The sequence below is a fragment of the Amblyraja radiata genome, chromosome 45 (genome assembly GCF_010909765.2).
Source record: "Amblyraja radiata isolate CabotCenter1 chromosome 45, sAmbRad1.1.pri, whole genome shotgun sequence".
Taxonomy (NCBI): Eukaryota; Metazoa; Chordata; class Chondrichthyes; order Rajiformes; family Rajidae; genus Amblyraja; species Amblyraja radiata.
In genome coordinates, this window is record NC_046000.1 from 8,354,550 (window position 1) to 8,426,232 (window position 71,683).

At 49.6% G+C, this 71,683-nt stretch overlaps 1 protein-coding gene and 1 long non-coding RNA gene across 2 annotated transcripts; both read left to right on the plus strand.

Annotated features, from left to right (window-relative positions):
* Positions 1-9,147: 9,147 nt before the first annotated feature.
* On the plus strand, positions 9,148-52,907 carry hnrnpul2 (heterogeneous nuclear ribonucleoprotein U like 2). Its single transcript, XM_033015168.1, has 14 exons — positions 9,148-9,975; positions 28,600-28,762; positions 33,297-33,373; positions 34,849-34,988; positions 37,272-37,371; positions 38,519-38,631; positions 40,458-40,721; positions 41,474-41,596; positions 43,555-43,683; positions 45,109-45,277; positions 45,420-45,605; positions 47,230-47,330; positions 48,847-48,954; positions 49,873-52,907. Exons 1-14 carry the CDS (start codon positions 9,321-9,323, stop codon positions 49,930-49,932), a joined length of 2,388 nt encoding a protein of 795 aa, XP_032871059.1. The 5' UTR covers positions 9,148-9,320; the 3' UTR covers positions 49,933-52,907.
* A 486-nt stretch (positions 52,908-53,393) lies between these two features.
* LOC116968386 lies at positions 53,394-54,821 on the plus strand. The gene is made up of 2 exons (XR_004410464.1): positions 53,394-53,435; positions 53,570-54,821. It is a non-coding gene; the product is annotated as an uncharacterized LOC116968386 (long non-coding RNA).
* The last annotated feature ends 16,862 nt before the right edge of the window (positions 54,822-71,683 follow it).

Here is a 71,683-nt window from a genome sequence, read left to right on the forward strand (position 1 = left end):
AACATCGGGAACAATCTTCCTGCATCTAGCCTGTCCAACCCCTTAAGAATTTTGTAAGTTTCTATAAGATACCCCCTTAATCTTCTAAAATCTAGCGAGTACAAGCCGAGTCTATCCAGTCTTTCTTCATATGAAAGTCCTGACATCCCAGGAATCAGTCTGGTGAACCTTCTCTGTACTCCCTCTATGGCACCATAGAGAGGATTCTGACCAGCTGCATCTCTGTCTGGTTTGGGGACTGTAAAGCCTCCGACTGGAAGTCCGTGCTGAGAGTGGTGAGGACGGCTGAAAAAATCATCGGGACTTCTCCCCCCTCAATCGGGGACATTGCGTGCAAACGTTGCTTGTCTAAGGCCAGCAGTATTAGAAAGGACCCCACACATCTCCATCATGGACTGTTCACTCTGCTGCCCTCGGGCAATAGATACCGTAGCATAAGGAGCAGAACGTCAAGGTTTTGCAACAGCTTCTTCCCACGATCCATCAGACTCTTGAATGCCATGAAATGGGCCGTCACCATTATCTATTTTATCTTTTTATCCATTTTATCCTTCTGTTTATTTTTGTGTTGCACCTGGTCCAGGAGCAACACTGGGATTGTCAAACGGGCCCATCAGCGACTGCACTTCCTGAGGAAACTCAAACAGGCCTCACTCCCCACCAACATCCTCAGGGGCACGGTGCAGTCTGTACTCAGGTACTGCATCAACATATGGTACTCCAACTGTAACTGCCCAGACAGGAAGGCTCTGCAGAGGGTAGTGAGGGGAGCAGAGAGGACCATTGGCGTCTCCCTACCCTCGGTACAAGAACTGTTCCAGAGCCGCTGTCTGAAAAAGGCTCTGAGAATAGCTATGGCCAAACTGCACCCCCTCCACACACACCTGGATCTCCTGTCATCAGGCAAGAGATACCGTAGCATCAAAGCCCGGACTACCAGGCTGCTAAACAGCTTCCTGCCACAGGCTGTGAGGCTGCTAAACAGTCACTCCAACTGATTCTGCGGCTTTGCACTGACATTTTAATAACTCTGGCACTGGCCACTCAAATCAGCTGCCCTGGACATTTTAATGACTGTTTTTACTGTGTGTTTAATGTTGCTGTTTTACCTGCTTTTAACTCTTTATACAGTTTCATCAGGGACTTGGATTGTTTTTACTGTTATTATGTGTGAAATGTTTTAAGTTTCATGTGCGATGCTCCGGTATTCCCTGGGAATTATCAGAACGGAACTCCCCTCCATGGACACAATCTACACACAGCGCTGTCAAAAAAGAGCAGAGAGAATCATCAGAGACACACTACATCCAGCTCACTCCCTGCTCAAACACAAAAACTGCACATACAACCTCAGGCACAGACGAGCGGACAGTATCGCCACAAAAAGAACACGCTTTTTTAAGAGCTTCTTCCCTGCAACAGTGAGACTCTTGGCCAAAACAAAACAAAATGAACTGATGTCCTGATATAGGGTTTGTGCAAGTTACAATGCTCTCACTTTCCCCTTTATATAGGGTTTTAGGCATTTTCTTTTTTTATTTCTAGAGTAGTATATGTTTTTATAGATTATGTGTCTTCTGTGTGTCTTTTTAATTTTTAATTTGACTTGACTTGACTCTCTGAATAACCGCACAAGAGTTCCTATGTGTGTAAGCACAAATGGCAAATAAAGTTTTTTGACCTTTTTTTTAACCTTTGAAACTGTTGCTTTGCAAGTGTGGTGGCGCGACTCACCTGTTGCAGCGGCCCTCTACAGCCTGTCTGTCTTTTTTTTATTTTTTGTCTAGTTAAAGGTAGTTCGTGTTTTTAATAGTGTTTTTGACTGTGTATATGTGGGGGGCGGGGGGGGGGGGAACTTAAAAAAAAATCTCTTCCCTGCACTGGAGACCCGACCTTTTCCCTGTCGGGTCTCCGTTGTCGTTGGGGCCTAGCACCGTGGAGCGGCCGCCAGCTGGAACGACCTGGGAGCTCCAGTCACGGAGCCTGCGGAGCTGCGGATTTACCATCGTGGGGCTGGCCGGCCTCGGAGCGCGTGGGGAGCGGTGGTGGCTCGCTGCTGCGGCCCGACTCTGGAGCTCGGAAGCTCCAGCAACGCAGCTTCTGTGGACTGTCGGGATATCGGGAGCTCACGGGTCCGGGTGGAGAGACCGCTTTTCGGAGCTCCTGCAACGCGACTTCTCCAGCCCGTGTCGCGGGGTTGGAACGACCCGGAGCGGGGCCGTACATCGCCCGGCGCGGCTTCATGGCCGCGGGACTTTTCCAGCTCCAACTTTGTGACATTTAGACCAGGAGCGAGGCCGTACATCCCCCGGCACGGCCTAAAATGGCCGTGGGACTTATCATCGCCAGCCTGGGGCTTCGACATCGGGGGAAAAATGGAAAACAGGGGAGAGAAAAGACTTTGCCTTCCATCACAGTGAGGAGGAGGTTCACTGTGATGGATGTTTCTGTAAATTGAATTGTGTGTATGTCTGTAGGAAATTGTCTTTGTTTGTATGGCTGTGGAAACGGAGTTTCGTTTGAGCCTCACTGAGGTTCAAATGACATGGAATAAATATTGTATTGTAAGATGACAACAAAGGTTGATTGATTGAGCCAAATGCAACGGAATTTCGTTTAGAATTGCATATATCGATGTATTTTTCTGAATGGCAATAAAGTTTTGATTGATTGATTGATTGATTGATTGATTGATTGATTGATTGATTGATTGATTGATTGATTGATTGATTGATTGATTGAGGTGCTGTGTGTGGAGTTTGCACATTTTCCCTGTCACCACGTGGGTTTCCTCCGGGTGCTCCGGTTTCCTCCCACATTCCAAAGACGTGCAGGATTGCAGGTTAATTGGCTTCTGTAAATCGCCCCTCGTGGAGTGGAGTGGGTGAGAAAGTGGGATAGCATAGAACTGGTGATCAATGGCCGGCATGGAATTGGTGGGCCGAAGGGCCTGTTTCCAAACGGCATCTCCAAAGTAAAACTTAGCTAACTGCTCCAATGTTGTTTTACTGCTGTATGCATGCCCTACCACAGGAACTTATCCAAATAAACAGCTAAGAGTCAAGGAGTGCTTTATTGTCATGTGTCCCAGACAGATCAATGAGATTCTTACTTGCAGCAGCACAACAGAATATGTAAACATAGTACACTATAAACAATATAATAAATGAGAGAGATAACAAAGTTCTGTGTGTGTGTATATACACATACTCACAAATACACACATATATATACACACACACAAAATGCACCGCCGGAGAACCGGGTTCGATCCCGACTACAGGGAGTTTGTACGTTCTCCCTGTGACCTGTGTAGGTTTTCTACGAGATCTTCGGTTTCCTCCCACACTCCAAAGACGTGCGGGTTTGTAGGTTAAATTGGCTTGACAAATGTAAAAATTGTCCCTAGTGGGTGTAGGATAGTGTAAAGGGGCTGTCCCACTGTACGAGCTAATTCAAGAGTTCTCCCAAGTTCCCCCTGATTCGAACTCGAAGAATTACGGTAAATGTCCGCTCGTCGGTACTCGGGGCTCTCGTGGACATTTTTCAACTACTTGTTGAAAAATCTTCACGAGTCTTCCCGAGCTTACCGCGTTTCCCGAGTACCTGCCGTTAGCGTTACGAGCCGCTAAGAGACGTCCCGAGCTCCGACATACCCGCTATGTACTTACTACGAGTTTGATTTTTTATTTAACGCGGGAGAGCTCTTGGGTGAACTCGTACAGTGGTTCAGGCCCATTCACGCGTGGGGGTCGCAGGTCGGCGGGGTCCCAGTGGGCCTGTTTCTGCGCTGTATCTCTAAACCAAACTAAACTAAACACACACATATGTACACACAAAAGAACAAACGATTATAGTGCAATAATAGTCTATGTAGTTCAGAGCTTATTTGAGGATCTACAGGAGTCAAAAAGGTAGCCAGCAACATCACAGCCCAACACCAACCTGGCTACACACTCATTTCACCCCTGCCATCAGGAAGAAGGTACAGAAGCCTGAAAACAGTAACGTCCATGTTCAGGAACAGCTTCTTCCCAACGACTGTTAAACACTACAACCTCCAAATGAGCTCTGAACTACATAGACTATCATTATTATTATTTGTTTGTTTTATATGTGTACATATGTGTGCTCGTATATATATATATATATATATACATATATATATATACATATATATATATACATATACGCACACACAGTATATATATATATATATAGTATAAATATATATACACACACACACACACACACACACACACACACACACACACACACACATACAGTATCTATCTATATTACTAAAAGTCTGTTCTTGACCGGTTTTGGCTTTCTGTGCTGCGATTTCCGAGAGTACGCCGCCACCTCACGTCATTTTTGGCCACCTCGCTCAGAGCCCCCCTCCGCCGCATGTGTGCCGAGGATTTTTCCCGTCGATGAAAATTGACAGAGATATTAATGTTTTTACAAAATTCCCCATTCTCTCTGCTGCCCCTGCTGGAGGGAGGGGGAGGGACTATAAAACCAGGAAGTGGTGTGCCTCAATCAGTCTCTGCAAGTAGTGTGCCTCAATCAGAGCTCTGAATGACACTGATAAATGTCTACAGTACCCTTAATCCTCTCCCCCCTCCCTCTCCTCTCCCCCCTCTCCTCTCCCCCCCTCTCTCTCTCTCTCCCCTCTTTTTCTCCCCCTCCTCCCCTCCATCCCCTCCCCCACCGTCCCTCCCCTAAAACCCCCTCCCCTCCACACACCCCTACCCCCTTCCCTCCACCCTCCTCCCCCTCCCTGCTCCCCACCTCTCCCCCGCCCCTCATCTCACCCCCCTCTCAGCACTCCCTCTCTCTCCCCCTCTCTCCCCCCTTCTTTCTCTCCCTCTCTCTCTCTCTCTCTCCCCTTCTCCCCTCCTCCCCTCCATTAGCGTGGGGGGGAGGGGTAGTTAGTGTGTGACGCTGCATGCCGCCTCCCCCCCCCACAACCGCACGTTGGAGGAACAGACCCAACGGGTCTGCACTTGGTCTAGTATGCACTTGGCCTAATGTATACTTACATATGCATACATTATATATGTGGGAAGGAACAGGCAGATGTTGGTAAAACTGAAGATAGACATAGAAAGCTGGAGTAACTCAGTGGGACTCCTTGTATTCACTGGAGTTTAGACTTGTGTTCACTGGAGTTTAGAAGGATGAGGGGGGTCTTATAGAAACATATACAATTATAAAAGGACTGGACAAGCTAGATGCAAGAAAAATGTTCCCAATGTTGGGCGAGTCCAGAACCAGGGGCCACACAGTCTTAGAATAAAGGGGAGGTCATTTAAGACTGAGGTGAGAAAAAACGTTTTCACCCAGAGAGTTGTGAATTTGTGGAATTCCCTGCCACAGAGGGCAGTGGAGGCCAAGTCACTGGATTGATTTAAAAGAGAGTTAGATAGAGCTCTAGGGGCTGGTGGAGTCAAGGGATATGGGGAGAAGGCAGGCACGGGTTATTGATAGGGGACAATCAGACATGATCACAATGAATGGCGGTGTTGGCTCGAAGGGCCGAATGGCCTCCTCCTGCATCTATTTTCTATGTTTCTATGGGACAGGCAGCATCTTTGGAGAGAAGGAACGGGTTGAGTCTGAAGAAGAGTCTCGACCCGAAACGTCACTCATTCCTTCTCTCCAGAGATGCTGCCTGTCCCGCTGAGTTACTCCAGCATTCCCACGTTTAATAAACTTAACGTATGTATATGTGAGTATGTGTGTATACACACACACCAAACTTTTTTTTCTCGTTCTTTATTACATTGTATACAGCGTAATGCTCAGCCCTCTCCTCTACTCCCTCTTCACCCATGACTGCATCCCTAAGAATGGCTCCAACGCCATCATTAAATTTGCCGACGACACCACGGTGGTAGGACTGATCAGTGACAACGACGGGTCAGCCTACAGGGAGGAGGTCCAGCACCTGGTGTGCCAACAATAACCTCGTCCTCAACTCCAAGAAGACGAAGGAAATTATTGTTGACTTCAGGAAGATCAGAGGGGGCAGACATACCCCCATCCACATAAACGGGACTGAGGTGGAGCGCGTCTCCAACTACAAATTCCTCGGGGTACACATCTCGGAGGATCTGTCCTGGTCCCTCAACACCTCCAAGCTGATCAAAAAGGCACAGCAGCGCCTTTACTTCCTGAGGAGGCTCAAGAAATCTCACCTGTCCCCCCAGATCCTGACCAACTTTTACCGCTGTACCATCGAAAGCATCCTGACCACCTGCTTCACGGTATGGTACAGCAGTTGCACCGTAGCGGACAGGAAGGCACTACAACCAGGCTCCAACCAGGAAGCGGCCGTTTCAGGTGGCCCAGCCGCCGAAAGGACTCTCCCGACGCCGGGGCAAGACCACCCGGTGAGAACGGCCAGGGACATCGGGCCTCCGTAGAGGCAATTGCGGTGGCCTCAATAGGCCTGACTTTGGGGTGAACATGGGGTGGGGACTGGACATTGTGCCTTCCCCCACAGTGCTATCCACTGTGGGGGGATGATTTTTTTGTCTAATTGTAGTCCTGTAGGTTTGTGTCCAAGATGGCTGCCGTGAAGGGAGAGTGGACGCTGGCGCGCTTTGGCTGCCGCTGCTCTCTCTTCACACTGTGTTTTTGATTTTCTGTTTTTGGATTGAATTCTGTTTTTAATTTGTGTCTCTGTGATGTCTTTTTTACCTGTTCTATTCCGATTATATGTTTTTATTCCGATTACTATGTAAGGTGTCCTTGAGATGTCTGAAAGGCGCCCATTAAATAAAATTTATTATTATTATTATTATTACTACAACGGGTGGTGAAAAACGCTCAGTACATCATCGGTGCCCCGCTCCCTGCCATGGATGCCCTCCACCGAAAACGGTGTCTGAGGCGGGCCGGGAAGATCATCAAAGACCCCTCCCACCCCAACCATGTACTGTTTGCCCTCCTCCCATCAGGGAGGCGGTACAGGAGCCTCAGGTCTCGTACTAGTAGGATGAGGAACAGCTTCTACAACAACACTATCACATTCTGAACTCGGAGTCCCGCCGATAGATTTCTCCAGTCTCTCGGTCCACATTGTTTGCTTATTCTGTATTTTTATTTCTATATTGCACTATTTCTACAGACTGACGCTAAACTGCATTTCGTTGTACCCATACTTGTATCTGTGCAATGACATTAAAGTTGAATTGAATTGAATTGAATCTTTACGTATCCTGTTGTGCTGCTGCAGGTAAGAATTTAATTGTTTAATTAATTTAATAAAAACGACAGATGGCACAATGGGCTAAGTGTTCGGCTGGCAACCGGAAGGTAGCCGGTTCGAATCCCGCTTGGAGTGCATACTGTCGTTGTGTCCTTGGGCAAGACACTTCACCCACCTTTGCCTGTGTGTGAATGTGTGTGAGTGATTGGTGGTGGTCGGAGGGGCCGTAGGCGCAGATTGGCAGCCACGCTTCCATCAGTCTGCCCCAGGGCAGCTGTGGCTACAGAAGTAGCTTACCACCACCGAGTGTGACTGAGGAGTGAATGAATAATGCGATGTAAAGCGCCTTGAGTATTAGAAAGGCGCTATATAAATCCCATCCATTATTATTATTATTATCTGGGACAAATAACAATAAAGTACTCTTGTCTCTTGTGAGTTGGTGAAGGGAGGGGGGAGGGGAGGGAGCTGGTGACGCAACAGGAGGGGGTTTGCTGGTGACGCAACTTGAGTGAGGGAGCACTGTGCCGAGTGACAGCCGCTTCGGCCAATGAGGACGGAGGGGCAAGGGGTGGGCGGGAGCATGGCGGCGTCTCGGCCAATAGGAAGAGAAGATGACGCCACAGAAGGGCTGGGGAGTGACGGGCGTCCCGGCCAATCGGAACGGGAGCGGCGGGAATGGTGGGCGGGAGCATGGCGGCGGAGGCGCGACCAATAGCAGGGGGGTGACGCCACAGAAGGGCTGGGGAGTGACAGACGTCCCGGCCAATAGGAACGGGATCTGGCGGCGGCGCGGCCAATAGCGGAGAGGGAGGGGGGCGGGATCATTGAGCGGAGGGACAGTCGGGGCGACCAGTCGGAGCGGCAGCTGGCGGCCAATAGGAGCGAGCGGAGGGAGGGGGGGGGGTGACGCCACAGTAGGGGGCTGTGGAGTGACAGCCGTCCCGGCCAATAGGAACGGGATCTGGCGGCGGCGCGGCCAATAGCGGATGGAGGGGGGCGGGATCATTGAGCGGAGGGACAGGCGGGGCGACCAGTCGGAGCGGCAGCTGGCGGCGTCGCGGCCAATAGCGGAGAGGAGGGGGGCGGGATCATTGAGCGGAGGGACAGGCGGGGCGACCAGTCGGAGCGGCAGCTGGCGGCGTCGCGGCCAATAGGAGCGAGCGGAGGGAGGGGGGGGTGACGCCACAGTAGGGGGCTGTGGAGTGACAGCCGTCGCGGCCAATAGGAACGTGACCTGGCGGCGGCGCGGCCAATGGCGGAGGGAGGGGGGCGGGATCATTGAGCGGAGGGACAGGCGGGGCGACCAGTGGGAGCGGCAGCTGGCGGCCAATAGGAGCGAGCGGAGGGAGGGGGGGTGACGCCACAGTAGGGGGCTGTGGAGTGACAGCCGTCCCGGCCAATAGGAACTGGATCTGGCGGCGGCGCGGCCAATAGCGGAGGGGGAGGGGGGCGGGATCATTGAACGGAGGGACAGGCGGGGCGACCAGTCGGAGCGGCAGCTGGCGGCGTCGCGGCCAATAGGAGCGAGCGGAGGGAGGGGGGGGGTGACGCCACAGTAGGGGGCTGTGGAGTGACAGCCGTCCCGGCCAATAGGAACGGGATCTGGCGGCGGCGCGGCCAATAGCGGAGGGAGGGGGGCGGGATCATTGAGGGAGGGACAGTCGGAGCGGCAGCTGGCGGCCAATAGGAGCGAGCGGAGGGAGAGGGGGGGTGACGCCACAGTAGGGGGCTGTGGAGTGACAGCCGTCCCGGCCAATAGGAACGGCAGCTGGCGGCGTCGCGGCCAATAGGAGCGAGCGGAGGGAGGGGGGGGTGACGCCACAGTAGGGGGCTGTGGAGTGACAGCCGTCCCGGCCAATAGGAACGGCGGCTGGCGGCCAATAGGAGCTGAAGGGGGCGGGAGCAAGGGGAGGAAGGCGGAGTCCGGGGCGCGGAGCGGGAGCTGGCGGCGGCGCCATTTTGTTTTATTTGAAAGTTGGGCCGTTAGCGGCGGTTGGGGATTTGAATCTATTTCTTTTCCCCTTTTTCCCTTCTCTCCCCCCCTCCCTCTACCTCTACCCCCCGCGGCCGGGACGGGCGGCACTCGAGGCCGAGGATGAGCGGCCTGGACGTGAAGCGCTTGAAGGTGGCTGAGCTGCGGCAGGAGCTGCAGGAGCGCGGCCTGGAGACGCGAGGCCTGAAGGCCGACCTGGCGCAGCGGCTGCAGGAGGCCCTGGACGCCGAGATGCTGAACGACGAGGCGGGAGGAGACGAGGCGAGGCCCGCCAGCAAGGCCTACGGGCCGGGGCCTGGGGCCGGGGCCGGGGCGGGAGCGGCGGACGGCGAGGAGGAGGAGGCGGGAGACGACGACAAGCTGCTGCTGGGAGGCGAGGAGGAGGAGGAGGAAGAGGACGAGGACGAGGAAGAAGAGGAGGAGGAGGAGGCGGCGGCGGCGGCGGAGGCGGCGGCCATCGCTCCACCTCGGGCCCAGCCACAGCCCCAGGCCGGGGATCAGGCCCAGTGTCCGGTGGAGCACGAGGCCGACGTCGAGGCCCCGCAGCCGCCGGTGAAGCTGAAGAAGGAGGTGGAAAAGCAGCAGCAGCAGCAGGATGGCGAAGCAGAGGAGGAGGAGGAGGGAGACGAGGGGATGGAGCAGGAACCCAAGCCCAAGGCCCAGGTCCAGGCCCAGGAGGAGGCTGAACCCGGACAGAAGCAACAGCCTGAGGACGAGCAGCAGAACGGAGACAAACCGCAGGCGGCGGCCCAGGCCGGTGAGAGAAGGGGGGGGGGGGGGGTCACATAGAAACATAGAAATTAGGTGCAGGAGTAGAGGCCATTCGGCCCTTCGAGCCTGCACCGCCATTCAATATGATCATGGCTGATCATCCAACTCAGTATCCCATCCCTGCCTTCTCTCCATACCCTCTGATCCCTTTAGCCACAAGGGCCGCATCTAACTCCCTCTTAAATATAGCCAATGAACTGGCCTCGACTACCCTCTGTGGCAGGGAGTTCCAGAGATTCACCACTCTCTGTGTGAAAAAAGTTATTCTCATCTCGGTTTTAAAGGATTTACCCCTTATCCTTAAGCTGTGACCCCTTGTCCTGGACTTCCCCAACATCGGGAACAATCTTCCTGCATCTAGCCTGTCCAACCCCTTAAGAATTTTGTAAGTGTCGCTACCACCTCTGGCTGTACTATCATCATCTCTGCCACATTTAGGACCGAGACGAGAAAATCATTTTCTTAAGTATTTCTTCAGGGGTTGGACAGGCTGGATGCAGGAAGATTGTTCCCAATGTTGGGGGAAGTCCAGGACAAGGAGGCCACACACAGTTTAAGGATGAGGGGGTAAAAATCTTTAAGGACCGAGATGAGAAAAACAATTTCACACAGAGTGGTGAATCTGTGGAATTCTCTGCCACAGAAGGTAGTTGAGGCCACAGTTCATTGGCTATATTTAAAAGGGAGTTAGATGTGGCCCTTGTGGCTAAAGGGATCAGGGGGTATGGAGAGAAGGCAGGTACGGGACACTGAGTTGGATGATCAGCCATGGTCATATTGAATGGCGGTGCAGGCTCGAAGGGCCGAATGGCCTACTCCTGCACCTATTTTCTATGTTTCTATCATAACCGGTGATTGTAAGAGTTGTGGATTTAAGCAGTGCGTGTACAGTAACCGGTGTCAATGTGGATTGTATTGTTGGATTCGGTTCGTGTTTACACCCACCCATGTGGATTCCAAGCTGGATTTGGGTAGTGTTTAGAAAATAGGTGTAGGAGTAGGCCCTTTGAACCAGCACTGCCATTCAATATGCTCATGGCCCATCCAAAATCAGTACCCCGTTCCTGCTCTATCTCCCCATATCCCTCGATTCCGCTAGCCCCAAGAGCTAAATCTAACTCTCTTGAAAACATCCAGTGAATTGGCCTCCACTGCCTTCTGTGGCAGGGAATTCCACAGACTCGCAACTCTCTGGGTGAAAACGTTCTTCTTCATCTCAGTCCTAAATGGCCGACCCCTTATTCTTAAACTGTGTGACCCCTGGTTCTGGACTCTCCCCAACATCGGGAATATTTTTCCTGCATCTAGCCTGACCAATCCTCTAAGAATTTTATATGTTTCTATAAGATTCCTTCTCATCCTTCTGAATTCCAGCAAATACAACACGAGTCGACCCATTCTTTCATCATATGTCAGTCCCGCCATCCTGGGAATTAACCTGGTGAACCTACGCTGCACTCCATCAATAGCAATAATGTCCTTCCTCAAATTAGGAGACCAAAACTGCACACAATACTCCAGGTGCAGTCTCACCATGGCCCTGCAGCATACAACTGCAGTAGGTCCTCCTTGCTCCTAAACTCAAATCCTCTTGCAGTGAAGGCCAACATGCCATTGGCTTTCTTCACTGTCTGCTGTACCTGCATGCTTGCTTTCAGTGACTGATGTACAAGCACACCCAGGTCTCGTTGCACCCCCCCTTCTCCTAATCTGACACCATTCAGATAATAATCTGCCTTCCTGTTCTTGCCACCAAGTGGATAACCTCACATTATTCACATTACACAGCATCTGCTTAACTTCCGCCCGCTCACGCAACCCATCCAAGTCATACTGCAGCCTCATAGCATCCTCCTCACACTGTCACCCAGCTGTAACCAGTGTCAATGTGGATTTGGCTGGTGTTTACTATTCCAAATTTAGTTAGGGTGGTGTGTACCCTAACTGGTGTCCCTGTGAAATTCAGACTGGATTCAGGTAGTGTTTACACTGTAACCGGTGTCAATGTGGTCTCGACCCGAAACATCACACATTCCTTCTCTCCAGAGATGCTGCCTGTCCTGCTGAGTTACTCCATCTTTTTGTGTCTATCTTCGGATTAAACCAGCATCTGCAATTCCTTCTTACACAATGTGGATTGTATGCTGGATTTGGGTAGTGTTTACACTGTAACTAGTGTCAATGTGGATTTTATGGTGCATTAGGGTAATGTGTGCACTCTAATTGGTGCCAATAATGGATTGGGGCAGTGTGTATATTGTGACCGATGCTCCGGTGAATTCTCTACTGGGTTAGATTAGTGTTTACACTCCAGACTGCATTTGGGTAGTGTGTACACTGATTGCTCTGCCTGTGAATTGCAGGGTTGATTTGAATTGTTCAGGTCATAAGTGATAGGTCATAAGGTCATCTACTCTGCAATCATGCCTGATCTATCTCTCCCTCCTAACCCCATTCTCCCCATACCCCTGACACCTGTACTATTCAAGAATCTATCTCTCCCTTAAAAATATCCATTAATTTGCACTATAACGTGTCCATGTTGCTTCCAGACTGGATTTGGGTAGTGTTTCAACTATAACTGATGTCCCATGAAATCTTGACTGCATTTGAATTGTTTACACTCTAACTGGTGTCAATGTTGGATTGGGTTAGTGTGTATGTTGTAACCAATGCCCTTGTGAATTCTAGAGGGTTAGGTTAGTATTTACACTGTAACCGGTGTCCCTCTGGATTACAGACTGGATTTGGGTAGTATGTACACTAATTAGTCTGCCTGGGAATTCCAGACTGGATTTGGGTGATGTATATGCTGTAACCGGTGGCTCTGGGAACCCCAGACAGAATTCAAGTAGTGTTTGCACTAACCTGTGACCCTGTGAATTGCAGGGTTGATTTCAATTGTTTACCCTGTAACTGGGGACCATGTGGCTTCCAGACTGAATTTGGTAGTGTTTACATTGTATATGAAATGTGGGTTCCAGCTTGGATCTGGGTAGTGTTTACACTGTAACCGGTGTCAATGTGGAATTCCAGACTGGTGTCCTGTGAATTTCGGGCTGGATTGCGGAAGTGTTAACACTGTAACTGATGTTCCACTAGTTCACAACATTGGTTACGGGGCAAATACTCCCTGAATCTGATGATGTTCGTAACATTGGTAACTAGTGGTCACACTATTTGGCATTGACTTTCCATTTTGTTTTATGGTGAATGAGGGGGGACCTCATTCATTGAAACTTACAGAATAATGAAAGGCATAGATAGAGTGGACGTGGAAATTATGTTTCCACTGGTGGGAGAGTCTAGAACCAGAGGTCATAGCATCAGAATCAATGGGCGCTCTTTTAGAAAGGTGAGGAGGAACATCTTTAGTCAGAGGGTTGTTAATCTATGGAACTCATTGCCACAGAGGGTGGTAGAAGCCAAGCCAGTGGATATTTTTAAGGCAGAAATAGACAAATTATTGATTAGAACGTGTGCCAGGGGTTATGGGGAGAAGGCAGGAAAATGGAATTAGGAGGCAGAGATCAGCCATGATCGAATGGCGGAGTAGATGCGATGGGCCGAATGGCCTAATTCTACTCCTATAACTTGTGAATTCCATCCCTGATTTTATTTTTGCTGTAACAGCTCTGAGCTATTTGATGTTGCGTTTAGAAGGATAAGGGGGAGAATCTCATTGAATCCAACCGGATAACGAAAGGCCTAAAATAGAGGGGATGTGGAGTGGATGTTCCCAGTAAAGGGAGAGTCCAGAACCAGAGGGCACAGTCTCAGGAAAAAAATGGCATATATTTAGAATGGAGATAAGGTGGAATTTCTTTAGCCAGGGAGTGGGCGGGACAAAGATTGAATGTAGTCCGAGACAGTAAGACTGGAGGGTGAACTGTGAAGGGGGGAGGGGATAGAGAGGGAAAGCAAGAATTTGAAGTCCCCCGTCCCAGTTCTCCCACCAGTCTTACTGTCTCCGACTACATTCTAGCTTTTTCCCGCCCACCCCCCTGACATCAGTCTGAAGAAGGGTCTCGACCCGAAACGTCACCCATTCCTTTTCTCCAGACATGTTGCCAGTCCTGCTGAGTTACTCCAGCATTTTGTGCTCACCTTCGATTTAAACCAGCATCTGCAGTTCTTTCTTACTCATTGTGTGTTTACAATACAACTATTGTCATAGCGTATTGTATTGTCATAGTGAAATGCTCTGAGTTGAGTTGCTGGCTGGTGCCATAGTGAGTATCATAATCTGCTAAAGTGTGGACACATTCTTAATGAATGTCTTTGTTGGTTTCAGTATTTGTTTACTCTACACATGTCACTGTGCACTCCACTGTGTGTTCAAGTTGTGTTTATACTAATAACGGGTGATGTCATGAGCTTTGCATGGATTCTTGCTGTATTTGATGACCAGAGGTATTGTAGATGTTGGAGTGGATTCACTTGAACCAATCCTGGTGAATTAAATCTGAGGAAGGGTCCCGATCCAAATGCTGGCTGACACACTGAGTTACTCCAGCATTTTGTGTCTTTTTTCCCCCTTAGTAAATCCAGGTTTTGTGGACACTGGTATATCCTTTGTGCGTTGACCAGAAAGTGTGCACAGTGGTCGTGTGGCAGAACAAGTGTGTTTGTGTAGTTATTAACTCTACCACCATTGTCCCACTTCCCATCCTCCACTCCTGCAGTTCCTTGTTACAACAAGTATCTGCTATTTACTCTTAAACATGTGGCCTTTCAGTCCTGCTTTCTTCAGTGTAGACACACCTTGAGATCCCTCTGCTCTTTTAGGACCGAGATGAGAAAATCATTTTTACACAGAGAGTGGTGAATCTGTGGAATTCTCTGCCACATAAGGTAGTTGAGGCCAGTTCATTGGCTATATTTAAGAGGGAGTTAGATGTGGCCCTTGAGGCTAAAGGGATATGGAGAGAAGGCAGGGATGGGATACTGAGTTGGGTTATCAGCCATGTCATATCGAAGGGCCGAATGGCCTACTCCTGCACCTATTTTCTATGTTTCTATTTTTTTTTTAGCATCCATCATTCCTTGTCCCAACAGCAGGAGGATATTCATCCCTTTGAGTATTCATCCTTGCTCTTAAGAGCAATCCCAGTTTCCTACTACTTTGCTGAAACCCCCTCCCTCCCCCCCCCCCCCCTCTCTCCCCTCTTTGTGTCTCTTTCCCAAATGTACTTAATTCTTTCAGAATTTCAGCTATTGCTTTTGTGATTGCCTAACTGGATCATTGAGGGCTTCCTGTACCCTAGAGATCTTTGCTTTCAATAACACAAAACAAGAACTTATCAGCCTCTGCAAAGACCCTCCGCCCTTTAACGTTCCCGTCACTAAAACTACCATTGCTGAGAACAGGATGAAAATGGGCCCTTCAGCCCGCCAAGTCATGGACAGCATCACTTTAGGGGCTCCGCAGTGGCGCAGCTGGTGGAGCCCCTGCCTCGTAGCGCCAGAACCGGGTTTGATCCTGACCTCAGCGGTTTGCATGTTCTCCCTGTGACTGTGTGGGTCAGTTTCCTCCCACATCCCAAAGCAGTACACATTTATAGGTTAATTTGCCCGAATGTGTCGGGAATGAATGCAAAAGTAGAATAACATAGAACTAGTTATCTGTGGACGCGGTTGGTCGAAGGGCCTATTTCCATGCTCCATTTTTCAGTCAATCAAGTCCATGATGCCATCAGCCAACCATATACACCAGTGCTGCATTGATCCATTTGGTTCTCATTTTCATCAACCCCCCCCCCCCCCCCCCCAATTCTACCACAAAAACATGAGCAAAAAATGGGCAATTTACAGTGAACTACCAGCTGCACATCTTTGGGATGTGGGCGGAATTCCTGATTAAGCCTGGGTCCCAGGCACTGCAAAGTTTCCAGTGCATTTTTCCTAAATTGTTACTCTTGCTTGTTAAAATGTGGAACTCTTCCTCCACGCCCTCCTGCATTTGTTCCATTACGGGGTTAAATAAAAATGAATTATCCCTGCAGCTACCAAAACTGTCCCACAGAGCTGCTGAATACTTCTACATTCCTGTCCATCACAGTAGGAAAAATAGCTTCTGTTCCATTTTTCACTTCCTGATGTATGATTGAATGATTTGGTAATGTTGGTAGTATTACAGAGGAGTGAATTATTTTCAAGGCGGTGGACAATGGGAATAAAAGGACATCCAGTATTTACTTACTGCCTATTCTGCCTCCTGGCATGTAGGGCAGCAACGAAGGTCCTCCACTCCTGTCTGTTCTGGGCTAGCTTCTGGACACTACCCCAGGTCAGGTCCATTGCTTTCATTTCCTCCTCTACAGTTCGACGCCAGGTGGTAGCATCTGTCGATAGCCCTGCAAGTCCATCACGCCCAGTAGTGTTGATTCCTTCAGTTGCTATTTCCGTAACATATTTGTTTTACGAGACAGGGTTGTTAGCCCTGTGCTCAACCTCCAACCTGGAGGACCTAGTGGATTGCTCTTCGTCTCGCCTCTACCCTTCGACCTGTCCAGCATGGGAGACCCTAACAGGAGATGAATCTCCCGCTGGCATAGCTCTAGGGGTCACTGAGACACACAAGCTCCCCTACCACGACTAGGTTGCAATCCAACGGGGGGATCCAGTATTTTTAAGTAAATAAATTGCCAGGTGTGGGGAAAAATGTATCCAAGCACCGTGCCATTGTACTCTTAATCCAACTTGCCAGTTTCTTTTGGATCTTGTAGGCTTTAATTTTAAATGTAAGTAAGTTTATTGGCCAAGTATTCACATACAAGGAATTTGCCTTGGTGCTCCGCCCATAAGTAACAACATGACATACAGTGACAGTTACGAATGACTCAGAAAACACTAAACAATAATAATAATAAAACATTAATGATAAAACACCATTGATCAAGCATGTGAACCAACAAAATACCAGATCAAAGGGAGGCTACAGATTTTTGGCTGTTGAGTAGAGCAACTACTCGTGGATAAAAACAGTTTTTATGTCTGGCTGTGGCAGCTTTGACAGTCCGGAGTCGCCTTCCAGAGGGAAGTGATTCAAAGAGTTTGTGGCCACGGTGAGAGGGGTCAGAGATGAAATCAATCAAATGCCTTGCTAAAACCTACATAGAACAGATCAGTACAGCACAGGAACAGGCCCTTTGGCCCACAATGTTTGTACTGAACATGATGCCTAACTGAACTAATCACATGATCCAGATCACTATTTGTTGAGCTTCCATGTGCATATCTAAAACACACAAATGCCTTCACCACCACCCCCGGCAATGCGTTCCAGGCCCCCACCACTCTGTGTAAAAAGAAAACTTGTCCCAAACATCTCCATTAAATTTATCTGACTTTACTGGACTTTATCCTGCACTAAATGTTATTTCCTTATACCATATCTATACACTGTGGACGGCTCGATTGTAATCATGTATTGCATTTCCGCTGACTGGTTAGCACACAACAAAGGCTTTTCACTCTCAGGTATTTTCCTCCTTTGCCCGCTCGCTACTCTATTAGTTTCTAATAGTGTACATACATCTCTCCTTTACGCGTGCTTGCGTTACACGTTTTTAGAATGACGCGGCTATCTAATTACTACCAAAGTTTCATTTGCATGCTCTTATTTTTGGGATAACGTACTCAATTTTATGCCTGGTAGCGTAGTCACGTGCATTGCCCCCTCATATGTTTGATTTACACGCTGCTTTTCAATCATGCAACCCCCACGTAAAAGGCGAGGTTTTGATATATATTTTCCCGTGTTAACCTCATGTAGCTGACAGTCTTTCGGTTGCATCAACTTTGGGTGGCTAATTTCCTTTCTATTTTCACTGTACCGCTTCCGGATCCTGCAGAGTTGGGCTTCCCTCGTCTTGCTCTGCAGGTTCTGCGACATCAATCAGGCTCTGCAATTGGGAGTTCCCCTTCATTCATGGCAATGTATTCGATTTGTAACTTTACCGTCTTTTGCTCGAATGCCACCCACTGTTCTGACCATGTCTGCAAGTGCACCTTACCTAAATTGCATCTTGTCTTTTAAGATTTGGAGTGCTTACCCCAGAACTTTCCTTGATTTAACTCAGTCACAGAACAAACAAAATGAATGAACACAAAGCAACTTGGAGTAACTGGAGAAGGGGCTCGAACCAAAACGCCACCTTTTCCTTTTCTCCAGAGATGCTGCCTGACCCGCTGAGTTACTCCAGCTTTTTGTAACTGTCTTTGGCGTAACTCAGCGGGTCAGGCAGCATCTCTGGAGGACATAGACAGGCGATGTTTCAGGTCAGCTGCCTTTTGGATTCTGAAGAAGGGTCCCGTTAGAATCCATGTTCTCCAGAGATGCTGCCTGACCCGCTGAGTTACTCCAGCACTTTGTGGTCAAATTCTGCTTGGAGTGGTGCAAAGGTTAAGGGTTAGCCCTTAGATTTAGTTTCTCCTCCCTGCGTAGGCGGGTGTTACTCATCTGATTTCAGCATTCCTGGCATTTTAGGCTACTCCTATCTGAAGGGTTCTGACCTAACCATTTCCTCCAGAGATCCTGCCTGACCTGTTGAGTGACTCCAGCATTTTTTTTGTGGCCTTTTGTGTAAAACTCCATCTGCAGTTCCTCGTTTCCAAGGACAACCAAAGTGAGCGCTTTCCTACTGAGCTGCTGAATGCTTACGCCTTCCTGACCATTGTAGTTGACAGGGTTCTCAGCTGCTTCTGCCCCATTTCCCACACTTCCACTTCTCCCACCGGGAGCAAGGAATAGGTTGCCCTTTGTCCTTGCCTCCCGCACCACCATCCTCCATGTTCAGCGAGCGGGTCATCTAATGATTGCTGGCATCTTCAACTTGGTCCCACCACCAAAGACATCATGGCCTCTTGCCCTTCAGCACCCTGAGGGGACTGTTCACCCTGATCACCTCTCTCTTCTGTCTGCTCCATTATGCACTTGCCTTCATTCTGTGCTTTTTCATCTAACCACTTCAAAGCTGGAATGTGTAGGAAGCAACTGTAGATGCTGGTTCATTCCAAAGACAGACACAAAATGCTGGAGTAGTTCAGTGAGTCAGGCAGCGTCTCTGGAGAAAAAGGATGGGTAACGTTTCTCAGATTTGTCCACACGGAGGGTAGTGGGTACGTGGAATGAGCTGCCAGAGGCGGTAGTTGAGGCAGGTACTCAGACAACATTTAAGATATTTGGAGAGATACGTGGATAGGAAAGATTTAGAGGGGTGTGGGCCAAACGCGGGCAGTGGAACGGTAGATGAGGCATGTTGGTTAGCATGGGCATGTTGTGCCGAAGGGGCCTTTTTTCTGTGCTCTGTGACACAGCCATCCCAGAGTGCAACCATTCCTCACTACCAGTTTAGTGCACTACATATGGTGCTCATAACGCAGCAGTTTATACATTGGAGGAGATAAGGTGATTGCTTTGCAGAATATCTCTGTCCACAAGGACAGGCCTGAATCCCCACTCCCATACCACTTTAATTCTCCATCCTACTGCGGCAAGGTGGCTCAGTGGTAGAGCAGAGACCCGGGTTCGATCCTGACTACGTGTGCTTGTCTGTGCGGAGTTTGTACTTTCTCCCTGTGAGCTGCGTGGGAGCTTCTCTGATTTTCTCCCACACTCCAAAAACATATAGGTTAATTGGCTTGGTATAATTGTAAATTGTCCCTAGTTGTGTGTAGGCTAGTGTAAATGTGCAGGGATCGCTGGTCGAAGCAGACTCGATGAGCCGAAGGACCTGTTTCCGTGTTGTATCTCTGAAACCAAAACTAAAGACCCACTCTGACCACCTTTGTCTTTGGCCATCTACACAGTTCTTCACATTGCTGAAGATCAGCTGAGGGCAGGGCCTTGTCTTGTATGTTCCAGCCCCTGCCACTCCAGCATCGAAACATTTTAGATAATCGCCCTTTCCAAATGATGGGTTGTGAACCTCCATTCTCGTCTCCACATCTTTGGAGTATTTCCAGCGATAATGCTCAGCATCCTGCAGTTCCAGGATTTATTTACTCCTCGTCTCCTCCGGCTTCTGTGTACACCTGCACTCAGATCAGCTGTGATTAACAAGCTGTCACCCCTCTCAGCTGGCACCGCCATTGTTTGTCACTCTGTCTCCCTTGGCCTTGATTGTATCGCTAACTTTCCTATTGTTTTCTGTGCCTCTTCGCCTTCTCTGTAACGTAACAAGTTTGAATTCCTATTTCTCATAAAAGGTCGAAGGCAGACACAAAAAGCTAGAGTAACTCAGCAGGTCAGACAGCATCTCAGGAGAAAAGGAACTGGTGACGTTTTGGATCGAGACCCTTCTTCAGACTGAGAGTCAGGGGAAAGGGAAATGAGATAAAGACGTGATATAGAGAGATATAGAACAAATGAATGAATGATATGCAAAAATGTAACGATGATAAAGCAAACAGGCTGTGTGGGTTAGGTGGGCTACAGACAATGAGACTCAACACTTTCATCCCGAACCATCACCTATTCCTTCTCTCCAGAGATGCTGTCTAACACCCTGAGATACTCCAGCTTTTTGTGTATATCTTCGGTTTAAACCAGCATCAGCAGTTCCTTCCTACACATTTTGTTTGATAAAAGGTCTTTGGCTTTGCAACATTAACTCACAGCTGCTGCCTGATCTGCAACATTTATTTTCTGTTCCCGTTCCTGTTTCCCAGCTCCACTTGTTTTTCCAGCTCCACTTGTCATTCAGTGGCAATGCCATTGAGGCCCTCGTCCTTCTGACCTTGCCATTGATCAGACACTTAAATTCCATCTGACAAATAATACTGTGGCTACAATGCAGGTGATAGGCTGAGTATCCTGCAAGTGAGTGCCTTTGATAATTGTGACGGGTCCCGACTGGAAACGTCGTCTATTTATATTCCTCCAGCGATGTTTAGTTTAAAGATGCAGTGCGGAAACAGGCCCAACAAGTTTGCGCTGACCAGTGATCCCCATACACTGGCACTATCCTACACACGAGGGACAATTTACAATTTTTCTCAAAGTCAATTAACCTACAAACCTGTTTGTCTTTGGAGTGCGAGAGGAAACCGGAGAAACCTCGCATGGTCATGTAGAGAACGTACAGATGGTATACAGGAAGAACCCACAGTCGGGATTGAACCTGGGGCTCTGGCGCTGTAAGGCAGCAGCTGCACACCGTGCCAGACCCTCTGAGTTATTCCAGCATTTTGTGTCGTTCGTTCGTATAAACCAGCATCTGTGGTTCCTTGCTAATGCCTTCAATAATATCCAGGACAAAGCAGCCCTCGATTGGCACCCAGTCCGAAACATTTCTTCCTCACAGTGCCGGCACAGTGTGCCTGCAGTCTGTGCCATCTGCAAGATGCCTGGCAGCAATTTGCAACGGCTTTTTTTTATTGACAAAGGGATGCAAAAGTACTGGAGTAACTCAGAGAAACATGGACAGGTGACGTTTCGGATCTTCAGAAGAAAGGTCTGAAGGAGGGGTCTAAATTGTCCCCAGTGTGTAGGGAGTGGATGAGAAAGTGGGATAACACAGAACAAGTTTGAATGGGTGATCAATGGTCGGCTTGGGCTCAGTGGGCCAAAGATCCTGTGTCATACTGTACCTCTAAGTTAAATTGAAGAAGGGTCTCCAACCGAAACATCATCTATCCATGTTTTCCAGAGAAGCTGCCTGACCTGCTGCGTTCCTCCAGCATTTTCTGTCCTTTTGTGTATTAACCAGCACCTGTGGTTCTTTGTTCCTGCTTTTCTTGGCAACCTCTCCAGAATTGTGACCATTGCCACTTAGAAGACGCCAACATCAGTTTCCCTCCCGCCTGAGTTGCAAAGGGTGAAAGACTGTGGGAATAACGTCAACAACCAGACTACCTCGGTTCCCCTTCCTCTTCCCTATGACCATTGGAGATGGGGAAATAACTGCCAGCTTTCCCCAATGACTGTCACATCCATGTATATCCTAAAAATATTGAATTGTCTGAGAGCAGGAGATTTCTGATTTTTATTTTTAGCCTGCAGTTGCAGTGTCAATGTTAACAAGGTTTGTGACTCCCGATTAAGCCCATTCATTGAGTTCATGCCAGAAGTATTGTTTCCCCAGTTAATCACAGCTCCCTTGAGAAATAAGAGGCTCTGCACCACAACTGCCTTCAATCCTGTGCTTGAAAAGACAAACTTGTTTTTTTGGAAAATATGGTTAGGGCGTGGTTTCCTAATGATGTAATGGGACTTCCAGCCCAGCTATCTCTCCCGACTCTGGCAACATGTTAAGAGACCATGTTGGGCCCCGCAACACAAGCAAGGGTAGAGTTATCATCAGCGGGAACAATCTAATGACTTGGTCATATTTCAAAACGTAACACTGACTAGAGTTTAATTTTCTTTTTCAACATCTGCACTGTTCCCAATGTCAACACTTGAAAATCTTTTTCTGTGCAACAGTTAAAAAATAGTCACAAAATGCTGGAGTAACACAGGCAGCATCTCTGGATAGAAGGTATGGGTGACGTTTCCGGCTGGGACCATTCTTAAGGGTCAGTCTCGACCCGAAACGTCACCCATTCCTTCTCTCCAGAGGTGCTGACTGCCCCGCTGTGTTACTCCAGCATTTTGTGTCTACGGTGTAAACCAGCATCTGCAGTTCTACCGAGTTAAAAATTAGCGTTTCATTTCGAGGTGGAACACGGACACAGGCTGAACATTGACCACCCGTTCACTAGTTCTGTTATCCCACCTTCTCACCCTATACATTACGGCGGCCAATTATCCTGCAAACCCGCACGTCTTTGCGACGTGGGAGGAAACAGGAGCACCCAGAAACCCAACACAGTTACAGGGGGAGCGTGCAAACTCCACACAGATAGCACCCGAGGTCAGGATGGAACCCGTGTCCCTGGCACTGTGCCCCGGGGAGCCTAACTAATAGAAGCAGGAGCTGACCGTTTAGCCACGTGCTTCTCCTGCCGTTGAGCAAGATCATATCTGGTCTTTTACCGTGCCTCCCTTATCCTGCACTAACCACAGACTTCTTAATATCCTGCAGTCTTAAATATACTCAGTTGGTCTCTTTCGGCCGTGAATTCCAAAACTTCACCCCCTTTAGTATTATAGACAATAGGTGCAGGGGAAGGCCATTCGGCCCTTCGAGACAGCACCGCCATTCAATGTGATCATGGCTGATCATCCCCAATCAGTACCCCGTTCCTGCCTTCTCCCCATATCCCCTGACTCTGCTATCTTTAAGAGCCCCATCTATCTCTCTCTTGAAAGTATCCAGAGAACCGGCCTCCATCGCCCTCTGAGGCAGAGAATTCCACAGACTCACAACTCTCTGTGTGAAAAAGTGTTTCCTTGTCTCAGTTCTAAATGGCTTACCCCTTATTCTTAAACTGTGGCCCCTGGTTCTGGACTCCCCCAACATTGGGAACATGTTTCCTGCCTCCAGCGTTCTCGATTTATTTAAATTAATAAAACACTTTGAAACTCCGGCTCCGATTCGCAACACTCGGGCCGTTCTGCATGGACTGTCAAGCCCAGAAGAATTTTGTCTACTTCAATGAGATCACCTCTTAATCTTCTGGGCTCTAGAGAACACAGTCTAGTCTGCCTAATCGCTCTTTGTACTAGCAATTTGACAATCTGGTGAACCACTGCTGCCCTCTCTTTAACACAAATGCATACTCTTGCTAGGGAGGCCAGATTTGTGCACAATAATCCACATGTGGTCTCACCGGCACTCTCTATCATTGGAGTAAGGTTTCTTTGCTCTTGTACTCAAATCCTTTCGCAATAAAAGCCTTCCTAATTAGCTACTGAACCTGCTTATTAACTTCCAATAATTAGTGTTGAACCAGCTTCCTCTGAACACCAGTGCGTTTCAATCTCTCATTCAAAGAATATTCCGCCTTTTCATTTTTTTTCCTTCTCCCTTGACCACAGTGAATTAAAAAATAATTTCCATGTCATAGAATATTTAGAAAGGAGGAAACGTACAAGAAAGAAGGAGAAAAAGCATGAGGGAGGACCTAATTGAACTCCCCGAATAGTGAATGACCTAGATAGTGAATGTGGAGAGGATGTTTCCACTAGTGGGAGAATCTAGGACCAGAAGCCACAGCCTCAGAATAAAAAGACGTATGTTTAGAAAGGAGATGAGGCGGAATTTATTTAGTTAGAGGGTCGTGAATCGGTGGAATTCATTGCCACAGAATGCTGTGAAGGCCCGTCAATGGATATTTTAAGGCGGAGATTGACAGATTCTTGATAAGTATGGGTGTTGCCGTTTATGGGGAGAAGGCAGGAGAATGAGGTTGAGAGAGAAAGATACATCAGCCATGATTAAATGGCGGGGTAGACTTGATGGGTCGAATGGCCTAATTCTGCTTCTTTACCTTATGAACATCAAACAGTACCACACAAGAACCAAAATGCCAAGATAAAATGATCTCATCTGCCTATACATGATCCATAGCCCTCCACTCCCCGTTCCTCCACGTGCCAATTTAAAAGCCTCTTAAATGTTACTATTGTATCTGCCTCCAGTACCATCCCTAGTAGCGCGTTCCAGGCACCCACCTACGTTTGTGTTTAAAAAAAAAAAATATATTAAAAAAAAAATGCCCAGCACATCATCTTTAAACTGGGTTGAATCTGACCTCTATTTGATCTTGGAAAAGCGACAAGTGTAGCATTTGATCACGACCGTGTTGCCTGTGTGGAGTTTGCACGTTCTCTCTGTGACTGTGTGGGTTTCTTCCGGGTGCTCTGGATTCCTCCCACATTTCAAAGACGTGCAGCGGCTCTGTAGGTTAATTGGCCCTCTGTAAATTGCCGCGAGTTGATCGATGGTCGCTTTCGACATAGCTGAAAAGGCCCCTGGCAAGATCAGCTATAACCCACTGCAAGCATCATCGAGCCAATTGAGCCAGTGGGAAATTGTCATTTGGGCTCAGGACTGTACCGATTGCGGTGACATGCCATGCGTAGTTTATAAATCTCATCAGAAACCTAATTAAATTACTGCACAAACCCTCCACAGCCCTCATTAAAATGGAAGAGGAAATTAATGATGGAGCTAAAATTACATTTTAATGTATTTCATGGAATGGTGGCAGACTTTAGGAGACTTCCTTTGGTACTTAGTTGCTGCAACTCCTTCAGGAGTGTGTTCATTTTGTGTGTTTTTTTGGGTAAATCCTCCTAATGAATCTAATGTGCAAGAGGGAACTGCAGATGCTGGTTTACAACGTAGATAGAGACAAAATGCTAGAGTAACTCAGCGGGACAGGCTGCACCTCTGGAGAGAAGGAATGGACGCCATTTCGGTTCGAGGCACGTCGCCCATTCCTTCTCTCCAGAGATGCTGCCTGTCCCACTGAGTTACTCCACCTTTTTGAGTCTACAATGGATCTGATGTTGCGTCATGCAAGCCGCTCAGTTTTAAAGTGTTTTGGGATGTGGATACTAAGTAAACGTGTGGCCAGAAGGATGTGGCAGGGTCTCAAGGACAAAAATGGGTTAGGACACCAGGTTTACCAGAAGTATCACTCGTTATCACCTACCCCACAGCTAACAATGGACCATTGTGGGCTCCACCTTCCCTTGATCATCGTTGCTTTTTGAAAACCTTTCATTTATTTGTCCTATCTTTCGTTTCCCTTTCCCCTGACTCCCAGTCTGAAGAAAGGTCCCGACCCGAAACGTCACCTATTCCTTTTCTCCAGAAATGCTGCCTGACCCGCTGAGTTACTACTCCACCATTTTGTTTACTGCCAGAATGCTGCTTGGATTAGAGGTTTCCACTGCAGGGAGAGGTTGCAGCTGGTCGGTGCCGACTCGTTGGGCCGAAGGGCCTGTTTCCATGCTGTATCTCTAAACTAAACAAGATTACACAAAGTGCTTTTTCTCTATAAGTGGGGCCATCAATAGGTGAAAGCACTTGAGCCTGTGCATCATTTATATTTGCAAGTGCAGGACATGTAACCTAGGCCCTTTTTGGGTTTGCTTTTGTAAGCTTACAACCCGACGGTATGTGCATTAAATTATCCAATTTTAGATAACCTCTAATGACTCCCAACTACTCCTCCTCCACCCCCTACTTTCCTCCCTCTGGTTTCAAATCTGTAGTTCTTTAAACATGTCCCTCTTAACTTTGGCCTTTATTCCAACCACCTGCTTGTCAAACACCTCCCTGCTACCTGCATGCTTTGTCCTGCCCATCCCCTTTTCCAGCTTTCTTCTCCCCTCCATTACTGTCAGTCTGAAGAAGGGTCTCGGCCCAACATGTCACCTTTCCATGTTTAAGAAAGAACTGCAGATGCTGGAAAAATCGGTAGACAAAAAATGCTGGAGAAACTCAGCGGGTTAGGCAGCATCTATGGAGAGAAGGAATTGGCGAAGTTTTGGGTCGAGACCTTTCTTCAGAGTGATATCGGGGGGGGGGGGGGGGGGGCGGGGAAAGAGAAAGGAAGTAGGCAGAGAAAGTAGGACGTGTGGGAGAACTGGGAAGGGGAGGGGAAGGAGGGAGAAAGCAAGGGCTATCTAAAATTAGAGAAGTCAATGTTCATACCGCTGGGGTGTAAACTACCCAAGCAAAATATGCGCTGGGCCTCACTCTAGCAATGGAGGAGGCCCAGGACAGAAATGTCAGATTGGGAATGGGAGGGGGAGTTGAAGTGCTGAGCAGCCGGGCGATCAGGTTGGTTAAGACGGACTGAGCGAAGGTGTTCAGCGAAGCGATCGGCGAGCCTACGCTTGGTCCCGCCGATGTAGAGAAGTTAACACCTGGAACAGCGTGTCACCTTTCCATGTTCTCTAGATGCTGCCTGACCTGCTGAGTTACTCCAGCAATTTGTGTCCTTTTGTGTATTAACCAGCATATCTGCAGTCATTTCTTTCTTCAGCGCTGAACCATTTCCGAATCCCTGTGTGTAAACATGACCTAATTTCCTCCATTACAACAATGAGAGCACGTCAGACATGTTTCTTTGCTGCTCCCGGAGTTAGGTTACGAGAGGTTATACAACTGGGGTCATATTTCCAGAATTTAGAAGATGATTTGATTAAGATGTGTCAATTTTAATTAGAGACTTGGTTTTGTTCATTGGAGTGCAGATGTTGGATCAGCCATGATTTCATTTAATTTCAGAACTTGGGAGCTTTTCTTTTCATTTTAAGAGTAGACAAAAATGCTGGAGAAACTCAACGGGTGAGGCAGCATCTTCAGAAGGGTTTTGACCCGAAACGTTGCCTATTTCCTTCGCTCCATAGATGCTGCCTCACCCGCTGAGTTTCTCCAGCATTTTTGTCTACCTTCGATTTTCCAGCATCTGCAGTCCCTTCTTAAACTTTTCATTTTAAGATGTATGTTTATGCTGATTGCCGTCAGCATTAATAAATCTCATTTTAGCATTTTTGTAGATTGGTCTAATACAGGCACCTTGTAGTTTATGGGCTTGGAAAATAGCACCTAAATAAGTAATGGAAGCAGAATTAGGCTATTCGGCCCATCGTCTATTCTGCCATTCAAAATCATGGCTGATCTATCTTTCGCTCTCAACCCCATTCTACTGCCTTCTCCCCAAAACCCCTGACACCCGTACTAATCAAACATATGCCAGGTACTGCACACAACTACACTGCCAATTGGGGACATTGTGGGTATATCACATCCCACAACATTATAAATCTTTCCCTTCCAATCCCAATAAAGGCAGATACATTTAAACATGTAACCTCATAGCTGCAGGCAGTCTTTGTTGAATATACAAGATAACTGAAAGCTTGTGTGTAAGTTTACCGGGCACAAATTAGAGCGCAGTATTCCTAAAATAGGAATGCCTAAATTAAACTTCAGTGGTAATTAGACAAGCTCATATTCTCAATGCGTAAATAAACAATTCGGCAAAGATAGACACATAAAGCTGGAGTAACTTGGCAGGTCAGGCAGCATCTCTGGAGAAAAGGAAAAGGTGACGTTTCTGGTCGACCCTCCTTTCAGACTGAGAGTCAGGGGAAAGGGAAACAAGAGAGATAGACGGTAGTAAAGTCTGAAGAAGGGTCCCGACCCAAAACGTCACCTATTCCTTTTCTCCAGAAATGCTGTCTGACCCGCTGTGTTACTCCAGCTTTTTGTGCCTGTCTTTGATTTGTACCAGCATCTGCAGTTTCTTCCTAAACAATTCGGCGAGCCTTTGCGTTTGTAGATGGCTACTTCAAGGGAGTAATTTGTCATCAAATTAAATAGCTGTACTGCTTGGGGGACATGAATGGCATCCCTTTCACATCCTCTACCTCAAATGTGTCATTTATTGAGGTGGTTTTTTAGTTACTGTGTGTGTGTGTGTCTCTCTCTCTCTCTCTCTGTCTCTCTATGTGTGTGTGTCTCTCTATGTGTGTCTCTGTGTCCAAATACAGTAGGGCACGTGCCATGTGTTGATTTAACAGTATGTGAAGTAGACCCTCTTGTTTGCCTGCAACGCCCTGACTCTCTACCGAGGGAGATCTGTGAAAGGACGGAGCCTGGTAATTTTGGCAGCTCTCCCGTAGCAGAAGTTGATTCGGAAGCCATGCGGCACTGGAAGGGAAGCAATGATTTATAATCCTTGTTATTCTTGCTGGCAGGTAAGCTGAACAACGAGCAGGAGCCAGGAGAGGGCGCGAGCAAGGAGCGTGCCTCGGGCAGCGATGAGCGACCACACGAAACAGAGCGGCGAGGCCAAAAGAGACGCCACGAAGACCGCGGGCGTGTGTACTACGAGTTCAGGGAGGAGACAAACTACAACCGGTGAGAGAACACCCAGCACCGTCTGACAAGATGTTGTCCAAGTTAAATCGCACCATTGACCTGGTAGAAATGGGCGGCACGGTGGCACAGCGACAGAGTTGCTGCCTTACAGCGCCAGAGACCCGGGTTCGATCCCAACCACGGGTGCTGTCTGTACGGAGTTTGTACGTTCACCCCATGACCGCGTGGGTTTTCTCCGAGAACTTCGATGTCCTCCTCCCACACTCCATAGACATACAGGTTTGTCGGTTGATTGGCTTGACATAAATGTAAATTGTCCCTAGTGAGTGTAGGATAGTGTTATGCGAGGATCACTGGTCGGTGCAGACTCAGTGTGCTGAAAGGCCTGTTTCTGCGCTGTATCTCTAAACTAAACTAAAGTATAGAAAATTATGAATGGCATAGATAGGGTAGACAGTCAGAACCTCGTTTTGCCTGGGTGGAAATATCAAAGACTCGAGGGCTTAGTTTTAAGTTGAGAGGGGCAAGTTTTCTATGCATATAGTGAGGGTCTGAGGGACATGCTAGAGGCAGGAAACATCTTCCCGATGTTGGGCGAGTCCAGAACCAGGGGCCACGGTTTAAGAATAAGGGGTAAGCCATTTAGAACGGAGATGAGGAAACACATTTTCTCACAGAGAGCTGTGAGTCAGTGGAATTCTCTGCCTCACTGGTGGAGGCCGGTTTTCTGGATACTTTCAAGAGAGAGCTAGATAGGGCTCGCTATATTTAAGAGGGAGTTAGATGTGGCCCTTGTGGCTAAAGGGATCAGGGGATATGGAGAGAAGGCAGGTACAGGATACTGAGTTGGATGATCAGCCATGATCATATTGAATGGTGGTGCAAGCTCGAAGGGCCGAATGGCCTACTCCTGCACCTATTTTCTATGTTTCTAAAGATAGCGGAATCAGACGATATGGGGAGAAGGCAGGAACAGGGTACCGATTGGGGATGATCAGCCATGATCACATTGAATGGTGGTGCTGACTCGAAGGGCCGAATGGCCTACTCCAGCACCTATTGTCTGTTGTCTGGAATGCACTGCCAAGGGTGGTGGTGGAGGCAAGTATGACAGTGGCGTTTGTACGGCTTTTATGTAGGCAAGTGCATATGGAGGGATATGGGTCGCATGCAGGCTGAGGAGATTAGTTTAACTTGGCGTCATTTTTCAGCACATCGTGGGAAAGTTGCTCAATCTAACCTGCAAATTCAACCTGCCCTGTGTATATTCAAATATGAATCCTCAGCCATCAGAAAACAAATATCTGAACACTGTTCCATTAGGCCCACAATGTCTGTGCCGTTAAACTAATGATCGTTTTAAAACCACGATTGAATTGTACTTGCTTCCCTGGTGCTTGGGCCTGGATCGAGTGGATGCTTCCACCAGTGGGAGAGTCAAGGACCAGAGGCCAAACCCTCAGATTAAAAAGGACGTAGCTTTAGAAAGGAGATGAGGAGGAATGTCTTTAGTCAGAGGTTGGTGAATCTATGGAATACATTGCCACAGACGGCTGTGGAGGACAAGTCCATGGATATTTTGGTGGAGATTGACAGATTCTTGATTAGTGCGGGTGCCAAGGGGTTATGGGGAGAAGGCAGGAGAATGGGGTTGAGAGGGAGAGATAGATCATCCATTATTGAGCAGCGGAGTAGACTTGAGGGGCCAATTGGCCTAATTCTGCTTCTAGAACGTATGAACATATCAGCATGAAAAATTCCCCATGCTCTTTAGTTCCTGGGGGCAACACCTTTTGGTGATCAAGTGCGTTAGATCCTCTGCCGGACATGGACAAGCTAGATGCAGGAAAAATTGTTCCCAATGTGGGGCAAGTCCAGAACGAGGGGCCACAGTCTTAGAATAAAGGGGAGGTCATTTAAGACTGAGGTGAGAAAAAACCTTTTCACCCAGAGAGTTGTGAATTTGTGGATTTCTCTGCCACAGAAGGCAGTGGAGGCCAAGTCACTGGATGGATTTAAGAGAGAGTTAGATAGAGCTCTAGGGGTTAGTGGAGTCAAGGGTTATGGGGAGAAGGCAGACACGGGTTACTGATAGGGGACGATCAGCCATGATCACAATGAATGGCGGTGCTGGCTCGAAGGGCCGAATGGTCTCCTCCTGCACCTATTTTCTATGTTTCTATAGTCACAATGAATGGCGGTGCTGGCTCGAAGGGCCGAATGGCCTCCTCCTGCACCTATTTTCTATGTTTCTGTTTCCCATTCAAAGGCACCCATCATTCTTCAGAAAACAATCCAACCTCTCCTTCTGATCTTCTTGACTAGTGGCTGTTGCTATTTTTTTTTAAACTCCATATTGGTTCAGCTATGCTGCCACAACACACATCCTCCTGGGTAGGCATTAAACCACGAACGGTACAGTATGGGAAGAGGCCCTATGTTTGCGCCCAACATGACGCCAAGTTAAACTGATCTCATCTCGTCTGTCTATGAATGGTAGAACTCCGGGGAGTTTTATGGAGCAGAGTAATCTGGAAGTGCAGGTACATAGTTCCGAGAAAGTGCCGTCGCAGGCAGATAGGGCGGTCGAGAAGGCTTTTAGTACGTTGACCGTCGTCAGTTAGAGTATTGAGTATCGAAGTTGAAGTCGTGTTGCAGTTGGTGAGGCTGCATTTAGAGTATTGTCTTTAATTCTGGGCACCATGTTATAGGAAAGATGCTGTCAAGCTGGAAAGGGGTGCAGAAAAGATTTACGAGGAGGGTATGAGTTATAGGGAGAGGTTGAGCAGGCTGGTACTTGGAGTACAGGAGGATGAGGGGTGATCTTATAGTGTCTTACAAAATGATGAGAGGAATAGATCGGGTAGGTGCACAGTGTCTTTTGCCCAGAGTAGGGGAATCGAGTACCAGAGGACATAGACTAGTGCGTAGGTACATAGAACATTAGTATTAGGATATAGATGCTTTCAGAGGAGAAAAAATTAAAGGGAACCTGCACTTCTACGCGAAGGGTGGTGGGAGAATGGAACGAACTGCCAGAGGAGATACCATTAAAATGTTTGGACAGGTACATGGCTAGAATAGGTTTAGGAGGTTATGGGCCAAATGCAGGAGGTGGTACCACTGTAGATGGGACATGTTGTACAGTGAAGGCAAGTTGGCCTCTCCGCGCACGCTACGATTCTATGCCTCATGGAATGGACTGAGCTGGAAATTAGATGGTTTGTTTTTTGAGTGTATGATGGGGTGGATGCTGAAATATTTCCCCGAGAGATGATACGTAATATTAGGAGCTTTGGGATCACAGGTCGCTCATTTAAGACTGAGGAGGAAGAAATTATTTTCCAACGTAATTCTTTTCCAGAATGAATATTGAAATGCAAGGAAGTCCAGGGAAATCAAGCAGTGTAGCCTTGCGACCTAAATTGGATCAGCCTTTATCTTACTGCTTGGCTCAGACTGTGTAGAGTTCAGTGATACAGGCCCTTCGGCCCACAGAGTCTGCGCTGACCAGCAATCCCTGTACACTAGCACTATCCTACACGCGACGGAAAAATTTACAATAAACCCGTACGTTTTTGGAGTGGGAGGAAACCGGAGTACCTGGGGAAAGCCCACGTGGTCACGGGGAGAATGTGCAAACTCTGTATAGACAGCATCCGTAGTTGGGATCGAGCCTGGCTGTTTGGTGCTGAAAAGCAGGAACTCTACCGCTGTGCCACAGTGCCGCCCATGATATTATCCAACATGTAATTGTTTTGCTGAAACCCACCATTTACCTGAGGGGGGGGGGGTTACTGGCCTGGGTTCAAGATAATTAAATTATAACGTTTAAAAACTCAAGATCTCAGAGCAATGTTTCAAATATTATGGCTAATGTAAATTCAGTCTGCTCTATTCCTGTCCATGACAGAGATGTTAGAGGCTCTTTAGTAAACTAGTCGACTAATATACCCCTAAAGTCTTACTTGGGCGCGGCGCAGCGGTAGAGTCAAGAGTGTCCCAGATAGAACAATGAAATTCTTACTTGCTGCCTTACATCGCCAGAGACCTGGGTTCAAACCTGACCGTAGGTGCTGTCTGTATGGAATTTGTATGTTTTCCCTGTGACCACGTGGATTTTCCCCGGGTGCTCCGGTATCTTCCCACTCTCCAAAGACATATAGGTTTGTGGGTTAATTGGCTTCGGTAAAGATTGTAAATTGTCCCTCGGGTATAGGATAGTGCGAGTGTGTGTCGCAAACTCGGTGGGCCAACGGGCCTGTTTGCGCGTGGTGGTACCTCTAGACTAAACTTAATATATAATGGGCAAGACCGCACATTCAGCGGTTGTGTAGGCCCTCGGATTTGATGTCAGTTTTGTGCTGTATGTTTTTACACAACGTCCTTTTTCTGGTACCGCCGTCTCCAGATTTGAAACTGACCCATAGGCCAGCTTCGAATGGCCCTCTGTTTAACAATGAATCTCCGCCTGATGCTCAGTGGGGCACAGAACCTCCCCCCTGCTCTTTGTTGCTGTCCCATTCCCTGATCTCTGCTCCTTTCTCTAAGTTATGTCTGTTGATTCCTGCAGGGCCAAGTCCCCGGTGCCTATGGGGAATGAGGAGACTGAAGAAGAATTTGACGACAGTTTAGTTTGTCTCGACACCTGTAAGTGTGACATTCTGTGAGGCAAAGGTCAACGTTTACTCCTATATATTTTTCTTTTTTTTAAAACTGCTCTCTTAATTTCGGTAGTCAAGGCTGCGGAACGGATTCTGCAGCGTTGCCTCGGGGTTTGCAGGCGTTGTGGCAACCCGAAGACGCGAAGACGATTTTTCCGGTAGATCCTCAAAAACATGGGATACGTTGGGCCAGGCGGCCCGAGGCAGTGTATTGGCGCCTCGCCCCGAGGTGGCTGATTGCATGCACCATTTGCCGCCGCTTATAATTGGATGATTAATCTCTTGTCAGAGCTTAAACCTGACTTGTAGGGTTTACATTGGCCAGCAAAACAGACTTTGTACCTTACAGGTTCCGCAGTGGGGTGGGCCTGGAGGGAGGGAGGTGGGGGGGGGGGGGGGGGGGTACAGGTCCACCGCCGATTTTCCAGCACCCTTTGGTCCCAGAGCCTTTCTGAAGAAGGGTCTCGACCCGAAACGTCATCCATTCCTTCCGTCCTTAGACGCTGCCTGTCCCGCTGAGTTACTCCAGCACTTTGTGTCCGCCTTTCTGGACTATCCGTTTTGCCGGACCAACAGAGGTCATGGCCTCCGGGAGGAGCGCGACGGTACGGGAGCGGCCCGCCCAGGCCGCCGAAGTACCCAGATACCGGCCGGCCGTAGTCGCTTACGGGGACGGATCTGTTGGCTCCGGGCCAGGCCGAGGTTCCACAACCCTGGTTGCATGACCCGCCGATCGGCCGCGGGTTTGGCTATGGGAACGGATCTGCCGGGCCGGAGCGCCAGAGCCCAGACCACATTGGGCAAACTCATCCCGCCGATCGACCGTGGAAGTCCCGATGAGGTGAATATTGGCTGCCTCACCCGGTGTGAGCACCATGTTTTCGGGGGGGATTTCAAATGTGCTCTGGTAATTTTGTCCGGAGTAAAGGAGGTGCCAGACCACCTGTTGCCGGAATATCGGTGGCGGACCTGTAACTGTGGCGAGTTTAACTCTACCCTGACCGACAACTGAGCCACTGAGACCGTTGTTGGTGATTGCAGTCAACTGCTTCTGACCTGTGGTCTTAAATCGCACTTTTTGTTTTGGATATCTCCACCTTTGCTGCGATGTGGAGCGCTGGAGTAGCTCAGCGGGTCAGGCAGCAGCTCTGGAGAACATGGACAGGTACAAAGCGCTGGAGTAGCTCAGCAGGTCAGGCAGCAGCTCTGGAGAACTGTGGAAAGAGGTGGCGTTTCGGGCCGGGAGAAAGGGACCTGACCCGAAACGTCACCTGTCCATGTTCTCCCGAGATGCTGCCTGACCCGCTGAGCTACTCCAGCACCCTGCGTCATTTGTGAACCAGTATCTGCAGTATCCTTGTCTCTACCTCTCGTAGACGTGGTCTGGTTTGGTGTTATACCCAAGAGCCCTGATGCTTTGGGGAAATGCCGACTGTTTCATCTCTGCTTCCCTTTGAACAGATAACTCTGACCTCCACTTCCAAGTGGCGAAAGACCGCTATGGTGGGCAGCCCCTCTTCCCGGAGAAGTTTGTCTACCTCTGGGGTGGTGCGCGGGCTACCTACGGCGTGACGAAGGGCAAGGTCTGCTTCGAGGTGAAGGTGAGTCCAGGTTGGGGGACGGCAGTGCCACTCTGTTGACCCTGTCGGAAGTGCTCCAGCTCCCCAGCACTGAACATGGAGCAAGAACGTGTCCTTCGGCCCACAATGTCCATGCCGAGTTAAACCAATCTCATCTGCCTGTACATGATCCATATCTCTCTCTGTTCTCTGCACTTTCATGTGCCAGCCTAAAAGCCTCTTAAATGCCAATATCGGATCTGCCTCCAACTCCACCCCTGGCAGTGCCCTTCAGGCCCTCACCACTCTCTGTGTAAAAGAACAACTGGCCCCGCACACCTCCATTGAACTCCATCCCCCCCTCCCTCTCACTAGCTGTGCCCCCTAGTGCTGGACAATTTGACTCTGGGGATCGGGTTCTATCCCAAATCTGCCTCTCGTAACTTCTATCTGGTCTTCCCTCAACCTTCCAGAGAAAACAATCCCAAGTGTGTCCAACCTTGAACGCCACTGTGTATGTGCCTCCACCACCGCTCCTGACAGCCTGTTCCAGGCCCCCGCTACTCTCTTGCCCCACACATCCCCCCCCCCCCGCCCCCCCCCCTCCTCCCATACCTTATATTCTATGCTCTCTAGTTTTGGACACTCTCACCCTGGGGAAAGAGGTTATAACTGTCTAAAATAACATCAAGACAGTCGAGGCTTTCAGATGCTGAGCACTGCCTGCTGCTTTGATCCAATGTGTAGGAAGGAACTGCAGATATATTAATCCCATGCAGTAGCAATGTTACAACATTTTCAGATTTTAAAAATCAAGTCTGCAATTTATCCCATCAGATAAAGCATAAAAATAAGTTTAATTTGACACCTAATTCGCTTTCATATCTTCAGTATTAAAAAAGTTATGGCCATTTTCATACTGAAATTAGCATCTGCTTTTTCATTGACTTAACTCAAAAGCTGTGATCGAGGACAGTCAAAAGCCCTCAGAATGTGCAACTTTTGGCACTGACGAGTTATGACATCTTACTCAATTATATTTCATCTAAATCTGTGGAAAAGTTCATGTAGCTCTGTGACGTGGGTCATGAAAATCGATTTCTAGACACATTTTTGATGCTCGGCCCACAGCCTAAATGGAAAAGCAATAGGGAACAAGATGCTAATTTCCGAGTATGAAAATGGCCATAACTTTTTTAATACTGAAGACATGAAAATGAATTAGGTGTCAAATATAACTTATTTTTATGCTTTACCTGATGGGATAAATTGCAGACTTGATTTTTTAAATCTCAAAATGTTGTGACATTGCTACATGCAGATGTAGCAGATTGTCTTGTAATTCACCATTCATTTGGTTTAATGCCATTTTAGGGGGGAGGGGGGTAGTTGATGGGGTCATTAGATAGATTGCCGCTGCAACAGATTAGCTTCCAGAGTCCATCCATTGTCTCGCCTTCGTGAACTGCACTGTGAGAATGATTTAAAACCCAGCGTCTCTGCTGGGCAGTGTGGAGCGTGTTGCCCCCCCATTGAAGTGTGTGCTTCCTAAAGTGCAAGCACTTGAGATCCTGTTTCCGGGTTACACGGTTGCTGACGAGATGAAGTAGCAGCTGGCTGCAGCCGACACAAAATGCTGGAGTAACTCAGTGGGTCTAGCAGCACCTCCGGAGAAAATGGGCCGGGGAAGTTCCATGTCTTCAGACTGGAGGAATTCTTTGAGTCCGAAGGAGGGCGGTGGAGTTGCTGCCTTAACGCGCCAGAGACGCAGGTTCGATCCTAATTACGGGTGATGTCTGCACGCAGTTTTGGATCTCCCTGTGACCACGTATGTTTTCTCCGGGTGCTCCAGTTTCCTCTCGCACTCCAAAGACGTGCACGTTTATAGGTTACTTGGCTTTGATAAAATTGTAAATTGTCCCCAGTGTGCAGGGTAGTGCTAGTGATTGCTGGGGCCAGCATGGACTCAGTGGGCCAAAGGGTCTGTTTCCGCGCTGTATCACGAAAGTCTAAAGGATCCTGATTCGAAAGCTCACCACTGTTTTTCTGGAGATACCGCCTAACCCCACAGTTATTCCAGCAAATTTTTGTCTTTATCTGTACCTTCCGAGTTGGTGCAGAAGAGGCAATTATTCCTGTGCTCCGGTTGCGTTACTCCACCATTTTGTGTCTGTCCTTGGTATAAACCAGCATCTGCAGTTCCTTGTTACATCAGAGGGGTGGACATGACCTTGTGGGAAGTTGAGTTGGTGGTGAGGAAATATCAATTGCGTTCGCCGTTGGTGAGTCCGCGTTTAACGGCTACTTTCTCAAATTTAATCCCAGATGACCCAGAAGTTCCCCGTGAAGCAGCCGGCCGAGACTGAAAATGAACATCATGTCATGCGTGTGGGGTGGTCACTGGACAGCTCCGGGCTGCAGCTGGGTAAGTGGGCCAGGGCTCTGTACATGTCGTGTGCTTTCCCCCATTCTGTTCCAAGGCAGATTCATTCATCACCGTTGAAAACATTAGCAACGCAGTGGCGCTGATTTCCGACGGGAACGGTGACGGACGCACCACACATCCCCGTCCTCCAGTTCCTGCAGACTTCCGCCTCTGGAAGTGTAGGATTTTGGTGTGTGTGTGTGTTCTAACATCATTCCTTACAATGCTATGTAAACAACAGAGATCGCAACTTCTACTGAAGTGTGGATGGCCGTTGGCTCGCTAGAAGCTCATCCGCCCTTTGACAGGTCTTGTTTTTGGTCCTGCTGGGGGTCCACATCCCCCCTCCTCACCTGGCTAACCAGGTGGGGGAGACGGTTTAGTAGCCGACTATACGGCCTGTCCCACTTGCGCGACCTTGGCTCGCAAATTACGCGACCTCGTGGTCGCTTGAGGCGTACGGGCATCGTATGGCCGCATGGGGCCGGTCCCACTTAGAAGCGCGGAGTTGTGCGGGGCTGGTCCCGACAACGCGCGGGGCTCCGAAATTCTGGCAGTGGCCGAAATCTTTGCGCGCCAACGGCCTGTCGGCACGCAGGCACATTGCGGTCGTACACAGCGTGGCGTTGCGCGATGACGTCACCGCCCGGCGTGGCGTTGCATGATGACGTCACCGCCTGACGCCGTGCGACGCCCAAATTCAGTCGGCCTGCCTCCTGCCCAGCTGATTGGTCAGCATGACGCAAATGACGTCACGCGCGAGCTTAGCGTGAACTCCGCTTCCGTTTGGTCGCGCCAAACGCACGCAATCGCATGCAAGTTGGACAGGCCCTTATCTGACCATGGAACAGGTAGCACGGGATTACATGGTACCCGTGGTGGGGGGAACACCCCCGACCTGACCCAGGGCAGAAGGTACACAAAATGCTGGAGTAAGGCAGTGGGACAGGCTGCATCTCTGGATGGAAGGAATGGGTGACGTTTCGGGTCGAGACCCTTCAGGGATGCTGCCTGTCCCGCTGCGTTACTCCAGCATTTTGTGACTATCTTCCGTGCAAACCAGCATCCTTCCTTCACACTGTTTCAAGGCTGCCTGTCTCAGCTTGTTTTTATTTACACATTTCCTTTCCCACTAATCCCGCTTCAGGAGAATCAGAATTTTCCTTTGGCTACGACGGAGCTGGGAGAAAATGGAGCAACTCCGCGTTCGAGAAGTACGGGGAGACTTTTGGTGAAAATGATGTTGTCGGTTGTTTTGCTGTGAGTACTGTTAACATTAAGCTGCCTCACAATTAACATTAGGAATCAACTTGCTTTCTGGTTTGTTCATAAGTGATAGCAGCAGAATTAGGCCATCTAGCCTACTCCGCCATTCAATCACGGCTGATCTACGCCTTTCCCTCTCTCAACCCCATTCTCCTGCCTTCTCCCCGTAACCCCTGACACCCCTACTGTTCATGACCCTGTCCGTCACTGCCTTAAGAATTATGCATTGACTCGGCCTCCGCAGTCTTCTGCGGCAATGAATTCCACAGATTCACCACCATTTGAATAAAGAAACGCCTCCTTTTCTTAAAGGTACGTCAATAGACAATAGATAGTGGGTGCAGGAGTAGGCCATTTGGCCCTTTGAGCCAGCACCACCATTCAATGTGATCATGGCTGATCATCCCCAATCAGTACCCCGTTCCTGCCTTCTCCACATATCCTCTGACTCCGCTATCTTTAAGAGCCCTATCTAGCTCTCTCTTGAAACTATCCAGAGAACCGCCCTCTGAGGCAGAGAATTCCACAGACTCACAACTCTCTGTGAGAAAAAGTGTTTCCTCGTCTCCGTTCCAAATGGCTGACCCCTTAGTCTTAAATTCCTTTTATTCCATGGCTACGCCCTCTGGCCCAAGACTCCCACTAGTGGAGACATCCTCCATCCAGGCCTTTCACTTATTCTGCAGGTTTCAATGAAGTCCTTCCTCATCCTTCTAAACTTCAGCGAGAACAGGCTCAGTTCCGTCAAACGCTCAACCTATGTTAACCCGATCGTTTGTGTAAATCTCCTCTGGACCCTCTCCAGCACGAGTGCTAGCACATCCATCCTCGGATATGGGGCACAAAACTGCTCACAATACTCCAAATTTGGGCTGACCAGTGCCTTATAAAGCCTCTGCACTACAATTTGCCATTTGAATCACTCATTTGGTAGAAGATAGTAAAGACTGAAGTCCATTCGGATGAAGGGTCTTGACTCAAAACCTATCCATCCATATTCTCCAGAAATGCTGCCTGACCCGCTGAGTTACTCCGGCACTGTGTGCTTTTGTGTATTCACCAGCATCTGCAGTTCCTAGTTTCTCCATCAATACTGTCCTATCACACACTCCAGAGCAGGGACAACACGGGGTTCATAGAAACATAGAAATATGTGCAGGAGTAGGCCATTCGGCCCTACAAGCCAGCACCACCATTCAATATGATCATGGCTGATCATCCTGTATTAGTACCCCGTTCCTGCTTTCTCCCCATATTCTTTAATTCTGTTCGCCCTAAGAGCTATATCTAACTCTCTCTTCCGCTTGCAAGTAACAACATGACATACAGTAAACCATTAAGAATAAAACATTATAGTTTAAGATGTGAATGAAATAAAATACCAGAGCAAAAGGAGGCTACAGACTTTTGGTTATTGAGTGGAGCTACTTCTCGTGGGGGAAAAAGCTGTTTTTATGTCTGGCTGTGGCGGCTTTGACAGTCCGGAGTCGCCTTCCAGAGGGAAGTGCTTCAAAGAGTTTGTGGCCAGGGTGAGAGGGGTTTAGAGATTACCTTACCCGCTCGCTTCCTGGCCCTTGCAGTGTACAATTCGTCGATGGGGGGGGGGGGGGTGGTTGCAGCCAACAACCTTCTCAGCTGATTGAACGATTTGCTGAAGCCTCCGGATGTCGTGCTTGGTGGCTGAGCCAAACCAGACCATGATGGAGATGGTGAAGGTGAAGTAGATGCATGTCTACTTCTGCATCACCGTGTCGCCCTAGAATAGTGGGAGCAGCCGGACTTCTTCCCTAACGGGTTGGTTTCTTGCTTTTGCTTCGCAGAATTTTGATGGCGAGGATGTGGAACTCTCCTTTGCACTGAACGGCACGTGTCTCGGGGTCGCCTTCACCGTCGGCAAGGAGTCTTTGGCCGACAGGGCCATGTTCCCCCATGTCCTGACTAAAAACTGTGCACTCGAGTGCAACTTTGGTCAGAAGGAGGAGCCACTCTTGCCCGTCCCAGAGGATTACACTCTTGTACAGAACGTGGCCCTGGAGGACAGAGTTCGCGGGGCGATTGGACCCAAGACCCGGGATGCCTGTGAAGTAAGTACAGAAAGTACTTACAGTGTGGAGTTTGCACGTCCACACTGTGACCACGTGGGTTTTCTCCGGGTGCTCCGGTTTCCTCCCACTTTAGGTCATTTTCGCTAGAATTTAGAAGATTGAGGGGGGGATCTTATAGAAACTTACAAAATTCTTAAGGGGTTGGACAGGCTAGATGCAGGAAGATTGTTCCCGATGTTGGGGGAGTCCAGAACAAGGGGTCACAGTTTAAGGATAAGGGTCTTTTAGGACCGAGATGAGAAAAACATTTTTCACACAGAGAGTGGTGAATCTGTGGAATTCTCTGCCACAGAAGGTAGTTGAGGCCAGTTCATTGACTATATTTAAGAGGGAGTTAGATGTGGCCCTTGTGGCTAAAGGGATCAGGGGGTATGGAGAGAAGGCAGGCACGGGATACTGAGTTGGATGATCAGCCATGATCATATTGAATGGCGGTGCAGGCTCGAATGGCCTACTCCTGCACCTATTTTCTATGTTTTTCTCCCACATCCTAAAGACCTGCAGGTTCGTAGGTTAATGGGCTTTTGTAAATTGTTCCTAGGGTGTAGGATAGAACTAGTGTACGGGGTGATCATTGGTCAGCATGGACTCAGTGGGCCGAAGGGCCTGCTTCCACGTTGGATCTCTAAAAGTGCAATTTTGTTACTGTGGGAAAGGCCAGATCTCTAGGGCGTCCATGTTACAGCATTGAAGTTAATGGTGATCATTAAAACACTCCCTTCCTCCTCCAGGTTCTCTTGATGGTTGGCATGCCAGGGGTTGGAAAGACCACCTGGTTAAAGAAGCACGTGGAAGAGAATCCAGAGAAAAGATACACCATCCTGGGAACCCTCAACATTCTCGACAGGATGAGGGTAAGAGATGCTAGCTTTCAATTTTGCCCTCAGAGTCGCACAGTTCGGTACAGGCCCTTCGACCCAACTTGCCCATGCTAACCAAGATGCCCTTCCTGGTCCCACCTGCCATCGTTTGACCCATATCCCTCCACACCTTTCCTTTCCATGTACCTGCCCAAATGTCTTTTAAATGTTGTTCTAGTATCTGCCTCAACTGCTGGTGTATAAGAGTTGACGCCTGGAACAGCGCATACAGTAGATAAGATAGGAGGAGGTGCAAATCAACCTCTGCCTAACGTAACGAGGGAGGAGGTATAGGGGACAGGTGCTGCATCTCCTGCGGTTGCATGGGAAGGTATCTGGGGAGAGGGTGTTTGGGTGGGAAGGGATGAATTAGACAGGGAGTTGCGGAAGGAACGGTCCCTGCGAAAAGGGGTGGAGACGGGAAGATGTGACTAGTGGTGGGATCCAGTAAAGCGGTGAAAATTTTGTCGGAAGATGTGTTGAACGGGATAGCTGATGGGGTGAAAGGTGAGGACTAGGGGGACTCTTACCCTGTTGGTGCTGGGGGGGGAGGGGGAGCAAGCGCAGAGCTGCTGGGTACCGAGGAGACACGAGTGAGGGCCTCGTCGATGATAGAAGGGAGGAACGACCATTCCCTGAAGACTGTTTTGGATGTCCTGGTATGGAACACCATCCTGTGTTCAGATGCGGCATAGACGGAGGAATTGGGAGAAGGGGATGGGGTCTTTGCTGGAAGCAGGGTGGGAAGAAGTGTAGTCTAGATAGTTGTGGGAATCAGTAGGTTTACAATAGACATCAGTCGATAGTGTATCTCCTGTGATGGATACGGTGGGATCGAGAAATGGGGGTGGGGGAAGGTGATGGAGTGCAGGTTGGTAATTGGTAGTGAAGTGAATGAAGTCGATGAGTTCTGCATGGGGGCAGGAAGTAGCACTGATGCAGCCGTCAATATCACGGAGATAGGGTTCAACTGATGTGGAAGAAAGAACCCCAGATGCTGGATTAAATCGAAGGTAGACACAAAATGCTGGAGTAACTCAGCGGGTGAGGCAGCATCTCTGGAGAGAAGGAATGGGTGACGTTTCGGGTCGAGACCCTTCTTCAGACTGATGATAAAAGGGAGGGACATAGATAAGGAAGTGTATAGATAAGGCGGTGTAAGGTGTGAAAACATGACAAAGGGAATGGAGATCTAGGAAAAATGTTAAACGCTTTAACTCCACCTCCCATTCCCACACTGACCTTTCTGTCCTGGCCCTCCTCCACTGTCAGAGTGAAGTGAGACCCTTCTTCAGACGGATTTGTGGAATTCATTGCCTGAGACGGCTGCGGGAGGCCAAGTTAATGGATATTTTTAAAGTTGAGATTACAGATTCTTGTTTAGTAAGGGCATCAAATATTACGGGGAGAAGGCAGGAGAAATCGGGGGGGGGGGGGGGGTTACCCCGTTCCTGCTTTCTCCCCATATCCCTTGATTCCGTTAGCACTAAGAGCTATATCAAACTCATGACAACCAGACAGGAACAGGTATATCTAACTTTCCTATAACAATAGACAATAGGTGCAGGAGCAGGCCATTCGGCCCTTCAAGCCAGCACTGCCATTCAATGTGATCATGGCTGATCATCCACAATTAGTACCCCGTTCCTGCCTGCTCCCCATATCCCCTGACTCCGCTATCTTTAAGAGCCCTATCTAGCTCTCTCTTGAAAGTATCCAGAGAACTGGCCTCCACCGCCCTGTGAGGCAGAGAACTCCACAGACTCGCAACTCTCTGTGTGGAAAAATAGTTTCCTCGCCTCCGTTCTAAATGGCTTTCCCCTTATTCTTCTCCAGCCAGGAACAGGTGAATCTGCGCATATTGTGTCCGGATTTTCCAGGGAAGTTGCAGTCGGGAGAGGGGGGGATTTTGGTGAATAGCTCACATTGTTTCTTGTTTTGCTTCCCTTTAGATCAAAGGGCAGGATGGTCCGGCTGCGAGCCTGGCGCATCGGAACACACTCATCCAGCAAGCAACCCAGTCCTTAAGCAGACTGATCCAGGTCGCTGCTTGCAAGAAACGCAACTACATCCTCGATCAGGTACCTGCCCTACTGCCCCCCTCGAAGAGTTAGTGTGTTTGCCAGCACCGCTGAATCTAACAATTATTTTAGGTCAGCGGTACAGCGCGGAAACGAGCCCTTCGGCCCACCGAGTCCGCGCTGTCCAGCGATCACCCCGTACGCTAGCGCCATCCTATAAACTAGGGACGATTTACAATTTTTAACCAATTAACCAACAAACCTGCACGTCTTTGAAGTGTGGGAGAAAACCCCGGAGCGCCCGGGGAAAACCCACGCAGATCAAACTTTGTACACACAGCGCCCGTAGTCAGGATCGAACTCTGGTCTCTGGCGATCTTCTTCTTTCGTGTGGCGTGCACAGCCTAAAGTTGTTGGACAACTTGTTCTATTTGATCTTCCGTTTGTGCACGTCGAGTTGATTGCATTAGTCGAAACAGGGCGGACCACATGAAGGTTGCGATCTTCCACCCCGTCTCTGGCGATGTACCGTTGTGCCACCGTGCTGCTTTTTTTGTTTTTTGTTGTGAGCTTTGTCCTGTAGTCTCTGCCTGCATTTGGCCCGTATCCCTCCAACTTTTCACAGTCCCAGTGTGGCCCAGTCCAAATGTCACGATAGTACCTGCCTCAACTACTTCCTTCAGCACTCGACAAATGTTGGATCTGTGGAATTCTTTGCCACAGAAGGCTGTAGAGGCCACGTCGGTGGATATTTTTAAGGTAGAGATAGATAGATGTTTGATTTGGACTAGAGGGTCTGAGCTCTCGGCAGAGGTTGGGGCAGGCTTGGTCTCTATTCCTTGGAGCGCAGGAGGATGAGGGGTGATCTCATAGTGTATAAAATCATAAGAGGAATAAATCGGGTAGAATCTTGCCCAGAGTAGGGGAATCGAGTGAACTAGGATGCCAGGATTAGAGGGCCTGAGCTACAGGGAGAGGTTGAGCAGGCTGGGTCTCTATTCTTTGGAGTGCAGGAGGATGAGGGGTGATCTTATAGAGGTGTACATAATCATGAGAGGAATAGATCGGGTAGATGCACAGTCTCCCTCAGAGTAGGGGAATCAAGGACCAGAAGACATGGGTTCAAAGATTTAATAGGAATCTGAGGGGTAACTTTTTCACACAGTGGGTGTATGAAACGAGCTGCCAGAGAAGGTAGTTGAGGCTGGGACTATCCCGACGTGTAAGAAACAGTTAGAGATGTACATGGATAGGACAGGTTTGGAGGGATATGGAGCAAGTGCGGGCAGGTGGGGGACTAGTGTAACTGGGGCATCTTGGTCAGTGTGGGCAAGTTGGTTGTTTCCACACTCTGGTTGCCTGACACCCGAGCCGCAACTCCGATCCCTATTAAATCTTTCCCCTCTCGCCCCAAGCCGTTGTCGCCGCTGTGTTGGAGACGGCTCTCGTGACCGGCTCTCGTGTCTGCTACCCTCCCCCCTCCAGAGCAACGTGTACAGCTCGGCCCAGCGGCGGAAGATGACGCCCTTCACGGGCTTTGCCCGCCAGGCGGTGGTGATCTGCCCCAGCGACGAGGACTGGAAAGCCCGGATGAAGCTGCGGCTCGCCGAGGAGAGCGAGGACCTGCCCGAGTTTGTGCTGCACGAAATGAAAAGTGAGGAGGGGGTGGGCAGGGGCAGGGGCGGGGCGGGAGTGTGGCGGGCAGTCGCCCTCGCTGGATGGGCTCGGGGTCTCCGGCCTGCGCGGTGGGGCAGAATCAAAAGTTGACCCCCATTCCCTTTTGTTCCTCCTTGCAGTGAACTTCACGCTTCCCGAGACGAGCGACTTCCTGGACAAGGTGACCTTCGTGGAGCTGGAGAAGGAGGCGGCCAGCAAGCTGATGAACAAATACAGGGAGGAGGCGAAGAAAGCCCGGTCTCAGCAGGAGAAGCGGCAGGACCGGCGCAACTACCGCAACCGCAACGACCGCGACAGAAACTACGGTGGGCCGCTCGACTGCACTGGGTTGTGGGGAGGGAGGGAGGTGGATGGGGGGAGGGGGCCCGATCGACTGCATTGGGCATGGGGGGGGAGGTGGTGGGGGGGGGGGGGGGGGGGAGATAGACACAAAGCTGGAGTAGCTCGGTGGGACGGGCAACATCACACTAGAGAAGGAATGGGTGACGTTTTGGGTCGAGTCGGGTGCTGTGTGTACGGTCTCCCTGTGTTTTCCCCGGGATCTCTGATTTCCTCTCACACTCCAAAGGCGTGCAGGCTTGTAGGTTAACTAGGCTTCTGTACATTGTAAGTTGTCCCTAGTGTGTGGGACGGTGCGAGCGTACGGGGGGGGGATCGCTGGTGGGCGTGGTCTCGGGACCGATGGGCCTGTTTCCTCGCAGTATCTCTAAACTAAACTCTGAAGAAGGGTTTTGGCCCGAAACGTTGCTTATTTCCTTCGCTCCATAGATGCTGCTGCACCCGCTGATTTTCTCCAGCACTTTTGTCTACCTTAAACTAAACTAATATGGGGGCCCAAAACTGATCTCAATATTCCAAAAGCAAACCTCCACACAGTGCTGGAGTACTTCAGCGGGACAGGCAGCATCTCCGGAAAACAAGGTTGATGGGACCTAAAACTGTTTACAATATTCCATATGTGGACCTGACCTGCCCCTTATGAAACCTCAACATTATATCCTTGCTGACTGACCAGCTGACTTACTCCAGCACTCCCCCTGCCAACAGATTGTGTATCATAAGTTCACAAGTCATTGGACATTCGGCCCATCAAGTCTACTCCGCCATTTAATCATGGCTGATCCAACTCTCCCCTTCAACCCCATTCTCCTGCCTTCTCCCCGTAAGCCCCGACACCCCGACGCATCTCCTGATATTCCAAGACCCTTCCAGTATCTGTGAGGTGCAGGTACAAGAGAGGGGTGGAACGTGACTCACTTGCCCAGTTCAGTGCTCGAAAGCTCGACGTGATCCAAAGTTGGCGCAGTCCATCACGGCTCCAAAGGCACGAGGGTGCAAGGGTTTGTTTAAACCCCCGCCTGCCACAAGTAGTTTTGTTTAGAGATACAGCGCAGAAACGGGGCCCTTCGGCCTGCTGAGTCCACGCCAGCCAGTGATCCCCGCACACTTACACTATCTTACACACACTAGTGACAATTTATACATATACCAAGCCAATTCACCTACAAACCTGTACGTCTTTGGTGTGTGGGAGGAAACCGAAGATCTCGGAGAAAACCCAGGGAGAAGGTAGAATCACCGTTCAGACAGCGCCCGCGGTCGGGATCGAACCCGTGGCCCAACTCTACCGCTGTGCCACCGTGCTGCTGTACATGATCTATATCCCATTATTCCTTGCTCTTCCATGAGCCGATCTAAAAGCCTTTGCCACCACCCTGCACACCTTCACTACTTTATTAGCAAGATAAAAAAACTAGCCCCACAATTAGAGAGATACAGGTTTCAGGGGATATGGGCCAAATGCAGGCAGGTGGGGCTGGTGTAGTTGGAACTCAACCCCTGTGAACCGTGCTGGCCCTAATGGTTTCTGGCCTTTTTGTGTAACACGTCCACCCCCGCCCCACTAACGGTGTGTCTGTGTGTCCACAGGAGGCAATCGCATGGCCAGGTGGGACAACAGGAGCTACGATCGGCAAGGATACAGCCAAGCCTGGGCTCCTGCCTACGGCAACAGCCCGGCGTCCAGAGAGGTAAGAGGCAAACCAAAGTCTGCCCCCGCAGCGCGTAGAAATGAACTGCAGGTGCTGGAGTGACTCAGACAGACGCAAAGTGCTGGAGTAACTCAGCGGGTCAGGCAGCTTCTCTGGAGAAAATGGCCGGGTGATGTTCAGACTGCAGGTGGCCACCTGAAACGTCACCCGTCGGTTTTCTGCCAAGATGCTGCCCGACCCGCTGAGTAACTCCAGTCTCTCCCCCTCCCAACAGTGTTCAGTAACGGAAGAGGCCACTCAGCCCTTCGAGTTCGTTCTGCTTTTCAATTACAGGTCTATCACCATTTTGGGGGGGAAAAATGGCGCCCATTGTTCTGGAGCCTTTCTGGATTATCCCAACCGAGGCCACGGTCTGGGGGAGGGGGGGGAGGGGTGCTGAAATATCCTCAGGCAAAGTTGCCCGTGGAAATCGGCTATTGGAATGGATCTGCAGTAGAATTGAAAGTAGAACAGTATGAAAGAGCTTAAGAAGGAACTGCAGATGCTGGAAAATCGAAGGTAGACAAAAGTGCTGGAGAAACTCAGCGGGTGCAGCAGCATCTATGGAGCGAAGGAAATAGGCAACGTTTCGGGCCGAAACCCTTCTTCAGACTCGTATGAAAGAGCTAATAGTCAAATCTAATATAGTTTACAAAATGGGGTCGTTCTTACTCAAAAGCATGGTCAAGTAGAAAAAAAGATTGGCTCAGTGCCAAGTCTGAATGACTTTGCAAATTGCATGGAACACAATATGGAGGACAGGTTGTCTTTTTAATAAAGACGTTCGTGCTCTTTGTAGATCTTACTGACGAACCGATTAAAGATTGGCTTGGTTTACCTTTAACCAGTTTGTTCTTGTCTGCTTTTAAGAGACGAACTTTGACAAGTACGGCACAGAGGCCGACACTTCGGCCCGCAATGTCCGTGCCAAGTTAAAGCAACCTCCTCTCCCTGCTCCATATACTTCCATTCGCTGAATATCCATGTGCCCGTCTAAACGATTCTTAAACTCCACTATCAAATTGGTCCTGATGTTGGGGGAGTCCAGAACCAGGGGTCACACACAGTTTAAGAATAAGGGGTCAGCCATATAGGACCAAGATGAGGAAAAACGTTTTCTCCCAGTGAGTTGTGAATCAGTGGAATTCTCTGCCACAGAAGGCGGTGGAGGCCAATTCACTAGATGTTTTCATGAGAGAGTTAGATTTAGCTCTTGGGGCAAATGGAATCAAGGGGTATGGGGAAAAAGCTGGAACGAGGTACTGATTTTGGATGATCAGCCATGATTGTATTGGCGGTGCTGGCTTGAAGGGTCGAATGGCCTACTCCTGCACCTATTTTCTATGTTTTTATCGTGTCACCAGCCCTGCCCGCACGTTCCAGCCACTCCCCAGCTCTCAGTAAAATAAAAACTAGCCTTTTGTCCTGGTAGTCGGTGAAAGGACACACGAGCGTGCTCGTGGTGAAGTCACATCACGTGCCCAATGCCCACTGACCGGCCGCTTGTTGCCAACAGGGTTACCCCAAAGCCTACGATCGCTACAGGCAGCAGTACGACCGTGGCTACACGCAGCCCTACGACAACCCCCGAAACCGGGACTACTACCGGGAGTACGCCCGCGAGGTGGGTACCGACCGCGTTGCGACCGCCGCCCACGTTTCAGCCTGCGCCGTGTTGCCCGCGTAACCAGGACGAGAGGCTGGGAGGGGGGGGGGGTGGCGGTGCCCTGGTTGCCCCGTCCCACAGGGTGGTTCAAGAACCCGACGGTGCCGTCTGTACGGAGTTTGTACGTGCTCCCCATGACCTGCGTGGGGTCTTTCCTGGGATTTCCGGTTTCCTCCCCCCCGCAAATTGTCCCTGGTGTGTGTGGGATAGCGTTAGTGTGCGGGGATCGCTGGTCAGCGCCGACTCGGTGGGCTGAAGGGCCCGATTCCACGCAGTTTCTCTAAACGAAACTGAACTAACGGTCCTGGAGGTCGCACTTCTTGCCACCACCTTCCCAATGCCAGCAGCGACAGGAGATGCAATGCCATTTTCGAGGTTCAGTGCTGTTTGTCCTCTGTGTCAATGATTTGCATCGTGAGCATACATGGCTTGATTAGCATCGTAATACAGTGTGAAGGAGGCTTGGATTGCCTCAGCGCAGAGGGGAGAGCAAGGAGGGAAGAGACAATGACTTTGGGACTTTAAACTGTGTTGCGTGTTTGTTTTGTTATTTATTCGATGTTATGACTGCAGGCTAAACCATTTAGTTGCACTGAAAAGAGCAATGACAATAAAATGAATCCAATCCAAACAGGCCCAACTCTCCGGTTTACCCCCCCCCCCCCCCCCATCCACACACTCCACACACTCCAAAGACGTACAGGTTTGTAGGCTAATTGGCTTCGATATAATTGTAAATTGTCCCGTGTGTGTGTGTGTGTGTGTAGGATAACGTTAGTGCGCGAGGATCGCTGATCGGCCTGGGCTGTAACTGCACTGTATCTCTAAGCTACACTAATCTAACACAGCGGTCTCTATGTCCCCCTCTCTCTGCAGTGGCAACGCTACAGCGACGAGCGAAACCGCTACTACAACAGCTACTACGGCTACCGATGAGAGTGCGACCTTGTACCCATCCCCAGCCCGCCTCCAACATAGTTTCATTCCACTGGAGCGGCAAGGTGGCTGTGGGGCTTTAACTCAAAAACCCTTTTTTGGCTAGTGTTTAGATGTTATGTTTTTAATTTTATTCTTTCTCATGTTAACAAAAAAGGGGGTGCCTGGCTTTCCAGGGCACTCCAGCTTCTTCCTTGGCAGACGTACCACAGTAGTTAATATGGAATGTATAAAATGCATTTGGCACACTTGCCGCGACTGTGCACATTACCCGCACTCTTTCTTTCTATCCTTCCTTCCTTCCCTCGCCCTTCCCTCTCCCCGCCGACTTCTCCCCCTCCCCATCGTTGAACCTGCCCAGTGGTGGAGTTTCTGGGGGAGTGGGCGGGGTAGGGAGGGAGAGGGTGAGGGTGAGACGGCGAGGAGACTTGGGCTGGGGGGGGGGGGGGGTTGTGGGCGGGACAATAAAGGGTGGTCCGCCTGTGCCGAAAATCCACTAATACCATCGGAGCCTCGGAGAAGTCGGGGGCCCCCCATCTCGCTTTGCAGCCGTCTCCGCCCGTTGGTAGATCGACTTTCCCCGTTAGTTTGATGAAGATCGGCCAGGATTAGTGGCGAGCTAGAATGAAGCCAATCTGAAAAGGCCACGCCTGGCTGTCCCAACAGCACCAGAACTTGTTGAGATCTCTCTGACCTCCCGGAGAACTTCTGTGAGACCCCCCCCCCTCCCTCCGAAGCATCTCGTCGAGAAGCCCAGGTGCCGCCAGCTCTCCCAAGACACATTTGCCCACGGGGCCCGTCCACCAAAAGCCGCAGATCCAAAAGCACATTTTCCTTTCCTCCTGTGCGTCTTTCCCACCGCGCCATCCCACCCTGGAGAGCTCCCCCCCCCCCCTCCCCAGCGCCAGTCGTTGCGGCCTGCACTTCTGACTTCAGGTAGACTAAAAAAAAAAGCCGGAGTGACTCAGTGGAGCGTCTCTGGAGAGAGAAAAGGAATAGGTGACATTTTGGGACGAGACCCTGCTTCAGACTCGACCTGAAACGATGCCCATTCCTCTTTCTCCGGAGGGACGCTGCCTGACCCGCTGAGTTGCTCCGGCTTTGTTTTGTTTTTTTTAAATGTCTATCTTCGGTGTAAACCAGCAATATCCAGTTTCTTCTGACACACTTTTGACTGCAGACTCCACGCCCTCTCCCCCTCTGAGCTGCCTTTGTGATGGGGTGAGGAGGGAGAGGTGGGGCCTGGTCTGGCCTGGCCTACCTGCGACTTCCCTCGCCCCTCTGCTTGCCTCCTTTTGTCAGCCGTGAATCTCAAACAGCCCTCCTTCTCTCTCTAACTACCCCTTCCCCTTCCAAAGCCAGCACCTCCTGCATCTCACAGCAGCCCAATCCCCACCACTATCTCTCCCATTGCCATTGCCCTCCCTCCCATCCTGCCACCCTGCTCCTGCCCCCACCCCCCTCCCACTGTCAGCTTCCCGGGCTGGCGCGGGCACCTGCTGGGTTCCTTTTGACTTCACACTCGAGACGGTAAAGCTGGCGGCGAGCAGAGAAACGATCGACCACAGGGAGCGGAGACTGTTAAAAAGCATCCGGGCCTTTCTCTCCCCCCCCCAGTCCGTATTGGCCAGGAAGATCCCGTCAGCCACGCTCCAGACGGCACAGACACTGAGGTGCGTTTGCCTGACCAGCCAACCGACCGCCAGCCTTTTCAATTAAACCGGGGCTGGAGGGGTAGTCAGGGCTTAGCTGTACAACAGTTGCTTTCGCCCCCTCCCCCCGGTACCTCTCCGAAGCCTTTTGCCAGACTCTAGACGGCACAAACACTCGGGTGTATCGCTTGACCAGTTCCACCAGCCTCATCAATTAGCCAGGGCCGGAGGAGAGGGGACGGGGTGAGCTGCACAACAGCCCTTGGGGTCTTTGTGGTCTCCCTGGCCTTCTGGAAGCCAACTGTCGTGACCCCCCCCCCCTCAGTAGTCTGTCCCACCCCTTGTTGGCGTGCCATTAGCCATACTCCATACGCTTCTTAGTCCTATTGCCCTGTTCTGGTAGCCAAGGCCAGAGGAGTGGATGGGGGTTTGAGTCCGTTCCCTCCCCCTCCGCTTGTACCCCAGCCTGGGATGAGCATTTAGATCGGGCCGTGCGAGCCAGAGCAAGGTGGAGCAGGAGCAGGAACACTGGGCTTTATTCAGCAGGAATAGATTCTCCTTTCTTTTCGCCCGCCTCCCATGTTTGTAGTTTTTTTTTTTTCTGTTAGATTTTGACGCGGGGACTCGCACCAGCCTTCTGAGCAATCTCCCCAGAAGGGCTCGGCGAGTGTCAGACACGACAAAAGAGGCACGTCGAAGCGACGCCTGGCCCTATTTCCGCCACTTTGCACCCTGTACAGTCACCCGCCACGGCCTTTCAGCAAGCTATTTCGTCTTTTTAATTTTTGAGTTTTACCTTGCGCATTGTTTTTTTATTTTTAATTTTACACACAAGATTTTACTTCACAAACACTCGCAGTGTTCCCGACCGGCAGCCTGCAGCTTATTAATTGTACGATTAATTGCAGCCTTTTTAATGTCGACAATGCGGGGGTGGGGGAAGGGGGGGTGGGATGGTAGAGACGGGGCTATTTTTGGATAAGCAGGAGAGAGATCTGTTGGTTGAAGGAACCTTCTTCCCACGTCGTCCGGGAGGGCAGTGGAGAGGGGGGGGGTGGGGAGGGGGGGGACAACGGAGGTGAGGCGTTCCTTCCTAGCCCCTCTCGTGGGCTGTCCTTTCCACACATAAGACTTGGCAGAACCCTCTGGATTTCTGACATTGGAAGCGCATTCGATTGTAAGCGGGGAGGGGAGTATCTGGGAAATTTTCAGCGCAGTCATTTGGCTCCTCGTCCTGTTTGGTTATCAACTTTTTTTTAAAACAAAAAACTCTGCTTAAATTCTACTCTGGTTGTATACAGATACTGTACGTGTGTTTTTATTTAAAAAAAAAGAGTTCTTGGTTGTCGAGCGGAAGACGAGGTGACAGAATGTCGTCTCCCACATGCGCATGAAAAAGCTGCAAGGGATGCAGGGTTTAGATTTTGTAGCTTCTCTCCCCCCCGGCCCCCCACCAAACTGCCCTTTAAAGGTAGTCACCACCGAATGGCAATTTTTTAAATGTATAGAGTCTGTTTGGAAGATGATGGAGGGTAGCAGTGATATTTTGTTGGTGCTGCTGTTGTTGCTTGCTGCCTGGGGTGGCCTGGTCGTGTGCACACTCACTCACATGCACACATGTTCTCACACACACACACACACACACACAGACACTCTTTTGCGCGCACACATATACACACACACACGGACAGACTGACACACACACACACTCACGTGCACACACATGCACACGCACACACACATGCACACGCACGCACACACACACAGACACTCTTGCGCGCACACATATACACACACACAGACACTCTTGCGCGCACACATATACACACACACAGACAGACACACACTCACGTGCGCACACACACATGCACACGCACACACACACATGGGCACACACACACACAGACACTCTTGTGCGCACACATATACACACAGACACACACTCACGTGCACGCATACACACACACATGCACGCGCACACACAGACAGACACACACACACACACACGGCTGGAGCATACAGCAGCTGTAACAGATCAGCCCCACACAGGCCAGCTGTCCACTCTGGCAAAACTCCCCAGCGTTGTGGGCTTTGGGTCTGAACCCACCTTCCCTCCCTGTGAAATCCACCCGACCATTCTGCCCTTCTAGCCCCCTCCTCTCCCAGTGGGCGATGCCAACCATGCCACGTCACCGTCTCCGTCCCGAGAGCAAGCCCGCTGGCTTGTGATGGCACCAGTGTGTAGTGGGGAAAGACGACGTGGACATTTTAAAGACTCGTTCAGTCGTCTTGTGTCATTCATTCCGTTTCATGTGGGATTTATTTTTTCTTCTCCCCCTCAAGAAAGTAAAGCCAATCTTTTGTAATGGGTAGGACGGTCTCGTATCAGTAGAGAATACACGCAGCCTATCTCCGTACATTATTTTTAAAATAAATTGGAGGGCTTGTTTTGGCTCTGATCCGAGCCAGGGACCTGCCTCATGAGCGGGGCAAATAATCTATGGCTGACCCCAGGGATCTGCTTCACGCAACGGTTTGAGACAATCCACCTCCACTCCACTCTAGGATGCCTTTCTGAACAAAAGCCACTCATGCATCGGGAAGATCAGCAACCCCCTCCTCATTTGACTCCAGGATCAAAGTTGGCCTTTGAATGCGCGCACCTCCTCCCAAAGAGGGGCCCCATTGCTCCCAGCTGCAGCACGGCGGGGGGGGGGGGGGATAATCCTTAGTTCGTAGCCCAAGCTTGTGTCCACCTGAGCAGAGACTGGTTGAGGGGGAAAGAGAGAGAGAGCAGGCACAAAATTCACCTGGACCCCTAAACGGAGTCCTATAGGCGCAACTGACACTTCACCGTAGTAGCTGTTCCGTCCTCATTCTGAGTGGAGGCAGGCAAGAGGTACTCCACAGTAGGGTGGTGGGGGGGGGGGGGGGGGCATAGACCGCCACACTGACGGCTGCACGCCCACCTTGGCCCTGGTGCTCGCACTTCTCGATTTCTTAACGCTGGGTGGGGCGGGGCGGGGTGGAGGGAGGGGAGGGGAGGGCGGGAGCCTCCAGGCAATGCAGAAATGTGGGACTGTCTGGTATAATAAATGTGTGTTCAATGGAGTTTGTGTCTGTAATTGGGCACGGCGCTGCCTAGCGGTAGTGAAATGTCAAGGTAGTATAAAAACTGAAAGAGATTTTAAATTGAAAAAAAAAAAATTCATTAAATAAAAGATTTGCTGTACGCTGCCTGTCCACAGTGGTGTTTGGCCTGCCTGCTCTGTGATGGATGTCCGATGTCGCCTCTGCCTCAACCATTCATTGATGCTAAGCTTGCTTTGGAAGTGGGAGGCGGTGGGTTTGAACACAAAATGAACCGTGCGATACAGTGTGGAAACAGGCCCTTCGGCCCAAACTTGTCCACACCGGCAAGTACCACCCACCCACCTGCGTTTGTTTGGTTCATATCCCTTCAAACTTGTCCTATCCATGTACCTGTAGCTGTTTCCTAAATGTTGGGATAGTCCCAGCCTCAACTACCTCGTTCCATACACCCACCAACCACCCTTTGTGTGAAAAAGTTACCCCTCAGATTCCTATTAACTCTTTTCCCCTTCACCTTAAACCTATATCCTCTGGCCCTTGATTCCCCTTCTCTGGGCAAGAGACTCGGTGCATCTACCCGATCTATTCCTCTCATGATTTCATACACCCCCAGTTTTCAGTTTGGTTTTTTAGTCGCGTGTACTGACGTTACAGTGAAAAGCTTTTTTTTTTTCCTTCTTGCGTGCTATCCAGTCAGCGGAAAGACATGATTACAAGCAAGCTGTCCACGTGGAGCCATGCGGTGTGGAAACAGGCCCTTCGGCCCAACTTTCCCACACTGACCGACATGTCCCATCTACACTAGTCCCACCTGCCTGTGTTTGCCCATATCCTCTCTAAACCTGTCCTATCCATGTACCTAAGGTGCACAAAAATGCTGGAGAAACTCAGCGGGTGCAGCAGCATCTATGGAGCGAAGGAAATAGGCAACGTTTCGGGCCGAAACCCTATCACAACCTCCTATCCATGTACCTATATGAATGCTTCTTAAAAGCTGCGGTTGTCCCTGCCTCAACTATCTCCTCCGGCAGCTCTTTCCATCTACCTACCATCACCCTTTGTGTGTGTGTGTAAAAAAAAAAAGATTCACCTCTGGTTCCTATTAAAACTCCACCCCCCGACCCCCTCACCTTAAACCCATGTTGTCTGGTTCTCGATTCCTCTACTCTGGGTAAAAGACTGTTTGCCCGTTCTATTCCTCTCATGATTTTATACACCTCTAGAGCCTCCTGCGCTCCAAGAATGAAAGTCCTAGCCTGCCCAACCTCTCCCTACAGTTGTGAGCTTTATCAGCATAAAAAACATTATTTTTCTTACAATCCAGTAAAATCATACTCCAGATAAGCGCAATCACCGATAAGTCAAGTCTATTCGTCACATACACATACGAGATGTGCAGTGAAATGAAAAGTGGCGATGCTCGTGGACTTTGTGCAAAAAAGAAACAATCTACAAACAGAATGGAACAGAATCACATATTCTTTTACATATTAAATATTGTGGGCGGAAGGAGAAAGGGAAAAATACAGCAATTTTTAAAAAAAACAGTAGAGTTAGTCCCTGGTGAGATAGGAGTTTACAGTCCGAATGGCCTCTGGGAAGAAACTCCTTCTCAACCTCTCCGTTCTCACAGCATGGCAACGGAGGCGTTTGCCTGACCGTAGCAGCTGGAACAGTCCGTTGCAGGGGTGGAAGGGGTCTCCCATGATCTTGTTGGCTCTGGAGTTGCACCTCCTGATGTATAGTTCCTGCAGGGGGGCGAGTGAAGCTCCCATAGTGCGTTGGGCCGAACGCACTACTCTCTGCAGAGCCTTCTTGTCAATTCCCAAACCAAATGGTAATATTTCCAGACAAGATGCTTTCCACCGCCGCTGAGTAGAAGCACTGGAGGATCCTCGGAGACACTCTGAATTTCCTCAATTGCCTGAGGTGGTAAAGGCGCTGCCTTGCCTTACTCACGAGTGCTGCAGCGTGTGATGTCCATGTCATATCCTCAGAGATGTGGACTCCCAGATATTTAAAACAGCTCACCCTATCCACAGTATCCCCATTTATCCTCAATGGTGTGTATGTCCTCGGATTATGTGCCCTCCTAAAGTCCACGATCAGCTCCTTAGTTTTTTTGATGTTCGAGAGGAGGCTGTTGTCCTGACACCACAGTGCCAAGTACAAAAAGTGCAACGATTGTAGACCACCGAGGCGGTATACAGAGTCGATACCTTTCTGGAGCCAATAAAGTTTCAAATTTCTTCAGAGCACATTTTAATTTTGGCCTTGAAGGCCCGTTGTCCTGGCAACACCGACCGTCTACCGCCATCTTGAAAGTGGCCCTTGGTGCAGCACCCGTTACCAACTACCCATAAACCGTTAATGTACAAGACAAGAGATCGCACCATTGTGGGAAGTGCTGGAAATTGAACTTCACCTCAGAAACAGGCCCTTCGGCCCACCGTGTCCATGCTAACCAAGTGGCATTCTGGACCAACATGTCCCACTTGCCTTGAATCTGGCCCATATCCCTCAAAACCCTTCCTGTCCATACATCTGAACAAAATATATAGAAACATAAAATTATAAAAGGACTGGACAGGCTAGATGCAGGAAAATGTTCCCAATGTTGGGCGAGTCCAGAACCAGGGGCCACACACAGTCTTAGAATAAAGGGGAGGTCATTTAAGACTGAGGTGAGAATAAACTTTCACCCAGAGAGTTGTGAATTTATGGAATTCCCTGCCACAGAGGGCAGTGGAGGCCAAGTCACTGGATGGATTTAAGAGAGAGTTAGATAGAGCTCTAGGGGCTAGTGGAGTCAAGGGATATGGGGAGAAGGCAGGCACGGGTTATTGATTGGGGACGATCAGCCATGATCACAATGAATGGCGGTGCTGGTTCGAAGGGCCTAATGGCCTCCTCCTGCACCTATTTTCTATATAAAGTCGTACAGAGAACAGACTTTAGATTTTTTTAGACGAGAGATACAGTGCAAAAACAGGCCCTTCGGCCCACTGAGTCCATGCCGACCAGCAATCACACCATGCACCAGCAGTTATCGTTCACACTCTAGGTTACAATTTTACCGAAGCCAATTAACCTACAACGCCGTACATTCTGTGCATCTACCCGATTTATTCCTCTCATGATTTTATACACCTCCAGCTTTCAGTTTGTTTTTTTAGTCGCGTGTTTGTACGTCTTTGGAGTGTGGGACAAAACCGGAGCACCCGGAGAAAACCCACGCGGTCACATGGAGAGCGTACAAACTCTACCGGCAGCACCAGACGGAAGGATCGAACCCGGGACTCTGGCGCTGTAAGGCAGCAACTCCACCGCTGTGCTGGAGTTAGAAACATAGACAATAGGTGCAGGAGTAGGCCATTCGGCCCTTCGAGCCAGCACCGCCATTCAATATGATCATGGCTGATCATCCAACTCAGTATCCTGTATTCAAAAGGGAACTGCAGGTGCTGGAATATCGAAGGTACACAAAATTGCTGGGGAAACTCAGCGGGTGCAGCAGCATCTATGGAGCGAAGGAAATAGGCGACGTTTCGGGCCGAAACCCTTCTTCAGACTTCTGTACCTGCTTTCTCTCCATGCCCCCTGATCCCTTTAGCCACAAGGGCCACATCTAACTCCCTCTTAAATATAGCCAACGAACTGTGGCCTCAACTACATTCTGTGGCAGAGAATTCCAGAGATTCACCACTTTCTGTGTGAAAAATGTTTTTCTCATCTCGGTCCTAAAAGATTTCCCCCTTATCCTTAAACTGTGACCCTTTGTTCTGGACTTCCCCAACATCGGGAACAATCTTCCTGCATCTAGCCTGTCCAACCCCTTAAGAATTTTGTAAGTTTCTATAAGATCCCCCCTCAATCTTCTAAATTCTAGCGAGTACAAGCCGAGTCTATCCAGTCTTTCTTCATATGAAAGTCCTGACATCCCAGGAATCAGTCTGGTGAACCTTCTCTGTACTCCCTCTATGGTAAGAATGTCCTTCCTCAGATTAGGAGACCAAAACTGTACGCAATACTCCAGGTGTGGTCTCACCAAGACCCTGTACAACTGCAGTAGAACCTCCCTGCTCCTATACTCAAATGCTTTTGCTATCTCAATGAGGTTAGGTTAGGTAAGTGTGTATATACGTATATAATGGTATATGGACATACTGATCTGTTTTGTAGTCAATGCCTACTATGTTCTGTTGTGCTGAAGCAAAGCTCCCTTGAATCTTGAATCTCGAAAACACCCACTGATCACAGAGAAAACGTGCAAACTCCGTACAGACGGCACTGGCAGACAGGATGGATCCCGGGTCTCTGGTGCCGTGAGGCAGCAACTCTGCCGTGCACTGTAAGCTTAGTTTAATTTAGTTTAGTTTAGAAATACAGGTGTGGTCTCACCAAGACCCTGTACAACTGCAGTAGAACCTCCCTGCTCCTATACTCAAATCCTTTTGCTATGAATGCTAACATACCATTCGCTTTCTTCACTGCCTGCTACACCTGCATGTCTACTTTCAATAACTGGTGTACCATGACACCCAGATCTCGTTGCATCTCCCCTTTTCCTAATCGGCCACCATTCCGGTAATAGTCTAGTTTCCTGTTTTTACCACCAAAGTGGATAACCTCACATTTAGAAAGGAACTGCAGATGCTGGTTTAAATCGAAGTTGGACACAAAATGCTGGAGTAACTCATCGGGTCAAGCAGCATCTCCGGAGAAAAGGAATAGGTGACATTTTGGAGGAAGTGTTTTGACCCGAAACGTTACCTGTTCATATTCTCCAGAGATGCTGCCTGACCCGCTGAACCATAGTCAGACAGCTTGGAAACAGCCCCTTCGGACCAACTTGCCCACACCGGCCAACATGTGTTGGTGCAGGATTCCCAAAAAGTTCATCTGCAGGTCGAATCAGTAGTGAAGAAAGCAAACTCAATGTTAGCATTTATTTCAAGAGGGCTTGTATACAAAAACGGATGGACGCATTTGGAATATTGTGAGCAATTTTGGGCACCATTTCTGTGGAAGGATAGACAATAGACAATAGACAATAGGTGCAGGAGTAGAGGCCATTCGGCCCTTTGAGCCAGCACCGCCATTCAATGTGATCATGGCTGATCATCCCCAATCAGTACCCCGTTCCTGCCTTCTCCCCATATCCCCTGACTCCGTTATCTAGCCCTCTTGAAAGTATCCAGAGAAACGGCCTCCACCACCCTCTGAGGCAGAGAATTCCACAGACTCACAACTCTCTGTGAGAAAAAGTGTTTCCTCGTCTCCGTTCTAAATGGCTTACCCCTTATTCTTAAACTGTGGCCCCTGGTTCTGGACTCCCCCAACATCGGGGACATGTTTCCTGCGTCCAGCGTGTCCAAACCCTTAATAATCTTATATGTTTCAATAAGATATCCTCTCATCCTTCTAAATTCCAGAGTATACAAGCCCAGCCGCTCCATTCTCTCAGAATATGACAGTCCCGCCATCCCGCACCTATTTTTTATGTTTCTATCTTTCGATCAGGTGAGTTGGATCATGGCTTCCACTCCCTCCCTCCCCTCGTCTCTTCACCTCCCTCCTTCCGACCCACTATCCCCCCCTTCCCCTCCCTCCCATCTCTCCTCCTCCCCTGTCCCTTTCCTCCTCTCCCATTACAACCAATGACCCTTCTTCCCCTCCCCCACTGACCAGCGATCCCCGCACACCAACACTATCCTACACACACACACGTTTTATTATTATTAATGTTTAGTGTTTTCTGAGTCATTCGTAACTGTCACTGTATGTCATGTTGTTACTTGTGGGCAGAGCACCAAGGCAAATTCCTTGTATGTGAATACTTGGCCAATAAACTTACTTGCACACACACACACACACGAGGGGCAATTTACAATTAACCTGCATGTTCTTGGAGTGTGGGAGGAAACCGAATCTCCCGGGGAAAGCCCACGCAGGTCACGGGGAGAACGTGCAAACTCCATACAGACGGCAGCCGTAGTCAGGATCGAACCCGGGTCTCTGGCGCTGTGATGCAACAACTCTACCGCTGCGCTACCCTAACGGCTGGTGTTGGCAGCAGAAGGTCCGGTCTGGCGATGAAAGTCGGTAGGCTTTCGAAATCCGTTATAAATAGGTCCGTTAAAATGAGCGTTTACTTTATATAAGCGGAATCAACGTGTATTTCGAATCACAGAGCCATACAGCACGGAAACAGCCCTTCCGCTCACACTGACCAAGATGCTCCATCTATACTAGTCCCACCAGCCTACATTTGGCCCATATCCCTCTACACCTGTCCTATCCATGTACCTGTCCAAATGTTTCTTAAACATTGGGATAGTCCCAGCCTCAACTACCTCCTCTGGCAGCTCGTTCCATACACCCACCACCCTTTGTGTGAAAAAGCTACCCCTCAGATTCCTATTAAATCTTTTCCCCCCCCTTCACCTTAAACCTATGTCCTCTGGTCCTCGATTCCCCTACTCTGGGCAAGAGACTCTGTGCGTCTACCCGATCTATTCCCCTCATGATTTTGTACACCTCTATAAGATCACCCCTCATCCTCCTGCGCTCCAAGGAATAGAGTCCCAGCCTGCTCAGACTCGGCTTGTACCCGCTGGAATTTAGAAGATCTTATAGAAACTTACAAAATTCTTAAGGGGTTGGACAGGCTAGATGCAGGAAGATTGCTCCCGATATTGGGGAAGTCCAGGACAAGGGGTCACAGCTTAAGGATAAGGGGGAAATCCTTTAAAACCGAGATGAGAAGAACTTTTTTCACACAGAGAGTGGTGAATCTCTGGAACTCTCTGCCACAGAGGGTAGTCGAGGCCAGTTCATTGGCTATATTTAAGAGGGAGTTAGATGTGGCCCTTGTGGCTAAGGGGATCAGAGGGTATGGAGAGAAGGCAGGTACGGGATACTGAGTTGGATGATCAGCCATGATCATATTGAATGGCGGTGCAGGCTCGAAGGGACGAATGGCCTACCCCTGCACCTAATTTCTATGTTTCTATGTTTAAGGATAAGGGGGAAATCTTTTAGGACTGAGATGAGGAAAACATTTTTCACACAGAGAGTGGTGAATCTGTGGAATTCTCTGCCACAGAAGGTAGTTGAGGCCACAGTTCATTGGCTATATTTAAGAGGGAGTTAGATGTGGCCCTTGTGGCTAAAGGGATCAGGGGGTATGGAGAGAAGGCAGGGATGGGATACTGAGTTGGATGATCAGCCATGATCATATTGAATGGCGGTGCAGGCTTGAAGGGCCGAATGGCCTACTCCTGCACCTATTGTCTATGTTTCAACCCCTCTCTATAGTTCATACCCCCGAGTCCTATGAAATCTTTTCCCCCCCTCACCTTAAACCTATATCTTCTGGTTCTCGATTTCCCCTACTCTGGGCAAAGGTTCATGATAGTTATGAAAGGAAATATTTGTCAGCTATTTGTGGGTTCTTTGCGGATATAACGAGCTGAGTGAACAAAGGTTAATCACCACGTATTGCTGGTTCCCAAAAGATAAGGTGCCATATAAAAGGTTAATGTATAAAGCAAGAGATCACACCCTTGTGGGTGGTAGCAGGGAGGAGATGGCAATGAACTCACTGTTGGTGCCAGGGGTTATGGGGAGAAGGGGGTTAGGAGGCAGAGATAGATCAGCCATGATTGAATGGTAGACTTGATGGGCCGAATGGCCTAATTCTGCCCCTATCACGTGACCTTATAACAACTATTCAGCGCAGAACCAGGCCCTTCGGCCCACCTTGTCCATGCTAACCAAGTGACATTCTGGACTGGTCCCACTTGCCTTGAAATTGGCCCATATCCCTCAAAGCATAGAGGGAGTACAGAGAAGGTTCACCAGACTGATTCCTGGGATGGCAGGACTTTCATATGAAGAAAGACTGGATAGACTCGACTTGTACTCGCTAGAATTTACAAGATTGAGGGGGGATCTTATAGAAACTTACAGAATTCTTAAGGGGTTGGACAGGCTAGATGCAGGAAGATTGTTCCCGATGTTGGGGAAGTCCAGGACAAGGGGTCACAGTTTAAGGATAAGAGGGAAGTCTTTTAGGACCGAGATGAGAATTTTATTTTTAACACAGAGAGTGGTGAATCTGTGCAATTCTTTGCCACAGAAAGTAGTTGAGGCCACAGTTCATTGGCTATATTTAGGAGGGAATTAGATGTGGCCCTTGTGGCTAAAGGGATCAGGGGGTATGGAGAGAAGGCAGGTACAGGATACTGAGTTGGATGATCAGCCATGATCATATTGAATGGCGGTGCAGGCTCGAAGGGCCGAATGGCCTACTCCTGCACCTATTTTCTATGTTTCTATGAAACAGGACCTTTGGCCCATCGAATCCGTGCCGAGCTACGATCACCCTGTCCACCAGCACTATCCTAGGGACACTTTACAATTTTACCGAAGCCAATTAACCTACAAACCTGTTGGTCTTTGGGGTGTGGGAGCTAAACCTGAGAAAACCCACGCGGGTCACAGGGGGAGAACGTACAAACTCCGTACAGACAGCACCGGTAGTCAGGATCGAACCCGGGTCTCTGGCGCTGTGAGGCAGCAGCTCTAACCGCTGCTCCACCGTGCCGTCCCTTGCGGAAGGCGGTGAGGGCGGTAGTCGCTGCCTCACAGCGCCAGAGACCCGGGTTCGATCCTGACCACGGGTGCTGTCTGTACGGAGTTTGTACGTTCTCCCCCGTGACCTGCGTGGGTTTACTCCGGGTGCTCCGGCTTCCTCCCACATCCCGAAGACGTGCAGGTTTGTAGGTTAATTGGCCCTCTTGTAAAATAGTCCCTAGTGTGCAGGGGGTGGGTGAGGAAGTGGGATAACATAGAACTAGCGTGAACGAGTGATCGATGGTGGGCTGAAGGGCCTGTTTTCATGCTGTACCCTTTATCACGAAAATTAACTGGCACTGTTTAACTGTTTATTTAGGTTTAGTATCGTCACGCATACCTAGATATCGTTTTGCACGCTATCCAAACAGATCGGATAATACTATACATAAACACAATCAAATCAAACTCCAGTATAACAGGTCTAGCAAATGGGAAGATACTGAGTGCACCTTTTTTCCCACAGGGGAGTTATTGTATCAGTTTTAAGTCCTATCTGTGATAATAATAATAATAAATTTTATTTAATGGGCGCCTTTCAGACATCTCAAGGACACCTTACATAGTAATCGGAATAACATATAATCGGAATATAACAAGTAATAAAGACATCACAGAGACACAAATTAAAAACAGAATTCAATCCTAAAAACAGAAAATCAAAAACACAGTGTGAAGAGAGAGCAGCGGCAGCCAAAGCGCGCCAGCGTCCACTCTCCCTTCACGGCAGCCATCTTGGACACAGACCTACAGGACTACAATTAGACAAAAAAATCATCCCCCCACAGTGGGTAGCACTGTGGAGGAAGGCACAATGTCCAGTCCCCACCCCATGATCACCCCAAAGTCAGGCCTATTGAGGCCACCGCAATTGCCTCTACGGAGGCCCGATGTCCCTGGCCGTTCTCACCGGATGGTCTTGCCCCGGCGTCGGGAGAGTCCTTTCGGTGGCTGGGCCACCTGGAACGGCCGCTTCCTGGTTGGAGCCCGCGGCTGCCGAAGCCGACAAGGCCGCGCCGGTTTGGAGCTCCCAGGCTCCCGATGATAAAGTGATGCAACCTGCCTGTTTGGAGAAAGTGAGTGGGAAAAAGTTCTGGTCGACAAAAGTGCTGGAGAAACTCAGCGGGTGCAGCAGCATCTATGGAGCGAAGGAAATAGGCAACGTTTCGGGTCGAAACTTCTTCTTCAGACTGATGTGGGGGGGAGAAGAAAGGAGAAAGGAGAAAGGAAGAGGAGGAGCCCGAGGGCTGAGGGAGAGCACAGAAGGGGAGGAGACAGCAAGGGCTACCGGAAATTGATGAATTCAATGTTTATGCCGCTAGGGTGCAGACTGCCCAAGCGGAATATGAGGTGCTGCTCCTCCAATTTCCGGTGATGCTCACTCTGGCCATGGAGGAGGTCGGATTCGGAATGGGAGGGGGAGTTTGAAGTGCTGAGCCACCGGGAGGTCAGGTTGGTTAATGCGGACCGAGCGGAGGTGTTCGGGAAGAAGTTATGGTTGGGGGACCTCATTGAAACTTACAGAATAATGAAAGACCTGGATAGAGTGGATGTGGAGAGGATGTTTCCACTGGTGGGAGAGTCTAGGACAAGAGGTCACAGTCTCAGAATTAAAGGGCGCTCTTTTAGAAAGGAGATGAGGAGGAACTTCTTTAGTCAGAGGGTGGTGAATCTGTGGAACTCATTAGCACAGACAATTGGCTGTGGATATTTTTAAGGCAGAGATAGGCAAATTCTAGATTAGAACGGGTGTCAAGGGTTACGGGGAGAAGGCAGGAAAAATGGGGTTAGGAGGGAGAGATAGATCAGACAATAGGTGCAGGAGTAGAGGCCATTCGGCCCTTCGAGCCAGCACCGCCATTTAATGTGATCACGGCTGATTGAATGGCGTTGCAGACCCAACGGGCCAAATGGCCTAATTCTGCTCCTATCACTTTGAGTCATAGAATGATACAGTGTGGAAACAGGGGATACATTCTGGAGTTTAGAAGGATGAGAGGATATTTTATTGAAACATTCAAGATTGTTAAGGGTTTGGACACACTAGAGGCAGGAAACATGTTCCCGATGTTGGGGGAGTCCAGAACCAGGGGCCACAGTTTAAAAATAAAGGGAGCAGAGACGAGGAAACACTTTTTCACACAGAGTTGTGAGTCTGTGGAATTCTCTGCCTCAGATGGCGGTGGAGGCCGGTTCTCTGGATACTTTCAAGAGAGAGCTAGATAGGGCTCTTAAAGATAGTGGAGTCAGGGTATATGGGGAGAGAAGGCTGGAACGGGGTACTGATTGGGGATGATCAGCCATGATCACATTGAATGGCGGTGCTGGCTCGGAAGGACGAATGGCCTCCTCCTGCACCTATTGTCTATTGTGCCCTTCGGCCCAACGTCCACACCGGCCAACATGTCCCAGCTACGCTAGTCTCACCTGCCCGGCCTATTTCCCTCCAAACTTGTCCTATCCATGTACCTGTCTTAACTGTTTAAGAAGGAACTGCAGATGCTGGAAAATCGAAGGTACACAAAAGTGCTGGAGAAACTCAGCGGGTGCAGCAGCATCTATCGAGCGAAGGAAATAGGCAACGTTTCGGGCAGTTGAAGAAGGGTTTCGGCCCGAAACGTTGCCTATTTCCTTCGCTCCATAGATGCTGCTGCACCCGCTGAGTTTCCCCAGCAATTTTGTGTACCTACCTGTCTTAACTGTTTGTTAAACATAAGTGACCTTATGATGCCCAAAACTTTGTGTGTGTGTGTGTGTATGAAGTTGTGATTGAGATGGGGAAACAAGGTTATGCTTGAAAGAACACACAATTGCTGGGGAAACTCAGCGGGTGCAGCAGCATCTATGGAGCGAAGGAAATAGGCGACGTTTCGGGCCAAAACCCTTCTTCAGACTGATGGGGGGTGGGGGGGGGAGAAAGAAGGAAAAGGGGAGGAGGAGGAGGAGCCCGAGGGCGGGCGGATGGGAGGGTGGGAGGAGACAGCTAGAGGGTTAAGGAAGGGGAGGAGACAGCAAGGGCTAGCCAAATTGGGAGAATTCAATGTTAATGCCATACGGACGCAAGGTCCCCAGACGGAATATGAGGTGCTGTTCCTCCAATTTCCGCTGTTGCTCACTCTGGCAATGGAGGAAACCCAGGACAGAGAGGTTGGATTGGGAATGGGAGGGGGAGTTGAAGTGCTGAGCCACCGGGAGTTCAGGTAGGTTATTGCGGACTGAGCAGAGGTGTTCGGCGAAACGATCGCCCAACCTACGCTTGGTCTCCCCGATGTAAATCAGCTGACATCTAGAGCAGCGGATGCAGTAGATGAGGTTGGAGGAGATACAGGTGAACCTTTGTCGCACCTGGAACGACTGCTTGGGTCCTTGAATGGAGTCGAGGGGGGAGGTGAAGGGACAGGTGTTGCATTTCTTGCGGTTGCAACGGAAAGTGCCCGGGGAGGGGGTGGTGCGGGAGGGAAGGGAAGAATTGACGAGGGAGTTGCGGAGGGAGCGGTCTTTGCGGAGGTGCTTACAAGTTCTTGAAAGATGCTGAAAGGCGTATAGAGCCACTAGAGGCGCCGCACTGAAGTCTGTTTGTTTTCCTATCTTTTGTTTTATTTTTAGTTAGTTTTAAAAGTATGTTTCTTTTGTTTTTCTATGTGGGGGAGGGGGGTAGGGTAAGGGGGAAACCGTTTCCCAGTCACTTCCTGGCGAGGATGCGATTATTCTCCGAGTCGCGTCCTTGACCCCCCCTCCTCGCTGGATTGGAGCGGCCTTTTCCTGCCGGACCAGAGCTTCAGCAGCGGCGGCGGCGCAGCGCTGGATTCACCGCGGTGCGGGGCGATGCCTTGCCTGGGATCGCCGTTTCAAGCTCCGGAGTGTTGGGCCTGCTGCTTCAACATCGCGGAGCTGTGGTTTGTAGAGCTTCCAGCGCGGGCGGCGCTGACCAACATCGCAGGGTCCTGGGGCTGAGGGCCGCCAGCGTTGAAGCTCCACCCAGCGCGCCCTGTGGACTTCGGGAGCCGCGGACTCCGGTAGGCGGCGGCCGATTCGGATGTCCAAGCCGCGGAGGATGTCCTCCAGTCCCGACGTCGGACTTCCATCACCCCGGCGAGCGGGACTGAACATCGGGCCACCCGTAGCGGCAACGGCGGGGGGTCCGGGAGCCCCCTGACCACGGGTGAACAACGGAGGAGGATGGCTGAATTTTGGAGCCTTCCCTCACAGTGGGAAACTTTGATCCCGCTGTGTGGGGATGTCTGTGTTAAAGACTATCGTGTTCTGTGCTCTTTATTACTCGTACGGCTGTCTGGCGATCACACATATCACTGCACCAAATGGTACATGTGACAAATGGCAGTATCATCAAGGACCCACACCATCCTGGCCACACACTCATCTCCCAGCTACCTTCAGGTAGAAGGGTATTGGTGAGACCACACCTGGAGTATTGCGTACAGTTTTGGTCTCCAAATCTGAGGAAAGACATTCTTGCCATAGAGGGAGTACAGAGAAGTTTCACCAGACTGATTCCTGGGATGTCAGGACTTTCATATGAAGAAAGACTGGATAGACTCGGCTTGTACTCACTAGAATTTAGAAGATTGAGGGGGGACTTACAAAATTCTTAAGGGGTTGGACAGGCTAGATGCAGGAAGATTGTTCCCGATGTTGGGGAAGTCCAGGACAAGGGGTCACAGTTTAAGGATAAGGGGGAAATCCTTTAGGACCGAGATGAGAAAAACATTTTTCACACAGAGAGAGTGGTGAATCTCTGGAACTCTCTGCCACAGAAGGTAGTTGAGGCCACAGTTCATTGGCTATATTTAAGAGGGAGTTAGATGTGGCCCTTGTGGCTAAAGGGATCAGGGGGCATGGAGAGAAGGCAGGGATGGGATACTGAGTTGGATGATCAGCCATGATCATATTGAATGGCGGTGCAGGCTCGAAGGGCCGAATGGCCTACTCCTACACCTATTGTCTATGTTTCTATGTACAGGAGCCTGAAGACTGCAACAACCAGGTTCAGGAATAGCTACTTCCCCACAGCCATCAGGCTATTAAACCCGGCTCGGACAAAACTCTGAACATAAATAGCCCATTATCTGTTTATTTGCACTTTATCAGTTTATTTATTCATGTGTGTATGTATATATTTATACAATGGTATATGGACACACTGATCTGTTCTGTATTTATGCCTTCTATGTTCTGTTGTGCTGAAGCAAAGCAAGAATTTCATTGTCCTATCTGGGGGACACATGACAATAAATAATAATAATAATAATAATAATGGATGGGATTTATATAGCGCCTTTCTAATACTCAAGGCGCTTTACATCGCATTATTCATTCACTCCTCAGTCACACTCGGTGGTGGTAAGCTACTTCTGTAGCCACAGCTGCCCTGGGGCAGACTGACGGAAGCGTGGCTGCCAATCTGCGCCTACGGCCCCTCCGACCACCACCAATCACTCACACACATTCACACACATTCACACACAGGCAAAGGTGGGTGAAGTGTCTTGCCCAAGGACACGACGACAGTATGCACTCCAAGCGGGATTCGAACCGGCTACCTTCCGGTTGCCAACCGAACACTTAGCCCATTGTGCCATCTGTCGTCCCAAATATAATTTAATGTCGTCCAAATATAATGTCGTCCTTAATATAAACTCTCTTGAATCTTGAAATGAACGTCTCTTGTAGAGAGAGAGAGAGGGAACTGGGTTTAAGAAGGAACTGCAGATGCTGGAAAATCGATGGTAGACAAAAATGCTGGAGAGACTCAGCAGGTGCATCAGCATCTACAACACCTACAGCAGCAACAACAGAGAGGGAACTAGGGGGGGGATGAAGACTACAACTCCCATGAGCCCTTGCGGGCCGACGTCAGCACGCACGGACGCGGTGGCGTCAGAGGCGCGTGTCACGTGCTCGGTCAATGGCGGCGGCGGCGGGAGATTCGACGGGCGGCGGCGGCGGCAACGGGAGCGATGACGGAGACGGAGACGGAGAGGCCCAGCCCGTCCCCAGCGGCCTCCTCACCCACCTGCCCGGCGGTCGCACGGAGGCGGCTGTGCTGGCGGCGGCGCTGCGGCAGCTGAGTGGAGTGGCCCGGGCGCTGACCCGCAACGTGCGGCTCCTTAATGGCGGCCTGGAGAGGTGGGGGCGGGGCGTAATATTCATGAGGGGGCGGGGCTTAATATTCATGATGGGGCGGAGCTTAATATTCATGATGGGGCGGAGCTTAATATTCGTCAGGGGCGGAGCTTAATATGCATGATGGGCGGAGCTTATCAATCAGGGGCGGCGCTTAATGTTCATAGAGGGGGCGCCGCTTAGTATTCATCAGGGCGCTTAATATGCATCAGGGCGCTTAATATCCATCAGGGCGCTTAATATCCATCAGGGCGCTTAATATCCATCAGGGCGCTTAATATGCATCAGGGTGCTTAATATCCATCAGGGTGCTTAATATGCATCAGGGCGCTTAATATCCATCAGGGCGCTTAATATCCATCAGGGTGCTTAATATCCATCAGGGTGCTTAATATGCATCAGGGCGCTTAATATCCATCAGGGCGCTTAATATCCATCAGGGCGCTTAATATCCATCAGGGCGCTTAATATCCATCAGGGCGCTTAATATCCATCAGGGCGCTTAATATGCATCAGGGTGCTTAATATCCATCAGGGTGCTTAATATGCATCAGGGCGCTTAATATTCATCAGGGTGCTTAATATGCATCAGGGCGCTTAATATACATCAGGGCGCTTAATATCCATCAGGGTGCTTAATATGCATCAGGGCGCTTAATATACATCAGGGCGCTTAATATCCATCAGGGTGCTTAATATGCATCAGGGTGCTTAATATGCATCAGGGTGCTTAATATCCATCAGGGTGCTTAATATCCATCAGGGTGCTTAATATCCATCAGGGTGCTTAATATGCATCAGGGTGCTTAATATTCATCAGGGTGCTTAATATCCATCAGGGGGCGGCACTTTAAATTTTTTTTTAATTTTTTATTTATTAGAAGTGAGTACAATGCATTGGTACAAAAATTATGTTAACATATTACACTCTCTGTACATTCTCTGCACACAGGGGGCGGCACTTAATGTGCATGATGGGGGCGGCGCTTAATATTCATCAGGGGGCGGCGCTTGCTGTTCATGGAGGGGGCGGCGCTTAATAGCCATCAGGGGCGGGGCTTAATATCCATCAGGCAGCGGTGCTTGATATTCATGAGGAGGGCAGTAGAGGCCAAATCGCTGGATGGATTTAAGAGAGAGTTAGAGCTCTAAGGGCTAGTGGAGTCAAGGGATATGGGGAGAAGGCAGGCACGGGATATTGATATGGGACGATCAGCCATGATCGCAATGAATGGCGTTGCTGGAGCGAAGGGCCGAACGGCCTCCTCCTGCACCTATTTTAAATGTTTAAGAAGGAACTGCAGATGCTGGAAAATCGAAGGTAGACAAAAGTGCTGGAGAAACTCAGCGGTTGAGGCAGCATCTATGGGGCGAAGGAAATAGGCAACGTTTCGGGCCGAAACCCTTCTTCAGACTGAATGTTTCTGAAGAAGGGTCTCGGCCCGAAACTTTGCCTATTTCCTTCGCTCCATAGATGCTGCCGCACCCGCTGAGTTTCTCCAGCATTTTTGTCGACTGGGGACAAGTTACAATTTTATCTCTGGCTCTGTGAGGCAGCAGCTCAACCTTAAGAGTGAAGATGGGGGGGAGGGGGGGAGAGAGTCCTCTTCTGGAAACTAACTCAACCTCCCGCTCTCCCTGGCTCTGTTTTCCAGGGTACTCCAGGACAAGAACGATATAGAAGAGCTGGAGGGGATGCTGGTAAGAGTCAAGCCAAGTCACTTTTATTTCTATAGCACATTTAAAAAACAACTCTCGTTGGCCAAAGTGCTTTACATTGGTATAAGAATAGTATAAACAAACAACAGTGGTTCATAGATTAAATACAAACATCACTACATACATATAGTCCTCACTCAGAGGACGTCAAGAAAGGCTTGGGAGTAGAGATGGATATTTAGTCTCGACTTAAAGGAGTCGATGGAGGGGGCATTTCTGATGGGAAGGGGGATGCTGTTCCACAGTCTAGGAGCTGCAACCGCAAAGGCACGGTCGCCCCTAAGCTTATGCCTAGATGTTCGGCAACCCCAAGTCGGCCGATCTGAGGGACCTGGAGGTGGTGTGGTGGGCAAGCAGACTTTTGATGTAGGTGGGGGCAAGCCCATTGAGGGCTTTGTAGACATAAAGGATAATCTTGACATTTATTCGGAACTGCACAGGGACCCAGTGGAGAGAGGCCAGGATCGGGGTGATGTGGTCCCTTTTTCGGGTGCCCGTCAGGA

Bases quoted from the DNA above. Each gene is read 5' to 3' on its own strand.
- hnrnpul2 (XM_033015168.1), top strand. From the start codon at position 9,321: ATGAGCGGCCTGGACGTGAAGCGCTTGAAGGTGGCTGAGCTGCGGCAG. The intron at 38,632-40,457 runs GTGAGTACTGTT...TTTGCTTCGCAG, and splicing joins ATGTTGTCGGTTGTTTTGCT to AATTTTGATGGCGAGGATGT. The intron at 43,684-45,108 runs GTACCTGCCCTA...TCCCCCCTCCAG, and splicing joins GCAACTACATCCTCGATCAG to AGCAACGTGTACAGCTCGGC.